Here is a 72,089-nt window from a genome sequence, read left to right as displayed (position 1 = left end):
GGAACAGTCAACACATCGCCTCCTCTAGCTACACTCTGATTGGTCGAGGACGTAGCTGTCGAGGCTGGAGTTGAGTTTGCTAGCGAACTCGTTCCAGCCTCTGATTGCGTTTGGCTACTGTTGTTCATGGACATTGTTAGTTGATCATATTTTCTCTGTCTTCGGTTAGTAAATGGGAGTGAGTATCGATCCATTAAATGTAAACACACAGGCAAATATGAACTAATTGCGCTGAGTGCTCGGAGTAGAAAAAGTCGGAAAAGGACAGTCAGGGGTCAGGGTCGAATGGGGGCTGGTCTTGTGACTTCAGTCTCGATTAAAATAACATTATACCTGAAAGAAAGAAATACAAATAACAAAAATATAACAATGATTTGCACCATAAACAACATCCGAGGTCTATTTAACCTCATGACGTAATAAAAGCTGCAAAGCTTCAAAGTAGATGTTTCCTCCAGAATGAGACGTATTAAAAGAAGATTCAGGAAAAAGGCAAACAGTGGCTACTTTACCACCAGACATGAATATCAATTAACCAGTTGTTTCACAGGGGTATCGTTTAAATCAAATGTATTTGAAAGGAATGATTTATTGGAGTCCAACTAGCAAATAAAATCTGCGCATTTAGCTTGCACTGATGACAAAAAATTCGATTTTATGGAGAATAAAACCACAGTTGTCAAGAAAACAGTCCGCGTTTTTAAACAGGCGAATCCGCACTTCGCAAACAAGCTGACAAATAAAACATCTAAAAGTTCGAGGATATACAAAATATGCCTTGGCCATTGCCTTAGCCAATTTGTGATTTAACCGATTTATCTCATGCTGTTTCAAACCACTAGACAGAAAATGATGTGTTGCACCAGTGCATATTTACGGATTTCTGTTTGTTGAAATTGAGTTCCCCATTATTTTTTGGCTTAAACGTTTCGGCTTTTTGGTTCAAATGTCTCGGTTTTACATCGGCTTTGCTATTCATAAAACGTCGCTCAAACGTTTGAGTAACATAACCCAAAAAATTAAATTTAAAAAATTGAGATGGCAATTGTAAGACGCCCTAGTTGGTGAAATACAGTCAACAAAAGACGCGAACTTTGGCAAAGTACAAGCGACAAAACGGCTCCGAGTCAATTGCCTTTACAACTAAAAAACAATTTTCAAAATGTTTTGAAAACTGGCATGCTGCCTAACTGAGTCATATTCAGCCCATTTGGTCTTCATAACTTACCTTCTTTTTAATGCGAGGTGAGCGAGAAAAACAAAAAAGCCGTAACAGGTTGCAATGTTCCCCTGCTTATCGCAACGAAATGTAGCAAAACAAATTTTTTGACATTTGGACCTGCAAGTTTACTGATAGGTATGTGAAATTAACGGTAATGATACAATTGACTCGTACCGGAAGCGATTATACGGCGCTACCCACAGGGCAGCCGATTTATCGCTTGGCGCTTCCAAATCGAAGAAAAACCCCTGGACAAGCGCAGTCTCGAGCTGATAGAAAAACGAAGCAGCGCCCGCTCGGAACAACCAATAAAAGAGCTGAAGGAAACAAATAAAGGACAAGAAAAAACGTTCGAAGAACACATCAGATGAGATGGCTGATGCCATGGGCAACACACGAAAAGCATATTCAGTGGTCAAAAGTTTAATTGGCGTCAAGAGCGCTACCAGTGACATGAAAGACAAGTCTGAAAAGGTGGTAACAGAATGGGCCAAAAACTAAGAGAATGGGCAAAAGATTTCAAAAAAATTTCTCAAACGCCCCGCGCGGCCAAGAAAGATAGAGTCAAATTCTGCACCACCATTTACGCCGTTTCCAAGGACAACCCCTGAGAATCTGACCTACTCTATGCAATACACAAACTCAGGAGCAACAAAACTGCTGGTGACGAAAACATTCCCCCAGAACTGTTCATACATGGCAAAAACCTGAAATTAAAAGCCCTATACTGTCTACTTCAAAAAGTGAGAAACACTGAAGAGATGCCCAAAGAATGGAAAAACTGTAATCATCTCTTCGCTAAGAACCTGCGTATTAATCGCATGGAAGAAGAATCAGGCAGGATTTAATAATGGTCGTGGTTGTCGTGATCAAATAATTGCACCAGCCTTCTGATTATTTGCTTAAGCATTCAAATCGACGAAATATCATTGTTTTTGAAAACCATTTATACTGAAACTTACTGCCAAGTCACAGTGTACAATACACTGTCACGATCATTCTTGGTGAAAAACAGTGTAAGACAGGGGCCGGTCTTAACACCCTTTCTTTTCAACTCAGTAATCAAATGGGTCATCTGGAATTTGCTGATGATATTTGTTTACTGAAGACAATGAACCGACGCTTTATCAAACCGAGTAACAACAGAAACAGCAAAACCCGGTCATCAAATCAGTCTAGATAAAACAAAGTTCTGCTCCACAGAAAAAACCTGCAATTTGACCTTCTATCGTTCGAGTAGACAACTTTACCAAACAAGACAGCAACATGCAATTGGACGGCAACATTTCCCATGAAACATGAAACCAAACTGAAAAATGGCAAGGCAAATTATGTGTGGAATTCAATGGCGAGCTTACACAGAAAGCTCAACTATGTGTGAAGTCTCGCAACATTAATTGAGATTGAAAGCTAAAGTTTACAACGCTTGTATTAGAAGTACTCTTTACTAAGGCTGTGAGCCGTGGCCTGTGAAAATTGTAGATGTGGACAAGTTTGAACCTGTCAAAAACTGATATGTTAAATAAATAGCACCGAGAAACTGAGTTGTTCCACTGCATGCGATAAGAGTAATGTTGAAGCTCCAAAAAGTATTAACGAAATTCTTCAAACGAGAAGACTCAAATGGTTGGGACACGTTTTGTGAATGAGAAGAAAAGAAATTCCCAATGCTGCTCTTGAGTTTGTGAAAGCAGAGTCATGGAAACTACTACAAGGTGGTATTACGTAGCTCAAAGTCGTTAAAAACGACCTGAAAAGCAATATAAAGCCGCGAAGGACGTCCATCAAGAGGTGAGATCAGTGCTGGTTTGTTATCTGCAAAGAGAGTGCGATGGACCTCAAACAGGATCTTCGGGATCGTCAAAAGGCGGGTAATGGACAGTGATTTCTGCAAACGCCTTACAAGTAAACAGTAACTGATAGGTATGACCATCAACATTTGCAAAAATGACCTCAACAAAATTTTTAGTAGTAACTGTATCAGAAAGCGGCTGACCTGGCGTTCACAATTGTCAAGAAAATGGCAAGCGAGTTTATTAGGCAATATTAAGCACATTTTATCTTCATATAGAACCTCGTAAAATCAATAGGCGCACCGCTAAACTGATCATTTAGGTTGGTGGATGGGGGGTGGTTGTAGAAGAGCACAAAAATGATAACTTTGAACAGCACATATGAAAGCGTATTTCAGCAAAAATACAGAAAACCATTCATAATAGAAATATCATCGAGATCAAGTGAACAGATTAGAGCAACTTTTCTTGAAGAATAAATTCGTCTATCATAGCCTAATTAGTCCGCATGTCAGTTTTTGTAACACGACAATTCGAACAAAGAAAATATAAATTTCTCAGGCTGGGGAAAGAAAGAGCCGTAATTTTCTGTTTTAACATTTTCAGGTAAGTATACGGCCCTTTTTTCACTTCCCCCGCATTTGATTCTCAGTTTTTTAAGACAAATTTTACGTTGTCAAAACGTATTGACAATTAATTTGCAATTTGAAAAAATTATTCTAAATACTTTTCATCGTCAAATTACGCATTCAGCCATAATAGACAACTGAAAAAATTGAAAGTTAGAAATGTGGGGGTGGGGGGCGGAGTGGGCTCTTTTCCAGTTTCCCCCTTTCAAATTCAATTTTGAAAAGCTTATTTAACGTTGTCATCATGCAATGAAATTTGGCGTGGTGAACAAATCGACAACTGTGAACAGATTTGTTCTTCATACTTTACATCGTAACATCACGCATTTAGCCATAATAGCACGTACAAACATAAAACTCGGTATTTTGAAAAGAGCCGCGGAGTGGAAAAGAGTCAAGTTTACATGCAGTTTTACGACGGAAAGGGAAACTGGAAAAAGGACTCTTGGCTCTTTTTCCTCCAAGCCCCCCCACCTCACACGAGCTTCAATATATTAAAGTAACGAGTGGTTTTACGAGGTTGAGTATGAAGACCAAATATGTTTGTCGTGGCCTTATTAGTCTGTATGTAAACAATCGGACAATGTGGTCAACAAATTTACATATAAAAATTTGCAGGTGGGAGGGTGGAAGGAAAAAGAGCCGGACTCTTTCCCACAATCGCTACTAACCCACGCGGCTCTTTTTCACGCACCCACCCCATCTGCAAACTTTCAAAAGCATTTTTTGTTCTGTTCCGATTGTTACAAAATTTGCATGTGCAAGCATATTAGGTCTTCATACTTAACCTTGTAAGAACCCCTCGCTCATTACACCATAAAACTTAATTCGCCACCCTCCCCAGCAAATAAAGTCCTACCATAATAGAAATACGTTACTAAAGTGTGACTACAAGTTTTTTATCACCAAAATGGGGGATATCATGGAAAAAGCCCTCGTTTGCAATGAATTGATAAAATGGCTTCACTAGTTGTGAATCATTTTATCCATTCTGGTAATAGCAATTGAACTAAATCTTTAGAAATGCACGTTTCTATACTAACAACTTTCCTTCCGGAGCAGACAGCTCTTGAAATAGACCAATTTGCAAAAAGTCACCCTCAGCTCAGCCGAAAATCATACAACTGCAAACTGACTTTTCACTTTGACGATTGCGGATATTCAGTAAACAACTTCTGCTCAGCTCCATAAGAAAGCTGTCCTCAAATTATTGCGAAAACCGCATTCATTCTTAATCCAATTTAATGTGTTAAGATTATAAATTGAAATTATTTATTGGACTCACTTAAATTTCTTTACAATTTGCTTGCCTCTTAGATATCTCAAAAATGTTCTGCGATCTTATTTCCCGAAGAGGCTTGTTGAGGTGGAAAATCAAATATTCTTCTGTGTTATTCAAACATCTCTCATCGTTTCCCAAATCAATCACTCGCAAACAGCTTTCACTCTTCTTTCTGGGCGTGTTCGTTGTTGTGCACTTAGTATGGGCGTTTGCTCCTTGGATAATTCTGGAACTTCCTTTGGATCTCAAAAACTTGCCATTTAGCCTCTACCAATTCAAGCTCAATTCATTCCTGAATGGACAACAAAAGGCTCTTTTCTTACTTACTACCCATCTTAATTTCAAACTAACCATATTTGAAATACTAAACTCTTTGATATATATCAGTATCACTCAAGATCACTTAAAAATTTTGGGCTCTTTTTCCTTTTATCAAAAAAGCAAAAGAGATCCGGTTTAACTTCATTAGGCATCAAAAATAGGACTCCCCCAATTGCGAATTCTTACAGCTAAAATTTCGTTCATATATTCTGATTATTTTCTTAAAATTGCATGCGAGCTACTTGGACATCATATTAGGCGAACCTAATAATCTACAAGATCCACCTTGTAAAACTACTCGTTACACCATAAAATTTAGCGAAGGTGTATGGGAAAGAGCCTATAACAATAGCCTTTTTTCCAGTTTCCCACCCTACCACCCCCCCATCCCCCGTAAAATGACAAAATAAACCTGTTCACATGGCATTTTGCATGTCAGAAATATTGTAAAAATTCGTTCAATTGTTCACGTGACACGTAAAAGCATTTTTTAAAATATGAAATGTCATTTAAAATAGACTTTCCTATATTGAAATTCAGAAAAATACAAGGGGGTACTGGAAAAGAGCCTCGCAATCGAACAACAGTACCCCTCCGTGTTCATAATTGGGGCCATGAAGTGTGGCACTTTCACACTGGGCCACTTTCTGCGACAACACCCTGACCTGTATGTGATGAATGAACAGGAGTACTTTGACAAGCGGTTCTTCAATGAGACATTCGAGTGGTACAGACGCAGGCAGCCATACACCACTCACGACCAGATAGGTTGGGTAGGGGAGGTTGGGTAGGGGAGAAAACATGAAATAAACTTATCCAGATCACCCTAATGTGGGCCCTGCCCGGTCTATTCTACGGCTTCGTTTCATATGTAACGTTTGACATTCCCCCACATTTCAAATTTTCCATTTTTCAACTGGGCTCTTTTCCAGTTCCCCCCCCCCCCACCTTTCAAAATACCGAGCTTTATGTTTGTTTTACGTGCTATTACGGCTAAATGCGTGATGTTACGCTGTAAAGTATGAAGAACAAATCTGTTCAGAATTGTCAATTTGTTCACCATGCCAATTTTCATTGCAGTATGACAACGTTAGATAAGGTTTTCAAAAATGCATTTGAAAGGGGGGGGAACTGGAAAAGAGCCTTCAACTGTTTTACGTGTTATTTTGGCTGAACGCGTGATGTACGAAGTAAGGTATGAAGAAAAAATGTGTTCACAACAGTTAGTTTGTTCACCATGCCAAATTTATTTACAATATGACAACGTAAAATAAGTATTTCAAAGTAAACTTCAAATCTGGAGGGCGGGGAGTGGAAAAGTGCCCATTCGCATTTTAACCCCCTAGCAAGTCACAGTTCGCCAACGGTAAAATCGGCTCATTCCCACTCACTTCCCTTCCCCCACCATTTAAATTTTACAGACTTCAAGTTGTTTTACTTTGAAATTCATTTCAAATCCAGTTGCCTCTCAAAAAACTTGCCTTGCAAATTAAATAATCTCAGACTAAAATCTAGCTTTCCATAGCACCACACTTTAGTAGTTTAAAAACCCGATGATGATTATGACTAATAACTCCATCATATCGACAACAAAACAATTTCTGAGACAAAATCATTTACAATGTTCACAATTTCAGTGATTGACAAGACAGCCGGCTACTTCTACACGTCAGTGTCCCGCTTCAAGAACTACCAGTCCTTCTTAGTTAGGAGACACAACCGCAGTCTCAGATACGCCGACATCCCCGAGTACATCAGCTGGAGACCCCACTCGCCCGAGGACACCCCCAAACTCAAGTTCATCCTCATCGTGTGCGACCCAGTGCACAGGGCAGTGTCACACCACGAGATGTTTAAGGGCTCTTTTTAACATTCGCCATGTTTTTTTTAGCATTTCGAAAACAAGTCCAAGTTCAGTAAAAAAACTTATCGCCCCCAACAAAAGAGTGATAACTGTTACTGTAATTTGGGAGCCAACTTTTTGCCTAGAGATAGATAATTCAAGAGATAATCGTCGTCATTTGAAGAAGCGAAAATTGATACTTGATTCAAAAATTGATAAAGCTTGCAATTAAGCAAGCATAATACACATTATACATAGCCAACAGACCAGGCAGTTGGAAAAGAGTCATGAGCTCAGAGAAACAGAAAAAATACCGACTTGTTTTTTGAGGAAACTTCAATTTTCAAACTTCAAAGAAAAAATAGATGCCCTTAAAGCTCCAGGAATTTCTACAAAAATTTATGGCCGGCGCTTTTTTGATAAAACTAACCCAATTGGATCAACAAGTAAATTTTCTATTTTGCTTGGAAATCTGAAAATTAACTTCCATTTTCAAAACTGAACTTCAAAAGAAATTGAAAGTCAAACCGAGAAAAAGTAAATTTCAGCCTGAACAAAATTTAAGACTTTTCCTATAAAAAAAATCGTCATGACCTCTGTAAAAGTTTAATTTACATTAATCGATTCCTAAAAATTGATGCAAAAGTAAAAAGAGCCTAATTACAGTATTACAACTGGGCTAACTTAGACCGGGAACAGGCATTCCGTCTATCATCCGAGCCCAATATTTACACTGTATTCAGCAAATACGGACACTACATGGCCAAATGGCTCAAATACTTCGAAAAGTCTCAGTTTCTAATTCTAGACGGACACAAACTCAGACATCAAAATCCAGCCGTTTCCCTCAACGATGTCGAAAAATTTCTCCAAATCAAAGACTACTTTCGCAAAGATCATTTCGAGGTTCGTCCCGACGGGAGATTTTATTGTCACAAATCGTGGTTTGGGTGTGGTGCTTTGGGTAAAGGGAGGGAACACGAACCACTGGACGAGAATTTGGCCACTGAACTTACTCAACTTTACCAGGCTGATATGGAAAATTTCACAGAACTCACTGGAATTTTGTTGCCAGTTAATTCTCGCATTCGCTGATTTGCTAAACTGAACTTTTTCCGCATGCAAAAAAGAACTCCTTCATGTTAATGTTGATTCAGTCGTAGGATTTGTCAATCAAAATTATGAATCAATTCAATTTAATGATTTGATTTATTTTGCTAGTTATAAAAACCAAGACTCAGATGTTTATAACGTTTTAAAATATCAAATTTACTTCATTATCATATGTTAAATCAACCAGCGAGATAAACAAGTATTATTCCAAGAAAACTCTTAATAGTTAAATTAAACAATTTGGTTAACTTTAACTTTCTTTGTGTTAAATTATTAGGTCGCATAGAAGCAATTGGAAAATGTGGACCTGTTAGATAAAACCGTTTTTGTTTCAGAAATATTCTCCGCCATCTATAAGTAAAACCGGCAAAAAAAATACCGTTTTTTATTTATAAACAGAGCCAAAGCTGTTGAAAAAAGCTGAAAAAAAAAACAGTTGGCAAGTTAGTTTCAAAGAACTGGACTGATTATCTTATGAGTCTCGACGAATGTAGTGATGTTTTTTTTTCAGGAAAAGCCTGAAAATTTGTTCAGACTCTAATTAGATTTTCTGCGGTTTGACTATTGATTTCTATTTAAGATCAGTTCAATTTTTCAATCAAAAAGACGGTAAAATCCAATAATTTTCAGATTTCATATCGGAATAAAAAATTAATCTTTTGATCCAGTTTTCTCAAATTGCAATAATTTTATCAAAAAAACACCGTTCTAGAAATTCAAATAGCTTGAGGAGCCTCTTTTTTCTTTGAAATTCTAAAGTTAAGTTTTTTCGAAAAACAAGTGAGTTCAATTAATCGTTTCCGCAGGAAGGTGAGTTCCTGCGTTCATTACTCTTTTCCAACTGTCAGTTGGCTATATTTCCAAATAGGAAATCTGCAATTAATGTCCTTTTTTGAAAAGGCACTTCATTATTTGAGAGCGACATTTGCCTTCCTATTAGCAAAGGAACTGGAATTGAAGTTGAATGAGATCCTGACTCAAACCACAAAACAAAACAAGTTTTAACGACCAACTATAAAAGCTTTTCCCTAACAAAAAATTTATTCCCTCGAACCATATTTCTCGAAACAGACACTTTTAACAGAATCCGAACATTGACTGAAATAGCTTTAAAATGATACTAACCTCGATAGCCAACAAGCGCTCGCTGAGGTTCTCGCAATTCTATTGACCAAAAAACACCCAAGACCAAAGGTCGGGATCAACGAAGAAAACACAATTACTTTTCCTTTCAGAGATAACTCTCAAAAAGTTGCACATTCACCGAAGGCCAACCAGACAACATCATTCATACTAAATCTATATGTTGTTCGTCTTTTGAAACAAAATTTGTGGTCGGGCAACCAAAATAAAACGCCAAAAAGAAAATCCAAAAATTACGCAAAACCTATCTTACAAATCTCAACCACTAAATACATGTTTAAGCATTAATCAAAATTATAAGTGTGATCTTTTTGTCCGAAGTTAGAAAAATTGGCATCCGAACTAATTAGGTCATGACAAAGAAACTTGTTCTTGTGTTTAACCTTGTATAAACCCCTCGCTACACCATAAAACTGATGCTTATGGGAGCTGGTATGGGGGGGGGGGGGGGAGAGAAAAAGAGCCAAAGTGACTTTGAACAGCAGATCTTTACACGAACCAGACGCATCCAAAAGCTTATCTAATCAGTTCTCGGAAGCTCGAAAAGGCAGAACATTTTCTTAATAAAGCGGATATAGCTTGTTTCATCAACGCAATAGCTGTTTCGCCTTTATTGACCCGGTGCCTAATCTCAAAAACCGAATTGTATGTTAGGTGTTTTATTTATTTACTGGTTCGAAATAAGAAAAAAAGACTATTTATTCTTGCACACGTATTATGTTTTCTTACTTATAAAAGACGCGAAACTATTGAACAAGTAAAAAATATTACATGTACTGTTAGACAAGTAAAATACGGGTTAAAAACATGCTACTAAACAAAAAAGAATGTGCTAATAATTCGAAATTCGACATTTATCTCAATTTCCACGTCAGGAAAACTTTCATTATCATTGATCGTAGGGAGGCCTTAACACACACATGATAAATTTCACGGTAGTGCAATTATCATCCTATCATGAGTTAAGTCGGTCACAGATACTCCACACGCACACACAAGCGTCTTTTTTGTTCCGACCATTGAAAATGGGGGGAGGAACTTTTTAGTCGGGTGTGTTTCAGTTTTTCTTTTTTGTTTTCCACGCAAAATCAGACACTAAAAATAATTATGGGAATGGGTTGAGCGATATATCATAATGAAAGCCTTTCAATCGTGATTCAAATGACATTTTTTTCTACTGTTGAGAAAAACCGTTTTAATTTTTTTTTTCGTCTAATTGCGAGCGAGTGAGCAGGCTTACGTTAGCTTATTTATGCTTAATTTAAGCCTCGAAAATTTAGTTGTATTCAAGTGAAGTTAGTTTTTGGAGTTTTTAGCATCGTATTAGGTATCAAAAAGATCAGCAAAATATTCAGAAATAAAAAAAATTGATAACATGAAAAAAAAACTTCCATTGTTTTTAACTTAAAGCCAAACTTTGCAATAAAGCTTCTTGGGTTGGAAAAAGTGGACAACTCGTGTAACCCTACCCACGCAATTTTGCTTGAGTAATCAATTTTCAAATTATCAATTTTCAAAATTTCGAAATAAAGGCATGAAAGTCAGTCAATTTCTCAACAGTACACAAATCAGAATGGTAAAAATTCAAACCTGTTTTTCTCGACAGAAAACGATCTTCACTTTTTTCGAACCCGTATCATGAAAAAACACCTAAGAGACCAAAGTATCATTTCGTCCACTACTATTTAATAACTATTTTACGAGCTGGCTTTCAAAACAACTAAATGTTAGATGTACACTAAGCACGTTACTTGGCCTGGCAAACAAATTAATTTTAATGTTGACCATGAATAAAACACCAAAATTTGGTTGAATTTAAGTTTTAAATTTCTATTTTTTGGGCATCAAAAAATCAAATTAATTTTCAATCAATGCGGACAGCTCCACTTCATTCTTCACGTTTCCTTCGTCTGATTTGTCATAAAAAACTTTCTTCTACCAAGAATGGAGAATTCTCCTCTTCCTTAACTTATCCAAGAAGAACTGTTCTCTCTCATACCCGTCAACTCGTTTGAAATCTGAACACGGAGGCCCCTCTCTCAACAGTAGTTGGATGTTAGAGTACCTCCGCTTAGTGTGACCAAACTCATTGGATCCGTCTTCCGGAACTGAAAAAGAATCATACCATTTATTTGCAAACGGAATCATTGCCGCTTTTTCCATAGTTAGCGCTTTAAGATTTGTTTAACGTCGCCAATTTAGCCCGCAAAAACTGTCAAAAACAATATTCCGAGCCGAACCTGCAGACAGCTGCAGGAATTATTGTTCACAATAGTGCGCACACGACTTGTACATTAATTAGCACCAAGAAAATCTCGAGATTAGACTGCTCTTTCTTTCAAAGCTTGGAGTAGTTGGTTCAGGTTGAGATCAAGACTTTTTTCTTGGATTAGTTAATGTTTTTTCAGAAGATTTCATTATGAGCATGCAGTTTCAAATACTCATTCAACACAGTGTTCACATTGCCAATCAGATATTTAAAACTCATCTTTTGAATTCAACACTTCCCCATTGACAAAAGAAATTCGAAATTGAAAAAACAGTTAATTTGCAGACATATTTTTGTACTGCATGCTTAAACAATATTTTTACGCGTTCAGCAGCAATCCAAAGCAAAAATCATGAAGGCAAGAAACGTAATGAAAAAAAAAATGCGATGAATTGAAAATGCCTAGCTTAGTTGCTACTGTATTACTAACATTTGAAGTGGTGTTTGATGCCCTTTTCGAGCTTGCTTCTCTGGGCTGCACAGAGAGCCACGTGAAGGTTCCACTTGAACTCAATGTGGTGCTCCTCTACTGCTAATTTCTAAAAGGAAAGCAGCACAGTCAGACAAAGCCCAAGTAATTCAACCAGCTGATGAAAAGGAACGAAAATAGAAAATGAGAAAAATGTTTCAACAAAATTCTGCAAACTTTCCTTTAAACTTCAGTGTGTTATGCATAATATTTTGAGTCTCATGCTTTTCATCCCTCCGCCACGTTTTTGACACAGCGGTGAAGCGTAGAAGTGATGCAAGAAAAAATCTGAAAACGAAGTTGAAAAAACAACAGCTGCAAAATCTTCCAGGTTGTACAAAAAGAAGTTCATAAGTAACATGAAAAACTAATTTAAAATAAGCAACCGAGCGGCAACGAATTTGGGCCAAAACCTGTTTGAGCCTAAAACAAAACTTTCGGTCATAAAAATCTTCATAAAGTTTTGAAATTTATTAAACATTCAGTAGTTTTGGAAATTATTAGTCTTATCGCAGGGGTAAACAGCAAGAAAACAGTAAAGAAAACTCAATTGTTTTTAGAAAAAATTATAATTTCGAATTTTAGAGAATTAACTACGGATTTATTTTAAAAAATCGTAATTTTTCGAACTTCAAGGAAAAAAAACAAAAGTCCTTATAGCTCTTTGAGCTTCACAAACAATTTATGATTGGTTCTTTTTTGATCAAACTAAACGAATTGGATCAATAATGAAAATTATTATTTCCCCGGGAAATCTGATAAGTAAACTCAATTTTTGATATAAGAAGTCGATCTCGCTTTTCATAACCCTTTAACTTTTGCTGTTTGATAGAAGAATTTGTTTACCTTTTAACAAAGAAAAAGAAATGGATTTAAAAACGACAAACCGCGAAAAATCAAAACTGGGCCAGAACAAACTTCAAGACTTTTTACTTTAAAAAAAACACAGAAAATCACTAAGAACTATACAAGAGTACTCATTCTTTATAAGAGTAGTTCTCTATTCTCTATAAGAGTAGTATGTAAGAGTAGATCATTACTCTTAAAAAATCAAATCAAAACTTCGAGGAGCAAGTACTACAAAAATTAACACAGAGGCGAAGTTGGGCTTCGCAAACACTTCCAAGAACAAGGCCAAAAAGCAGCTCTATCAAGTGAAATAAGAAAAAGCAGAAATAAACTTCGAATTAGCAAAAACTCGGCTAATTCGAATTTGCGAGCTAGCAAATACGAGTCTCACGCACTAACCACTCAGCCACGGATGCTTCAAATGTCCAAAAAATAGCCACCAATAACGCAGCTACATATGCTAAAAAAACTGTCAATTCGATGCAGCAAAAGTAGCACCAAATACAAAAAGACACAATTTTGCATGTAAAAAATCGGAAAGTATAAAACCAAATTATTTTTAAATTATGCATTTCAAAAAAAATTGCAAGATACTTTGAGTTGAAAAATTTCTGAAATCTAGCTTTTTACTATTGCACTGCTGTTTGAAACAATTTTTTTTCGGTTCATTTGATGATTTAAAAATGCATCAGCTGTTTTACCTTTTTACTAATCAACTGTCAAATCACATGCTATCAAAAAGATGTAAAGGTGCCCCAAAAGTGGCACCAATTTCTGCGAACTAGGTTGGAAAAAAATAAAGTTCGTACAAATACACTTTGCTTCGCAAGTGTAATTAAGAAAACGACATCTGGAAAAATAAAAACAAATGGGCATTCTCAGATTTAAACTTCAACTTGCAAATTTATAGTGGAATTTTTACTATCAGCACCTATATTGATACAAACAAAAATGGCAATCGAAAATATTTAGAAACAGTTTCACGGTTTATGAAAAATCTGGAACGAAAATTATTCACAAAAAAACAAGAAGGACGAGACTCAGGTTTTCAGTCTAAAAAGGCAACCTTACTAGAGAAAAAACCAGCCAGGTAAAAACCAACTGTAAATCAACCACGTTTTTATTAAGCGGTCTATTTTCTTTTCTCCAGGTGATATAAACATAAATTTTTGACACTGAAATGAGTGGTTTCATGTAGGTTACGTGTGAAGAAGACACATATTTAAAGCTAAAAAAACTGAGCAATTTTTACTAAATGAGTTGACACAATGAGACTTATATGTTTAAGACACAAAACAGCAGGGGAAAGAAAAATAACTTGTTACCATAGCAATTACCGTTGAAAAATACCTGGTTGCCAGAGCAACTTGTTACTGTAAATTAAATAGTGTAGTTCTGCTAATTTGCATATAATGAAAGCAGTATCTTTTCAAGCACCCACACTTGATTTTTTCAAACTGTTTTTTAAATTCTATATTAAATGACTCTTGCTGTTACGACTTGTAACGGCAAAATTCATCTGAAATAACATTTACAAAGTAGTATTCCAGAAAAATCAGAAGGGTCAATGTAAAAGCTGAACAAGGGACTGACCCCATCGGTTATCCGACCCATAAACACCTAAAGGGTCCCTCATTAAGAACTCTGTACAGCCGTTTTTGAATAACCAGTCCAATTATTTTTCTAAACGCTTTTCCTAAACTTTGACACAATGAGACTTAACTGTATAAGGAACAAAACAGCAGGGGAAAGAAAAATAACTTGTTACCGTAGCAATTACCGTAGAATAATAACTTGTTGCCAGAGCACTTGTTACCGTAAATTAAATGGTGCAGTTCCGCTAATTTGCAAATAATAAAGCAGTGTCTTTTCAAGCACCCACACTTGATTTTGTCAAATAGTTTTAAATTCTATATTAAATGACTCTTGCTGTTACGACTTGTAACGGCAAAATTCATCTGAAATAACATTTACAAAGTATTATTCCAGAAAATCAGAAGAGTCAAGGTAGAAGCTGAACAAGGGACTGACCCCATCGGTTATCCGACCCCTAACCACCTGAAGGGTCCCTCATTAAGTACTCTGTACAGCCGTTTTTGAATAACCAGTCCAATTATTTTTCTAAACGCTTTTCCTAAACGTTGACACAATGAGACTTAATTGTATAAGGAACAAAACAGCAGGGGAAAGAAATATAACTTGTTACCGTGAGCAACTTGTTATCGTAAATTAAATGGTGCAGTTCCGCTAATTTGCATATAATGAAAGCAGTATCTTTTCAAGCACCACACTTGATTTTTTCAAATAGTTTTTAAAATTCTATATTAAATGACTCTTGCTGTTACGACTTGTAACGGCAAAATTCATCTGAAATAACATTTACAAAGTAGTATTCCAGAAAAATTAGAAGGGTCAATGTAGAAGCTGAACAAGGGACTGACCCTATCGGTTATCCGACCCCTGACCACCTAAAGGGTCCCTCATTAAGTACCATGTACAGCCGTTTTTGAATAACCAGTCCAATTATTTTTCTAAACGCTTTTCCTAAACGTTGACACAATGAGACTTAATTGTATAAGGAACAAAACAGCAGGGGAAAGAAATATAACTTGTTACCGTGAGCAACTTGTTATCGTAAATTAAACGGTGCAGTTCCGCTAATTTGCATATAATGAAAGCAGTATCTTTTCAAGCACCACAATTGATTTTTAAATAGTTTTTTAAATTCTATATTAAATGACTCTTGCTGTTACGACTTGTAACGGCAAAATTCATCTGAAATAACATTTACAAAGTAGTATTCCAGAAAAATTAGAAGGGTCAATGTAGAAGCTGAACAAGGGACTGACCCTATCGGTTATCCGACCCCTGACCACCTAAAGGGTCCCTCATTAAGTACCATGTACAGCCGTTTTTGAATAACCAGTCCAATTATTTTTCTAAACGCGCCTGAACACACGAAATTTAAGGAATGATCTCGCGCCAGAAAACGTCATCTTAGGCGGGTTGTATTTGAAACTCCTGGCAAAATAGAGTTTTTTGTGTGTTGGGAGAGATCTGAAAATCAATTTGAGGGAAAGAGATGCCGACAAAGTTCAACAGGAATTTTGTCGGACTAGTATGGGAAACCGTAGGATTTTTTTATTAGGGGGTGGCTATAATTTGCTGTAGGTGGCTTTAAACAGGAAGGGTGGCTATAGTATTTTAGGGGATGTCTAGAATTTAGCAGGATACTTTTCTGTAGGAGTTCTCACACAAGCTTGTTAGCTTTCAAAAAAATCCTCGCTAGACGGATTTAGCGCATTTATTTATAAATATCATGTACTTCAACCCCCCTCCCCCACCACTATCCAAATTCAAATGGATTAAAATTAAAACATATTGCAAAACGAAAGAGGCTATAAAAAGTACTCTTTGATACTAGCCTGGGCATGTTGCAGTGTTTCTTCTATGATTCTAGCTCCCTTCAAGGGCAACACAGACAGCTGAGCAAAGGCGTCTTCTATCCACATGTTGCGTACAAGGTGGCAAAAGTAGAAGAGCTTCTTGGGCGAAAAAGGCACATTGCTTCTGGCTAAAAAGAGAACGAAATTAACTTCCAGAAATTGTAGAAGAGAATCTCGTATTTGACTTTCCGATCATTGAAAAATTTATATAATACAAGTTCAGACTACTTATGCTCCCACTTTATCAGGGTCGCCAAATTTTTGATTCAAATTTTTCATCAGCTCAATGACAAATTTCACACCATCAGAAAAATCTGCTGGAAATAGTATACACAGAGTGATATCCATTAAAAATATATATATTTTTTTAATTTCAATTTATTTGAATGTGAAATTATGAGCCCACTCAATTCAAATGAAAAAATTTAAATTAAATGGAACAATTTAAATTGAAAAAAAAAAATTGAATTGTTCGCGCGGTATTGGATCTGACGCCAAAGAACTCAGATTAGTAATGTCAATTTATTTCACTTTGCACAGTTCCGAGGAAAAAGCAAACAATCTAAGTTTTACGACAAAATTGATTAGCTTTTGTTGCAAATAGATATGCCCAAAAAATTTCTTTTCTATTTACTTTTTGAAAACTGCGAAAAGTACCCAAAAAATGGCAGACAAAATGCGAAAACCAGACATCAGAAAAACTTATATTGCTAAAAAAAATTAAATTGAAGCCAACAATTTTCCTCAACAATTTGAATTTAAATTTCAATTTTTTAATGGACATCACTGTATACACAAGACAAAACGTCTTCTCTTTTTCAGTATTTTCCCAGCTTAAAAACAAAAAAAATAGCCGTTTCTACACGACTTTTTGTACTATAATATGCTAGGAGGACGGGGATAGCATAGGAAAGAACAAAACTGGCATATGTTGTAAAGAAACGTGTGACCAGCAGAACAATTAAACCTTACGCGAGCAGATTTATTTTCATGCATTACATCGTAACCTCAGGTGTTTAGCCCGTATAACACAAAACAATTAAGAATACGGGTTTCAAGCTCTTGAAACCAGGGACCAGGGGCGGATCTATGATTTTCTCGAGGGGGTGGGGGGATTTTTAAAAAAATCCTTTTTTTAGGTCGGCCAAAATGATCTTCGGAGCTCTCCTAAAGCTGTTTTGGTCAAATTGTTAACGCCGCAGGCAAGTTTTTGAAAAAACAGGTCAAAAAAGCCGTTTTTGGGCACTTTTTGGAAAAATTTCACAAAAAAAAAATCGCGTTTTTTTTTGGCGCGCGTCCCCTCTCAAAGTTAGTATATATTGGCGCCGAAAGCGCCTTTGGAAAAATTTAAGGGTCCGTCACCAAAAATTGATTTCTTTTTTCTTAAAAAGTACCAAAGGGGGGACCCTTTGGGTCGGCATGGGGTCGAATCCCTATGGGGGGGGGGGGGGGGCGTCCGCAAAACGCCCCCCCCCCCCCCTAAATCCGCCCCTGCTTGAAACATTCTAAATTTCTTTACCACATAGTTCCCACCCCTCATCCACAAGTTGATTGTGAAAAATACAGCGAAACCTAAACAATGGATTAAATATTTCGCAGATGGATCTATAATAAGGATGGGCGAAAGATATTATTAGAAACTAATGACAAAGATAAAAATTAACCTGCATACCAAAATAAAATTCAGCACATCTCTTCTCATTTTCTTCAAACTGCAGTGGCGTATCCCTCTGTAGAATCTCATTCAATTTACTCGAACTGTCGTCCATTTTAGGGTAGTAAAATTGGTTACGCTCCTCCCATTTGAAAGGCTTGTAGTTCCTGCTTTTCTCAATTCGCTTTTCTCTAGATATGTTGTCTGACTCAAATCTACGGAAGCTTAGAGCTCCCACGGAACTTCTGGGACATTTAGCGCCACAAAACAGCACTGATTTCTTGCAAGTGTGTAACAAATGAAAAAGACTCCTGGAATCCATCATACATCTAGAAAAAAACCGGAAGAAAAAGTTTTCGTAGTTCAGAAATGCTGCGGCTGATAGAAAATGATTCTTTCCACAAGTCATGAACTAATCGAGAAATAGAAAGACTTCATACGAAACCATATAATTTTTCGCTTCAGAGTACTACAACAGCCTAAACGAATACTTTAGAAACATCAATAAGGATGAGTTTGATATAAGGATGATAATTTAGAGAGAATGTCGATTACAACTCCAAGTACAAAAGAATCAAAATTAAGCATTCAGTGGGTTGCCTGAAGACACCAGTGATGTACAATTTCAAAAAAAAGGATAGCCGCTTATTGTATACTAATACAGAGTATTCCCGATAACTACGAAATATTTTCAAAAATACGAAACCATTCAAAAAAATTGGAAAAAAAAATTCCTTCAAAATATCTCAATTTTCTCTTAACTTTCTGTTGACTCAGTTATCGACCTATATGAGATGTAAATATAAACAAACTACGGAATAGAATTTGCGGAAAGTCCCACTCGTGAAATTTTCGATCGACGACAATCGATGAATGGCATCGTGTTGAATACGAGGGTTGGACGATACCGGTTGAACAAACTGCGTTCAATCTCATTTCTTCTTCATTACTATAGATTGCCTATTTAAGCCAAACCAAGCATTGACAACAAAATTCGCTTGAAAGGCCCTTCTTCCGATGTTGATAGTTGCCCGGAGACATCTTCCGCTTTCATTTCCCAGGTTTCTTCGGCGAAACCACCAAATCATCATTTCAATTGTTAACTGTTTGGTTCCTTCAAAAAATTCAAGCGCACCTTTGCATTCATTTTAAGACGACTACCAACTCATGGGCCGTTTCCTAGGTTTGTCACTTAAATGTCATGGGCATTTGATCGGGCGATTTTCATTTTAACTAGATATGTGACGCTCCTCCGGTGCTTCAAACAGATAAAGAACGTAGAAATTGTTTATATATGAAAAATATGTGTCATATCCCAAAACTTTGCTATCAGGCCTCTGAAGACTTCTCTTTTTGAGGTTTGCTATGACAGGAACTCTTTCCAAATGACGAGGAGAATCTAGTACCCGAAAGATATATCGGATGTCGTTGTTCGCAGGACGGTATACCTCAGAAGCTTCAGATGACTAATCAAAAGTTGTAGGCAGAGGCTTTTATTGAATAATCACTCTCGCGGATATCTCTCGAGTGATTTTATAATTTCTATAAACCAAGAGTATATGATATTGTTTTCACTTACCAAATTTCTTTAACAAAGTTATCAGTAACATTCGGTCATTTTGTTTTGATCATCGATCCTCTTCCGGAATAAATTATTTTCGTTCAAATGTTACTTCCTGTTTCTTTCCTCATGGTATTTACTGGTACTCAAGTTCCCATCTTCTGTTTGCTTACAGTAAATTTAGCTTGTAGGCGTAAACACCAACTGGGCCTCGAGATCGTTTCTCAGGTCAAATAATGAAACAACCATAAAAAGATTGTCTTTTCTAGTTTGCTTCATTTAGCGTGTTCTTTCACGTTATTCAATGTTTCTTGAAATGGAGCTGAAGGTTCATTGGACTCGATTATTGATTTTTGTATCAGTGGCGGTGTTAAGAGTGTCAATGGAACCGTGCTCTCATTTTTACATTTGTGGTAGATCGATATGATAAGATCCGATGAACTTTCTTCATGTTGAGAGCTAAGAATGTTACTATTTTCCTCATCTGCTGTTGACTTTGTATATTTGGTGGCTCCAGTAGTTTTTTCTTAACTTTCTTGAAAAATTCGATTCCTAATTCCGTTTTGGAGTCGTAAAATGCCATTTTCTACAATTTTGGCAATTTGCTTAGCAAACTTGAGATCGGATCCGGCAGTTGGACATTAATCTTGCTTCCTGGGAGCTGTTCGCATGTTGCTAAATCTGATCTTTTCTTGTCTCGCAAACTTTTCTTGTATCCATATACCCTTTAAGAAAAGAGATGCCAGACACAATCAGTGTTCTGTCTCAGTAGTGATCAATTCGTGGCAAATCTGATATGTAGAAGATCCGAAACAGAGATGCCTGCTCAAATAGAAGAACCGTCCCACTTATAGAAATATCCAACAAAATGATGATCCTGATTTTGATTTTTAAAAACCCATATTAACCCCCAAGATACCGGACAAAACGTTTACGAACGATATTCATTAGAACGAGGTAAGTGTTCTTGTAAATATTTTACGTAGAAAAACGCAGATTGGTATGTCCTGGAGTAACGCAGTTCATATAGAAAAATAATGTTAATACTAACGCTGCTCGGTAGTTACTGGAGTGAGGCAGTTCAGGAGGCTGGAAGGGGATGCTCACTAAATTTTTCACAGCACATACCAAATTTTCATGATTTTCCATCAGTTTCGTAGAGTTCTGTAGCTCTTTTCCAGCTATCTGGTAATCAGCAAAGACTTTTCATTCGAATACTAGATTTATTTTCTTCCGTAATTGGCTCGTGAAAATGTCAAACGTGTTTCAATTTGCGTTTGCGTGATGATTGAAGATGAAAGTTTTTTTTTAAAGTCTGCCCTTTTTCTAAATACGAATTTGATGCAAAATAAAACTTCTATTTACGAAACGCCCATCGGACGGCACGGATTGGGATAACTAGAGGGCCATAAAATAATGCAGTTTTCAAAACAAATTTGCTCTCAGATTTGAGGCGTAGTGATACAAGTAGGGATTCAAAGAATTCTTAGCGGAACACAATATTTTCGAGACAAGTTCTCCACCCATTGACACAACAAGTCAGTTTAACTAACTTAACGACATGACTTCTACCTCCAGCTTCTTTGAAAAAGTGCTTAACATCCTTATAGATAAAATGACATCATCCCGAGACCATCCCTAGAAGACATTATTTAAGAAACAAATTTAAGTTCTGACTTATTACACTGAATTGAATTTTCCAGAAAGCAACAGATTCGAATGTTCTAGTGGTTGCTAAAGCGATCATACGACTTCACGCGACAGCTGACGCAGAAGCAAAGAATTGGTTCAAACTAATTCGAAAGGTTGCTAATGTTACCGAAATTCTTGGCTACAAATCATTAAAAAGAAAACTCGTGTGTACTACAACGAAGAAAAATCAAGCAGTGCGGCTATGGCGAAGAGTTGCAGCTAGATTTTTAGGTCGAATTAACGGAAATTGCTCTCGCAAACATCGAAAAAAATAAACCAGTACAAACTTGTACAAAACCATATAACATGACAAAAGATAAAAGTTCCATATAACATGACAAAAGATAAAAGTTCCATAAGATAAAAGTTCCATATTGTTTCGATCATCCGAGAAAACGATTGACCGTCTGATTAAATTCAATTCTGAAGGAGTAAAGATAACCAAGCCAGATAATAGACAGAAGTGGCTGATTTGTCTAGCGATTGCTAATTTGCCTCCAATAAGACGATTTATGGTCCTTAACAATAATCTAGCCATTCCATGGTTTGGAAACAACATGACAGACAGGTCAATTTGATTTCCAGACTTCGAAGAATGAAAAGATTTCCATGCAGAGTAGATTTTCATAGTTTTGAATATTCAAATGTGTTTTGCTCGTGACTGATTCGCAAGTTCGCGCTTCCTTAATAAGATTCAGTTTAAGATAACTCACTGCAATGTATGTCTGTTTCAAACTCAAGCAGACGAAAAAAGTCCAAAATTACCGAACTTATCATTTAGAAGCAGAACGACAGAAATACATAAAGCACATATCCAAAAAGCGTTGGCAAGTAAATTAAAATCATACAAAGGATCCAGTTCAAGGACTCAGCTGATTCATCTATATTTCTGCCACTGCTATCCTTAGATTGTAAGCATCAAGTTCACCTGGGTATTACAAAAATTTTACTTAAAAAAATGGCTCGAAAATGGCAGAAAACTAGCCTGGTGAGAGTTCCAAGTAACACCGATGGAATGAAGCCAAGTATTTTTCGTAGCTCTTGATTGTAAAAATTTCAAAGCCAACTTCTAAAAAAAAGTAACAGTTTAACTGAAAATTAATGTCAACAACGGTCAATCATCAGTTTTTTTTCAGCTTATGAAACAAATAACATGGCCTGTCAAGAATCTCAAAAAGTTTGAATATTCCAAAGCCAAGGAAATTGAATTTCAATTGCTTTACATTGGAAATGTTATTTCGAGGGAATCATAGATGGAGATCTTTACGTTCGCTACTTGATGTTCAGTTTCTCTTCTAGCCTTCTTATGATGTCAGCAGAAAATTGTGATAACAACCTTACCTCGATAAGACACAAACAGCGTATACCAAGACTGCTTTCTCGGCTATTTGCATTCCATCAGTTATCTCAGTGAACCAGCAAGATATTTTGAGCCACTTTGGGTGTTTTCGGCAATGCTGTTCGAATCGGCAAATTATCTTCTGAAAAATAAATTTAATGTCAAAATAAAAACTTTGCAGATTCAGACAGAAAGATACACGCGAAACACACGTTTTGCCAACAGCTGGGAAAAACTTGAAAATTTTTCAAAACAAATTATGTCACTCCATTGGCAGTGCCCCAGATTTTGGGAATTTAATTTCATTTCTGTTAAACAAAGAAAATGAAGTAGCAAGAAAAGCTTCAATCTTACACTCTAGCGATCGGGACAGTTACCTTTCAGTAACAGAACAAGCTATGAAGAATATGGGAAAAGTCATGATTTGTGCAGAACGGCGTTGACATGGTTCATATCAAAAAATTGGAAACCAAAACTGTATTCAGGAGTGCAGATGCTGATGTACGTTTCATTTCTTTGGTAGCGATAAATTTTTGCAATCTTTATGTCAAAGTGACGTAGTCGTCGTTATCTGATAAACTTCTAAAAATGTTTACAAAACTCTATACCATAAACCATTCTCAAATAAGTTGCACTAAGTTTCCTTCCAGTTTATGTTTGATTATGTTTGTGTTATGTTGGATACATGGTATAATCATTGTAGCTTTTCAAAGCTTTTCTGATTTCCAATCGATTTTTCTTCAGCTAAATTTTTAGGTTTTTTAGAAAATTTCTTCAAACACTAGACCAGACGTTCCATAATCAGTTTAGTAAGGTTATTTTTCAAACCATGACATTGCCACTGGTACTGCTTAATTTTCCGCCGAGATCTCTTATATGGCTTTAGGAGGCAATTCAATGATAATTGAAGTGAGATCTGTTCAGCCTTAATGATTTTGGCTTCTGTCTTGTTCGTCATTCTGCGACGGCTTAACGGCAAAAATGATCAGTATTTTTTTTGACAATTGTAAGCGCAAAAATCTGTAATCGTGAACAAAAATTTAACGTAAACAACTTTTATTACACATCTGAAAAAAAAAAACTGAACACTAGTAAGTTGGGGAAATTTTCTCCGAATTGGCCTCGGGGTAACGCAGACACCTCTGTACTTAATTCTGGGACTCGATTCCCCACCGGACCTTGTTTATTTTATTATTAGATTTAATTTTTTTCCGGGAGGAAATGAATTGTGGGACATTCGTTTCTCTGCTTATATTTTGTGCTGTCAGCAACTCTCATCGTAGATGCAATTGTTTTTCTTTTACTGTTGTAATTTGTAAAATTAATACTCCTTGGTGGTATACTTCGCTCGGTTTTTTTTTCTTCGCTCAAATACCTTGCTCGACCCAAACGTTTTCAGCTCGAGCGAAACCCTATGAAATGACTGAGACAAAACTCCACATTGTTTTGATCATCCGAGAAAACAATTGATCGCCTGTTTAATTTCCATTCTGATGGAGTAAAGGTTTCCAAGCGAGACAATAGACAGAGGTCAATTGGCGATTGCTAATTTGCCTCCATTAAAACAATCCATGATCCTTTATATTGTTCCTGCCGTTCCATGGTTTGGAAACAACAAGCCACACTGGTCAATTTCGCTTCCAGACTTCGAAGAAAGAATGAAAAGATTTCTATGCAGAGCAGATTTTCATAGTTTTGAATATTCAAACGTGTTTTGCTCGTTACTGATTTGCAAGTTCTCGCTTTCTTAATATGATTAGGTCAAGATAAATCACTGCAATGTATGTCTGTTTCAAACTCAAGCAGACGAAGAAAGTCCAAAATTACCGAACTTATCATTTAGAAGCAGAACGACAGAAATACATAAAGCTCATATCCAAAAAGTGTTGGCGATAAAACTAAATTCGCACTAAGAATCCAGCTCAAGGACTCAGATGACTCATCTATATGAAGATTTTCTGCCACTGCTACCCTCAGATTGTAAGCATCAAGTTTACCTGGTTATTACAAAAATTTTACTTCGAATAATTTTCTCGAAAATGGCAAAAAACCAGCCTGGTGAGAGTTTAAAGTAACACCGATGGAATGAAGCTAAGTATTTTTCATAGCTCGTGTTTGTAAAATTTTCAAAGCCAACTTCTAAAAAAAGTAACAGTTTAATTGAAAATTAATGTCAACAACAGTCAATCATCAGATTTTTTTTCAACTGACGAAAAAAACAACATGGCCTGTCAACAAATTGAATTGATTTGAATATTTCAAAGACGAAGTTTCATTTATTTATATTGGACCTGTTAATTCGAGGGAATTATAGACGGAGATCTTTATGTTCGCTACTTGATGTTCAGCTCCTCTTTTTGCCTTCTTATGATGTCAACAGAAAATTGTGATAACAACCTTACATCGATAAGACAAAAACAGCGTATACCAAGACTGCTTTCTCAGCTAATTTGCATTCCATCGGTCATCTCTGTGAACAAGCAAGATATTTTGAACCACTTTGGGTGTTTTCGGCAATGCTGTTCGAATCGTCAAATTATCTTCTGTAAAATAAATTTAATGTCAAAATAAATACTTTGCCGCTTCAGAAAGATACACGCGAAACACACGTTATGCCAATAGCCGGGAAAAGCTTATATTATGTGCTGTTAGCAACTCTCATCGTAGATGTAATTGCTTTTCTTTAACTCTTGTAATTTGTAAAATTAATACTCCTTGGTTGTATACTTCGCTTGGTTTACCTTTCTCTTCGCTCAAATACCTTGCTCGACCCAAACGTTTTCAGCTCGAACGAAACCCTATGACATGACTGGGATAAAACTCCATAATGTTTTGATCATCCGAGAAAACAATTGATCGCCTGTTTAATTTCAATTCTGATGGAGTAAAGGTTTCCAAGCGAGACAATAGACAGAGGTGGCTGATTTGTCTGGCGATTGCTAATTTGCCTCCATTAAAACAATTCATGGTCCTTTGTTCCTGCCGTTCCATGGTTTGGAAACAACAAGCCACACTGGTCAATTTCGCTTCCAGACTTCGAAGAAAGAATGAAAAGATTTCCATGCAGAGCAGATTTTCATAGTTTTGAATATTCAAATGTGTTTTGCTCGTTACTGATTTGCAAGTTCGCGCTTCCTTAATATGATTCAGGTCAAGATAAATCACTGCAATGTATGGCTGTTTTAATTTCAAGCAGACGAAGAAAGTCCAAAATTACCAAACTTATCATTTAGAAGCAGAACGACAGAAATACATAAAGCTCATATCCAAAAAGTGTTGGCGATAAAACTAAATTCGCACTAAGAATCCAGTTCAAGGACTCAGCTGACTCATCTATATGAAGATTTTCTGCCACTGCTATCCTCAGATTGTAAGCATCAAGTTTACCTGGTTATTACAAAAATTTTACTTCAAATAATATTCTCGAAAATGGCAAAAAGCCAGCCTGGTGAGAGTTTAAAGTAACACCGATGGAATGAAGCCAAGTATTTTTCATAGCTCGTGTTCGTAAAATTTTGAAAGCCAACTTTTAAAAAAGTAACAGTTTAATTGAAAACTAATGTCAACAACAGTCAATCATCAGATTTTTTTTCAACTGACGAAAAAAACAACATGGCCTGTCAACAAATTGAATTGATTTGAATATTTCAAAGACGAAATTTCATTTCTTTATATTGGACCTGTTAATTCAAGGGAATTATAGACAGAGATCTTTATGTTCGCTACTTGATGTTCAGCTACTCTTTTTGCCTTCTTATGATGTCAACAGAAAATTGTGATAACAACCTTACATTGGTAAGACAAAAACAGCGTATACCAAGACTGCTTTCTCAGCTAATTTGCATTCCATCAGTCATCTCTGTGAACAAGCAAGATATTTTGAACCACTTTGGGTGTTTTCGGCAATGCTGTTCGAATCGTCAAATTATCTTGTGTAAAATAAATTTAATGTCAAAATAAATACTTTGCCGCTTCAGAAAGATACACGCGAAACACACGTTATGCCAATCGTCGGGAAAAGCTTATATTATGTGCAGTTAGCAACTCTCATCGCAGATGTAATTGCTTTTCTTTTACTCTTGTAATTTGTAAAATTAATACTCCTTGGTTGTATACTTCGCTTGGTTTTCCTTTCTCTTCGCTCAAATACCTTGCTCGACCAAAACGTTTTCAGCTCGAACGAAACTCTATGACAAGACTGGGATAAAACTCCATATTATTTTGATCAACCGAGAAAACAATTGATCGCCTGTTTAATTTCAATTCTGTAGGGGTTAGGGTTTCCAAGCCAGACAATAGACAGAGGTGGCTGATTTATCTGGCGACTGCTAATTTCCCTCCATTAAAACAATCCATGGTCCTTAAAATTGTTCCAGCCGTTCCATGATTTGAAAACAACAAGCCACACTGGTCAATTTCCTTTCCAGACTTCAGAGAAAGAATGAAAAGATTTCCATGCAGAGTAGATTTTCATAGTTTTGAATATTCAAACGTGTTATCTCGTGACTGCTTTGCAAGTTCACGCTTCCTTAACATGATTCAGTTTAAGGTATTTCACTGCAATGTATGTCTGTTTAAAACTCAAGCAGACGAAGAAAATACAAAATTACCGAACATGTCATTTAGAAGCAGAACGACAGATATACATAAAACTCGTATGCAAAAAGTGTTGCCGATAAAATTAAATTCGCACAAAAGAACCCAGTTAAAGGACTCAGCTGATTCATCTATATGAAGACTTTCTGCCACTGCTTTCCTCAGATTGTATGTTCAACTCTGACAAAGATGTTCAACTCTGACAAATATTTACTACAAATAATTACTAGCTTATGGGACGTTTAATTTTGGGCTGTGCGAATCATTCTAAGCTGAATCGCCGCTTACTTCAATTGCTGTAAAACGTGAGTAATCTTTCGGTATAAACTTTCAAGAATTTGTTTTGAATATTTTGTAACCTGTATTTTTAGCCCCTCTTTTCACTAAACTTAAAAGCAACCCCTTTCTGTCCTATTTAGAATCAATTTCGATCGAATATCAACATGCCCTACAAGCAAATTTGGGTCCTGAATTTCGAAGGGTTGTGGCCTAAGACTGACCCCTTCTTCTGGTTCGAACGGCCGGAGAAAAATGACTTCCCCCTTCGGGTACTCACGATTCGCGCGGCGGCCTACCTAGGAGACGTCAGTGGGACTTCGATGTGTTTCCACTGAAGATTACATTCCTACGGAATAGGCAAGAGGAACTCACGTCGTTAAACCCAGGAAGCCCTGTCGCCCGGAAACTGATATGCCAGTTGAAGACATGGGCGAAAAACCTTGGTTCAGAACAAAAGGAATTAAAGGACGACATTGGCGAGGTCGGGTCCTTCGTTGACCTGGCCTCCGAATTTATCGATCTATTGATGTAAATATTACTCTGCAATATGTATATAATCGGATTGTATTTAAATACAAACTGCGTTTTCCGGCTATATGAGTTTAGGTAGAATCACATATTCTACAGTTTACAACGAAATTCGGGTTTTTTCATGCGCTCTTAACTTTAATTAACTAAGCGACATGCAAGAATGTAGAAAATTGTTTCAGAAAATAATTTCGTAGGTGTTTCATCTTGCTTCAGATTCAATTCAAAGTTTATCAACAACCCAGTAGATCTCGCGTAGGGATAACACACATACTTATGACGACAAGGGCTAGTGGTTCAAATCCTGTCTGATTCTATTTTTTAAAATAAGAAATTTTATCTGGTTAACATTTAGTCCAACACAATCACTGAACCATTTTCTCAAATCTACTACTGAAAGACTTCAATTATATCCATGGATCGAACCCCCGAGAAGTTCTTTCTGAAAACTTGTCTGCACAAAAACACCACGAGCAACTTATTCTATACTTTCTGTCAGAGTAAATATAGCCAACTTAAAGATGAAAAAGAGTAATGAACACAAAGAAACAGCAAACAAGTTACTTCTGTTTTGAAAAAAAAATTTCAACCTCCGCAGCTTAAAGAAAAATGCATGCCCTTAATGATTTTTGATTTTCACCAACAATTAATGATTGTTTTGTTGGTTTATGAGTGCTTTTTGATTTAAAAAAAAAACCAATTTGAGAAAGCTCGTAAGTGATAAGAAGTTCCGCTTCGCCTGTGTTTATCATAGTGATCAAAAAGTTTGTTACATAATTTAATAATTTACATAATGTTTTACCGCGTAATCAAGGAAAACTTGTCTACATTATCACTTAAATTTCTCTACATCGGCTAACAGTTTGCCTTGCTTGGGAATTTTTCTCTGAATGGCGGAAAAACAATTTTACGACCAACATCTTAGAAGTCGTCAGAGCAGTTATTGGAAGCCAACGATAATATTGAATTTATTAGATTTCTCAGTTTTTATACGTCGCGCTTTATATGGTTCCTTGGTAGCCATACGTCGCGGCATATATGTTCAATGGTAACCATATGTCGCGTCATGCATGATACCATAGTAGCCATACATTGCAAGCATTTATGGTGACACATCACTTGGTCAATCAGGGTATAATTAAAGCGCCCCAACCAAAATGGAATTTTTATAAGAAATCAATTGCATAGGGAACCACTTGATATTGTCATCGAAGACATCAAATGCTTGACTTCAATTCGATCTCAAATTTTGGTCTGGGCGGCCATGCTGACTGCAGAGTACAATTGCACCACCGCTTCTTCAATATCTGCAGCTGTGGTCTGTCTGCCCACGGAAAGCCTGATGGTCCTGGAACAAAGAATTAATTCAACTCCAAGATCATTGGAACCTTGGATGAAGTTAACTCGAACTCATAATTCATAACTCGAATTCATAAATTCGAACTCATACCAAGTAAACATCCTTCCACCTAAAAGCCTTGCGGGAGGGCGAAGCGGATGTTAACTTAGCCCGGAACCTTTGAGTTTTTATGCTTCCTCAACAGACTAAACGCATTTCTCACTCACTCAAATGTTTAAAATTGAATATAATTGGTTACTAATTTAGTATTTTTTGACCTTTTCTGAGCATTTGCAAATTGCATATTTCTCCACAGCCAAATCGGAGTTTTGATTCGTCAATTTGTCAGTTTTGATGCGTGCTTCCTCGATTTGTCGTAATATTTTTACAATTTTCTGTTTTTTATTTTAAAAAATGCGTAAAATCATAGAAAGGATCATTACGGATTTCAATCATACAAAAAATGGAACGCTATGCTATTTGTGTGCATCTCAAAACTGTTTATTTATGTAGATGATCAAAAAAAAAAGATATCAGACAATGAGGAAGCGAATCAGATGCAAAAATAGGCCAAATTGTTCAAATCAAAAATCAGTAAATATAATCGAAACCATTCTGAGAACAAAAATTATTTGTAATCGATGAAATGCGCTCAAAAATATGCTGCACAATTTATGTTCCTATTTTGAACCGAAGTATCAAATGTCAGCTTTGGAATGCATTAACTCAGATGCACAAAAGCAATGACATCTAGCCCTTTTTCAATAATAGCTTGCTGAATGACTTCACACCTTTAACTGCATGATTGAGTGAAATATGCTAGCCTTCCTGACTTTCAGATAGTCAATTGATCCAGTACCACTCTTCCAGTACCATGTGAATAGAGTTTGGATGAGGGCAGGCAACTGTCCACTCCTCAGGTCTGATTACCAAAACCCTCCTTTGGTATTATTTTAAAGTATTCTTTTTTGGTCTAAGTCTTAAACGTTTCTGCCAATTTACACTAACTGTGAGACGACAACGCATGCTGTCTCAAATACTGCAATTTATTTGTCACAGCCTTCCAACCAGATAATTTTTTGCAAAAAAGTTTCCATTTACCGAGGTTGTTGTAACAATGGTGCCATTTTAGCGTGAACAGTCAAAATCTATCTTTTGACCCTCAAAACACTTTACGAACGCACCGAAATTCCAGAGCAAAATTCCTGTACTTGCCATATCATCTCATTGCGATCGCTCGCTTGTAAACGCAAAAAAAATGAGAAAATAATTTTTGTCGTTGAAATCAAATTTATATTATTACACGAAGGTAAAGCGGAAAATACATTTCCCAACAAAGAGCACATGCTTTGCACCACATGCGATTTGTTACTAACACAGCATGCCAAGCTCGCAAAAGAGAAACCAATTGAGTAAAAATATCAAAAATAAACATAGCCAACAGACAGTTGGAAAAGAGTCAATGAAGACAAGAAAAAAATAGTTATTTTTGGAAAAACATCAATTTTCGATTTTTAAAGTAAAAATGCATAGCCTGGGAAATCTAAAAATTAAAGTCGTTTTTCAAAAGTAGAAGTCGCTCACGTTTATTCGCGCCATTTCTAAGTTCTTAATTGGAGCACAGAATCATCTAACTGTGAGTAGAAATAGTTCATTTGAACTGAAAAATTGCATTACAGCTAAAAGTACTCATGGATGAACTAATAAGTATGAAGGCACATCTGTAGGTATTAAAGCATTTTAAGACTTCTAAAAAAAAACAAAAAAAATCTATATAAGTACGTTCATTACTCTTAATCGATAAAATTCAACATCCTCAGACCGATGAAACAATTGGGAGATTAATCCGTTGATTGGGAAACACGTTCATTTATCATTAATTTAAAACTAAAATAGGAAAAGAAACACTCTTCGCTTCTTTGTGGCTGCTTTATTTAATTTAAGCAAAACTCCTTGCAAATTTTTGTTCTCCTCGCCTCACTTTCATGATGTCAAACTAATTTGGGAAAAAGCAGTCAGAGTTTTGCATTTATCTAATTTTTTCTAATTAGCTCAAGGTAGCACTGAATCAGAATAAGAAACGAATATAAACCCAACAAGTTTTTTAAAAAAAATAACAAATTTTATCAAAAACAAAAAAGCTATCGAAACAAAATATAAGAAAATAATTTGATGAGACGCTCCCCGTTTCTCAGCCAAAAAAGTATTCCGAAAAATTTAACATAATTCGAATGAAAATCAATATAGACTGAACAAATCAATCCGCTACAACATGAGCCAAATCTATTAAGAGAAAAGAACTTCTCAGTTTTTTTCTAAAAGAATTTTATTTTCTTGTTTGCAAGTGTAGGTGCGTCTATTCTGCAAAACTTGAACGAAAGCCTGCCATGTTTCAAAACCCATGCTAATTATCAAGGGTAATCAATTAGAAATGAAAAAAAAACTATTTCAAAGAAAAACCTAGCAAAGCTCCCTCCCTAAGACGCCACTGAAGAAGCACGCAAAAAAACGTCATCTATCATTCGTAAACTACATCGACTGACCTTCAAATTCGGCTACATCAAGGATTCAAACCTACGACCTACTGCGACCTATAACTTTTTGACTTCCATGCACAAAACACTCGGCCAAGAACACTAGCCACAAACAAAGCAGAGAACAGATGCTATTCAATTACCAATGCTACGGTGAATTTTCCATATAAGTGAATACTTTCAATGATTATTTTATTTGCGACTTGGGTTAGAAAATAAAGAAGGCTCTTACTAAAACACTAACGCTCGTAAGCTTGCATGTGTAATGAAGTTACGCTAAGATTAAATATATATCTCAACATACTGATTTCTTGCAAATTGTGCAAAATTGGTTACGTGCCAAAAGAATCAACATTTTTTTGAATCACAACTCTTGAAACTCAATCACCTCCACCATAAACTGTGTTATAAATAGCATGCTGAGCTGCGGAAAATCAGCCTAAAAAAGGACCAGATACACCTTAATCCTAAAATCAATTTTGTTTTAACAAAAGTACAGGCACCACCGACAAGAACCTCTGTAAAGAACAGGCATCCGGACTCGAAACCCAGTTTATTGCTGTCCCATGCATGTTGTACCTCTGCTCTAGATGGAAAGAATCAGTCAATGATTTCGATTTACCACGTTGAATAATCAACCTTCTCTTGAGCGAAAAAAATTTCACTGTGAAAAAACTCCAGTGTCCCGTTACAATATTTTGAATAATTGAAACAGTAATTATTCGATGCTTTATAACTCGACCGGTTCAAACTAACCGATGTTTTACAACGCGACAGTCTTGTCAAAACTGACCTGAGTGCAATGTGTTCCTCCACTCCACAACTGATGAGTACCCTGGAGGGGGTGGTGACTGCAGATGAGTCATTGTGTTGCTGAGAGTGACATGCAGCTCCTGCACTGGCCACCACTTTGGACAGATTGTTCAGCACAGCAGAAGCTAAACGGACAATTCAAATTGGTTACATTGTAGAAGAAAAATGAATGTTTTAATTTACTAAAACGGTTTATGGACGATCAGGAGAACTGATCTTCTATTAACTAAAAAAAAAAACAATCTTTCTGCTAAATTTGATGAACTATACGGTTAATAGCCTCAATCGCCAGAATTTTGATACTTTAAGATCTTAATGGGTGCTAAATGCACAACAACATCAGCAAATTCATATTAAATGGATGAAGTTACAACACTTGAAAAGCTAACCCGTGAAACTTTTCCACTCGGGATCGTAAAATGCGACGCTAATTGTGTTGACTAAGCAATTCGATTGATCAGTCACGTTTGGATGATTGAAAAAGACACATGGCCTTTCAGATCCAGTTTCAAACATCTCAACGAGTTTGTCATGTAATAGCATCTTCATTTGATACATGTGATTCCGATATAATTCCAAGTTTTCGTTCACAAGTCGCGCTGCAGCTCCTAGACCCACTATCATTGGCGTGTTTTCTGTCCCTGATCGAAAACCTCGCTCCTGATTTCCACCGAAAAATAAAGGAGGCAAGGGCGTCTTTTCTCCTGCAAACATTTAACTCGCCCATTATATTTATGTTCTAGTTCCACCATTTTAGAAAACTCTTCCAGTATTGAGAAAAACAAAATTGAATATTTGCAAATTTACAATTTGAAACAATTATTGACATGGTTTTTCCCTTGTTTTACTGTACTTAAAAAATCAAGTTCCGACGCTTTAAGCTATTCTTTATCTTCTTCATCTATACAACGAATACGAGTATAAAAACTAGTTTGATGAAGTGCTTTTCGCTTTTGACTCTCTTAAGCTTCCCTTGTTTGCTTATCTGTGTAAATCGCTTTATATTTGTATTTTTTCCACAACAGGCATTTATGTCAACAATGTCAAAAGTTTCGCCTCTTGGAAGTTTTCCGCTGCATGAAAAAATTCTTAATACATTTCCTGTATCTAGTAAACAGACAATTGGAAAAGAGTCAATGAACGCAAGGACACAGAAAAAGTTACTTTCCAACGTTCGAATTTTAAAGAAACAATAGATGGACTTAAAGCTCTTTGAAGTTTTAGAACAAATCATGACTGGCTTTTTTTGATAAAACAAGGCCAATTTGAGAAACGACGATCAATCGGAAAAGTTATATTTCGCTCTGATAATTGAAATCTATTAGAAATCTGATCACTAAAATCCATTAAAAGTCGATCACGTTTTTCAAGACCTTTACACTTTCGCCGTTCGCTAGGGGAGTTTGCCCTGCTTTTAAAAAAATAAATAAACTGGCCTGAAAAAAAATCAAAAGTCAAACCGCGAAAAAAAACTGTTAGCCTGAAAAAACTATGAAAAAATCATCACGGCCTATAAAGAGTGTTTAATGCTACTGCAAAGATAATTTGAAAATCATCTTAGACAATTTCAACTTTTCATATGCCAGTAAAACTCCGGGAAAGAAACTGAAAATTAAATCACAACAAATACAAAACCGGGAAAAAGTCAAACTGAAATAACTATCACGTGCAACCAACTAATTGATATAAAAACATTCAAATCCTAGAAACGGTAAACGTCTGTTATAGAAAAGAATAGAGTGACCAACCTACACCGTTTTTTTCTACTAAGAGCCTGAACTACGTTCATCGACTCTTTATTACCAATGGCAACTTTCTTTGTACAGATGGATACAAATCATCAAAAATTCTGAGCCCTTAGCAACTTTACAATCGGCAACCTTTCAAAAACGAAGATTTTTATGACCAAAAATTCCACCAAGTGAGCACTTTTATATGCTACTTCGGTTCAAAAAAAGCTGTATCGTAGTATTCAACTACGTTCTGCTTCTGTTACGACATATCAATTACATATTTGTTTTATATATTTTTTATCTTCTTAAAAGAGTCTGTGCACTTCGCTAAATTTGAGTGGAAAGCAAAATAGACAATTGCTTCACGATAATTTTCTCGACACAGAGAACTATTTTACAATTTATTACGAAACGCGCTTTCAGGCTCTTTTCCAGTTTCCCACCCCCTCGAAAAATTACAAAATAAAACTTCAAAAATTGTTCACACGGCATTTTGGATATTAAAAATGCTGTACAAAGTTGTTCACCTGTTCACGCTTACAAGTTTTAACACAGTTTAGAATATGAAAAGTCGTTTAAAACAGACTTTCATATAGTGAATTTCAGAAAATATCAAAAGGGGGGAACTGGAAAAGAGCCCGCTTTCACAACCAGAGCTTCTATTTTACAGCGGCCAAGACAGTTTTGCCTGAAATGACTTTTTTGAACTCACCGGGTTTGTTAACATACAGAGCTCCAATTCTTGGCCCATAGAATTTGTGTCCCACAATAGTGAGATAGTCAACGTTGAGTTTTTTCACGTCAATTTTCATCTTGCCAATAGACTGCGCAGCATCGGTATGACAAAAACAGTTTCCATATTCTTTCGAAGCGGCTTTGACTCGTTGCATTATCTCTGCGACAGGGAAGATCGCACCCGTTTCATTGTTGCTCAGCATAACAGACACGAGAACGGTTTCCTAAAGAAATTCAGACGTTTTAATTTGGTACGAAAAAAAAATGTTTTCAAAACTTTCAGAAAAATACTTCGCAAATTCAAATAGCTGTCCGACAGAATACTAAATGCGGTGATAAATTTATTAAATAGATGTGATATGTTTGATGGTTGTGCCTGTTTGACGAGCACCATTTAAAGGATTTCAGAGACAGGTCTGTCAAGTGGGTCTCTCATCAGCTGGACGGGGGGAGGTCCTGGCATGGTTAGTTTGTTGGTGCGGCGTTGGAGTTTCTGAGCTTGGGTGAGATTGGTCCCTCATTGTGACTTTATAGAGTTGATATTTTTTTGATACAATTTTTTCTTCATCTATAAAATTCCAACCTTTTTACTATGGGTTGAATCATTCAGTCAAATTTTCTTTTCTACTTTACGTCGGCGCCGTCAAGATGAGGAGAAACAACAAGGAATGTACAAACAAATAATGCTTAAAACCTCGAGAACCCTTAAATTGGATTAGATGTGATTGTTGTTCCAACCAATTTCCTTAAAGCGCTTATGTTAAATCTGTCGAAAAGTTTTTACTTGGTAATGACGTAGAGCTAGATAATAATAAAATACATAGTAACAAAGGACTCGCATGATCCCTTGACGGAAAGTCTTTCAGATGAAATGAATGATTTTTTCTACAATGTAGAAAATGTTACTTGGCTGGTTTTCTGACATTTTTCTTAATTTTCAAGAACAATCTAAAACCAGTGGTCTGAAGCAAGCGACAGTTATGAGCTCTGAAAAAAATAGAGTCAAGGTTGTTTCACTACCTGAGCCCCTTCCCCCATGGGTCAAGCCCTTCTTAGACAGATATCGAGCAGAGAATGAAGCTAATTGGCAGCAAACTCGATGAGGGAAATACAAAAGAAAGAATAAGGCTGGCCGCTTCGTATGACAAGATCGCACCTTTTTCGAATCCTAAAACTTGAAAAAAATATATTTCACAGCACCTAAAAAGAACTGATTTAAATGCCCCAAACCCGGGAAACGTCGATAGCTTTCTCTGAGTTAGTTCGAGGTGTACAAAGCAATCATGTCTTATCCAAATGGGTCAGGAGCAAAAATAGATGAAGATCTGCAACGGATGGCCATCGGCAACACGCTCAGATTCATCGCGTCTAAACGCACAGGAAGCATGTGGTGTTTTCACGGTGGTTGTGGTACTACACGGAGGCTGAAACTACTGCACACTCCTTTAGAAACTTGATAGAGAGTAATGACAACCCGAAGTACTATTTCTCTGAAACTATGGTTAGGAATGAATTTAATTTGCTTAATAGAGAAACTATGCTGAATCAAGTTTTTATAACCGCCCGGAGTTGTACAAATGAACTCATTGCACCTACAATAAACCAAGTTACATTTTAACGAAAATTCAATCATTATGGTGGGCAACGCAATACAACAGAGTGACCCTGAGGCTCAACCACTGATTGAGGAAACAAAACAAACGCTCGTTAATCGCTTGAATCTAAAATAAACGTTTGGCTTTTAGATGATGGATATCTAGCCGACAATTATGAGAAACTTCTCCGGGACCTTAAAAACAAAGAGACATTGGAATAACTACACTTAAGCCTAATCACACAAAAAATTGAGCTATCTCTTTTAGGAGAGACAATGAATACATAGTAAAATACAATTATAGGTCGATCGCCAATTGATTTTTTGGAAAGATGCGATCGAATTTTGGGAACTTCTTCATGTAAGGTAACAAATGTAAAAGTGAATGATAGCCAAATTTTGCAAAACGTTCTCACGGCAGCCAAAAGTGGCTTAGTTGTTTCTTCCGCTCGCCTTCTAGCTTTACATGCTTTCTCGGCCTCAACAGTAGGAGCAAAAACTACCTTCAGTCTAACTTTTGATTTGGAGCACGTAAAGGGAAGATACAACGATGCATCAAAACTTTGGACGGAAAACGAAGTCCAAAACATTGGAATGAGCCAAATTTTGATATCTAAATTTCGCAAATGAATCTGAAACAAAAACTTACCGATGGAAAACGGTTCAATGCTTACCAGGACAATTTCTGATCGCAACAGTTGAGTGTCATCCCGTGGAAAAAAACTCGATTAAAATTGACAAATATGCAGCTTAGAATTGCTATTGGACTCCACCTAGAATAAAAATTTATGATTATATTTGTGTTAGCGGAAACGATCTAACCGAAGATGGATGGCGTGGCCTGAGATTTTGGGCATTCAACCTTGAATGCCGCCCTTATATAGCAAAGTTTTGCCTCCACTCACATTTCCTCTGTTTAAGAGCCACGACAACTCCACAGGACATCAGAAGCGGCCAGACGGTTTAGCGCTTGTCACATGGGGTGGTGGTAGGCAGCTTCTGTGAAATGTAACAGTTGTTGACTCCCTAGCCCCAAAAAAAATTAGGCGAAGGCTTCATTTGTTATCCCGGAACGACGGCGGCCGAGGCGAAAGATCGCAACACTGACAAATATAGATATTTAATTAATGGTGGATATAGATATTTAATTAATGATGGATAATTTTCAACCAACAGCTTTGAAGTTGCCGCCGGCCCCAGCATAAAGATTTTTCCAAGTGAGCTCTGCAAGAACTTGTGCACATGTACCGATGAACCCAGGGAAGGGTGCCGCCGGCTTTAGCATTGAGATTTTTCTGTTTAAGCTCTGCAAGAACTTGTGCACATGTACCGAGGAACCCAGGGCCGATAGTTTTCTTAAGCGGCGATCCATCCTCACAATACAGGTTGCAAACACTGCATGCGTACTCGCAACGGTTAATTATAAAAACAATTTCGAAGAAATTTATTTATTTGTAGAGCCAAGGGAAAGAAAGTGCAGCTTAGTATAACAGTCTGATAGACCCGTAGCCTTATCATGATAGGCCAATCTTTCCGATTATTCTATGCAGGTGTCGGTTTTCTCGTTCTGATTCTCTTGTCTTGATTTTCAACCATCTGACTCTTCACTTTAATTCACGTTACTCTTTTCTTTTCCCTTATTTATGAAACTCCAATGGTTTTTTGACTGGGTGATATGATTGTTATGATAAACTAATAGAGCACCAAGTTTTCTGTTTATGTACACAAAGATGTGGAAGCCACCGTTCACTCGTACAGAAGAGCAAAGCTAGCCGAATTTTGCGCTACTGTTTCGAACCACCCCTTGCAGAAACTGAATTGTGTTACTATAGTAGCCGGATTTAATGATAACTCATCTACGGTTTCAGACTTTGCTAATGATTGGATATTTTTAATAAATTTGATAATTCAAAAGTTTAACCCAAATGTGCTAATTATCCCCAAAACCATCTTATCTGCAAATAATCACTTCATAAACAGAAAACTTGGTGCTCTAAATAACTTGATACTTGTTTCGCCTTATTAATACATTTTACCACTCAAGAACCCGAATTCTTTCCCCCAATCTGAACGTTACGTTTGGTGCTAATATGTTTTCTAAAGATGGTTTTCATTTTTTTATGGTAATAAAATTTTCAGTTTATTGCTCGCTCAGCTAACTTGTATATATTCACCATAAATTTACCCTCCTTATGCCAAATTATGGCCGCTCAAACGCACTGCCATATTTGCAAACGCCACCTCCGAAAAGGAGGCATATGGTGTGTCATTTGCAAAGCTTACATCCATGTCTCATGTAGTGGGCTACAGATCAGCAAACTTTATTACGATGGGTTCTCCTGCATACAATGCACCCCCGAGAACTTTGCAAAAGGGCCATACTCCACCAACAGACCAACAAGCTCAGCCCCGATCACAACTCAAAAAGAAATATCACCGGCATCACCTGAAACAAACTTACTGCCTCCAGCAATCACTACAACCCCTGGAAACTTATCGACCAAAAATTTGGAATTAAAATAAACGACGACATAAATAAATAAAGTCGTTAACTGGAAACCGCGCTTCAAAGCTCTAAGCAAGAACAAGCCCGGTTTCCAATTCATAGATTCACTGAACAAGCAGCTGTTGTCATTAGAAGAAACACCAAATTCTAAGGTCTCAATGAAAGCAGCAATGATTCTCCCACATCTGCTGCTCCCCAAAACTAAATCAGAAACAAACGGATCGAATTACGAAACACAATTTTATGGAAGCAAGGATACTAACTCACTTCAACCAGACATCCATTGAGCTTTGCAAAACAATTGCTTAACTATCCTATACAATAGCAACTAAAGTTATCACCCATAAAAAACTAGTGTCGCCTGATACCTCTGGACAAAAATCCAGGGGTACGGATCATTGGTATAGGCGAAGTTCTGAGAAGAATAATTGGAAAACAATCACCCTGTATAAAATCAGACCTTGAAAATCTCGCAAAAAAATTTCCAACTCTGCTTACGCCAGAAGTGTGAAATCGATAATGCTATACACAGCTTGAGGAACGAGTTTGAGAAACCGGAAACGGATGCCACACTACCTATTGATGCAGAAGATGCCTTCAACTCGCTCAAAACAGAACTTGCTCTAAAAAATGTAGAATTCCTTTGTCTGGCACTACATCATGCACTGGCCAACTAATATGAACATCCCTCAAAACAACGCAAGGGGTCCCCTCGCAATGGCTATATTCATAATTGGGATAAGCCCACTGATTGAGCTCCTGCAAAAATCAAATGTAACCCAAAAATGGTACGCAGATGATGGAACAGCTGCGAGTGATCTTAAGAATCTCCGCGCAATACTGGACAACCTGGATTTGCACGGAAAGGCATTCGGATACAATATATATATTTTATATTATAGTATATTATGTTATTTTATATTACTTTAATTTATATTATATAATTTTATTTTATATTTTAAAAAATTATATTATATTATATTATATTATTTTATATTATTTTATATTATATTATCTTATATTATTTAGATTATTTTGAATTATATTATACCAAATTATATTATATTATAATATATTATATTATTTTATATTATACTATGATATATTATATTATATTGTATTATATTATTTTATATAATAATATTTTATATTATATTATATTTTATTATTTTCTCTTATTTTATTTTATATTGTAATAAATTATATTAAATTATATTATATTATTTTATATTATATTATCTCAATTTATATTCTATTATATTACATTTCTTTATATTATATTATATTATATTATATTATATTATATTATATTATATTATAATATATTATATTATATTATATTATGTTATATTTTTTTATATTATATTATATTATTTTATATTATATTGGTTTATATTATTTTATATTATATTATATTACATTATTTTATATTATTTTGTATTATATTATATTATTTTATATTATATTATTTTATATTATATCATATTATATTATACTATATTATATTTTTTTATATTATATTATATTGTATTGTATTATATTATATTATATTAAATTATATTATATTATATTATATAAGCCTTCCAAGTGTCAACTCATAGTAAAGTCAAACTGCCGCGACAGCGCCATAAAAGTATTCGAAGCACAAATAGTACAATGGTAGACGGTTTTAGAGTCCTTGGATCGGTTATAGGAACACCATCAGCATGCGATAAATACATGGAAAGCGAAATTGAAAAGACAGCTACCCTACCTGAAAAGCTTTTCGAAATTGCTAAAACATCACAAAAATGTGTACTCCTGCTGCACAAAGGGAGTTCGAAATAAATCAAGCTTTCTAACCAGAACAACTGAAGCATTTTAAAAATATGATGAAATTGAGAAAAACGTAAGACAGCAGCTACTTACTAGTATTGCTGGTAAAAAAACCATATAATCGATGAAGATCGCAACCTTTTTGCACTACCACTCAAAATGGGAGGATTAGACCTCCTGAGTAACACGGATTTTTCCAGAAATTATGAGTGGTCACGAGCCATTTGTGATCCAGAAATAGCTGGAAAGGAACAAACTCTGATAAATAGAAACATCAAAACTGAGAGACAGAACATCACACTCTCAAAAAAAGGCTAAAATTATGGAAAACTGCTCATCAGAAAAAATCTGACAATAAATCTAGCGTCACAGAAATGAGCATCGAACTGGTTAACCGTGCTACCCATAAAAAAAAAACAATTTTTCCCTCAACAAAGATGGATTACATCTGAGATATGGAAGGGAACCACCAAACACCCCATACACATATCCATGTGGACAACCACTTACACTGACCCACTCTCTTCACTGTCCCAAAGGTGGATACACTCACCTAAGGCACAAGGAAATTCGCGATACCTTTGCAACACTCCTGGACGAAGTATGCCATGATGTTGAAATAGAGACGAGACTTCAATCGTTGGAAGGCGAAAGGTTTCACAACAAAACAACCACTACTGAACATGACGCTCGACTTGACATCAAGGCAAATGGACTCTGGGGAGGCCGATTCAGCCGAAACTTTTTCGATGTAAAAATTTTCAACCCCCATGCTAAATCCTAAAACTATATCTGGCGCCAACAAATATCATGAGAGTGTCAAAACAATAAAATACCAACAAAGAGTTCTGGATGTGGAACACAGCAGCTTTGTTCCCCTAATTTTTGCGTAGGAGGAGCAGCACCAGGCTCTACAAAAACCATCCAGAAACTAGCAGAGAAACTAAGCGAAAAACGGAACGAATCATACTCGGACAAAATAAATTTTACAAGTACAAAAATAAGTTATGCGCTTCTGAGGAGTGCAATCCTCTGCCTTAGGGGGTGCAAAAAAACTTAAAAATACATCAAATATAGACAATTCTATCTATGCTATAATCGAGGAGGGTAGATTTTAATTGACAATTCTCTTGATGCTTTAATATCGACTTGATTTATTTATAAATTCATAAAATTTTGCCGATGTATTTATATAGCGTTGGTACGGCCCTATCCAACCTGTGCACGTACCGTCGCATGATGGAAGGGCCCATTTTAATTTACTTTTTTCTGATGAGTTAGTGAAGTAACTTCCGTTATCATAATTTGACCTTCTGATTTACATTTAAAAAAAAATAATAAATAGCTGTCAGCTACCTCTTTTAGAACTCTGAGTACATCTTCAAGGTCAATCGAACCCGTTTTGGGATCAACTGCAATAAAAGACGCCTGTGCTTTACCTTCTTCGACAAGTTTTTGGATAGGTTCAATCATAGCGTCATGCTCAACTTCTGTCGTGACAATATGAGGTAGAGGAACAGATTTGAAATCATTCGGAGAAACCTTTTCGGACATTTTGGAGTAATAATATTTGATCGCTGAATATACGACCCAATTATTCGACTCAGTTCCTCCAGAAGTAAAAATGATATCAGTAAAATCCGCATTTATCATTTGTGCAATTTCTGATCTGGATTCAATTATTAACTTTTTGGCAGCCTTTCCAATAACTGAAGCACTGCTGGGATTTGCAAAAGCATTGACGCATGCTGTGTTGATAGCATGACAAACCTCGGGAGCTAACGGAGTCGTAGCATTGTTATCAAAGTAAATAACATCGGCAATTGAACTCATCAGATTTGCCATTTCGATTGCAAAACAGTATTTACAAGATTGCAACTGGCATTCAATTCCTGAAAACCAAAATAACGTCATGATCAAACTTTGAGCCGCATTGAAAGTAAAACGTAGGTAGATTAAAATTACGGAGGGGCGAAGGGTGGCATGTCACGGAGCTGAATACCCGGATAGCCGAAAAAAAGTTTCGTTCCCGGATAGCCGAAAAAAAAGTTTCGTTCCTGATAGCCGAAAAAAATCGTTCCCCGATAGCCGAAAAAAAATCGTTCCCGGATAACCGAGAAAAAATTCGTTACCGGATAGCCGAAAAAAATTAGTTCCAGGATAGCCGAAAAAAAATTCGTTCCCGGATAGCCAAAAAAAAATTCGTTCCCGGACAGCCGAAAAAAAATTTGTTCCCGGACAGCCGAAAAAAGTCAAATCACGCTTAGCCTTAAAACCATTGTTCGTATTACTAAATTAGATTACTATTACAATAATTTACTATTACATCGAATATTACAATAATGGATTATTATGTCGAATATTAAAAAGTTATAACAAGCAGAAACCACTGAAACACCAGACCAATAGTCCTTTATATTACGATTTCTTTTTTGAAAATACAGTTTCAGTGCTGTTATTTGGCCATTCACTCTTTTTAATTGTTTGAATTGTCTCGGTGGGTCAAGACCCGATTAGAACATTTTAATTGCTTCTTTCGCTAAAAATTCTTCAGTTTTTATTTGCTTAATCGTAATCCAAATCGTACATTATCTTTCTAATTTTTTATTCCACCGATATTCCAGCCCTCACAGCAATTAGTGGTTTGGAAGTTTGGTTCTCTATCAAAAACATTCCAGAACTTGATCGGAAAAAAATCCAGCCAAATCCTTTCAAAATATTGTAAATTCCTGCAGTTCTGGATACTGAGTTTTCAAAGCCAGAAACTTGGGCGAGTTCACAAAAGTTCGATAACAATTTCGAACTAAAACTACTGGCAAAACTCTAGGGCGAAAATTTTTCTCATTTACTTTTTGAACTTTTGATTGAATCTGTAGGCTTCTTTATTAAACAATTAAAGTCTTATACTACTACTACTACTACATTAAGCTTTTTGATAAGTGCTTGTGTAAAATGAAAAGAGCAGCCAATATAGCGACTTTCTGGAAAAACTTCTGCCATAGCTGCTTTAAATACACTTTCGCAATAAGATACAATATTATCTGGTTTGAAAATTTTGTCGATTTTTTCCATTTTTTTCTTTAAAAATTTCAAGCATATTTTTGTAATGGTCGCTTGTCTTCCCATTAAGAAGAGCAAACACTAGTGGAATCTTGCGATTTTCAAATTCACCAAAAATTGTTTGACTTTGAAAGTACGGGTCTGGCGCAACACTGAATGTACCGACACATAAAATAGTCTCACAGGAAGCTAGCCGTTTCATAAACTTTTTCGTCGAAAATATTGTCACGCCATTTTTCGTATCATTTGAAAGGAAGAATTGTTTTACCGAAGAAGTTTCCGCCCATTCTGGTGGAAATTTTACAACCTGAATGCTGTGTGGAATTGCCGGCAAAAGTTATTTTCGTGCGCGAGAAAGAGATGATCGCAAACTATTGAATGGAACTATTATCTCGTGATTGTATTTTTCGGTTGTTTTTTCGTACGTCATTTTCATTGTTTACACAGGACTTTTTTTTCATTTCTTCAATTACTTTTTTATGAATTACTTTTTTTCAGTTGCTGATTGGCTGGCTCGGAAAGATTCAGATACAGTAGCGAAATAATCCGGGTCAAATATGACTCTAAGGTTACACGGGTTTTGCAAGTTTTTTCGGAAAAAATAAAGTAAATATAATTTTCAATTGATTTATTTTTCCGGAAAAGAAGCCGTCTGTTATTAAATTGTGATGGTTGGGATGTGAGCTAGGTTGAAAATAAAATTTACTATTTGTTATAATGGAAAAATTACTATTAGAAATAAAAGTATTTTCGGAAATATTGCTCATTATTTTTGGAATATCAATTGAGCGTTAACGATATCAATTAGTTCAATGAGTTGATCTGATGTTATCTTATCTGTTTTCATTTCATAACTTTGTTCTAATTTACTTGAATCCCTTTAAATAAATGCTTAACAAATGAAATTAAAAAAGAATTATGCGTTAAAAAGTTGTTGTTAATTTATTCAATGAAATAATCGTATTAACCAATCAAATCTCTTTAATTTATTCGCAGTTATTGTGGCTACTGGTCTGCGAAAGTTACAGAATTTTTGTCGGCCAATCGAATTTTGTGACGAATTGCTTTAATTACCATAGTTCAAACCGGAGATAATTAGTGTTTTCGGCTATCCGTGAATGCGGATACGTGGGTACGCACCGGGCGGAGCTGCTCTTTGTAACCGCTATTGTGAAAACGACAAAATGCAAATATATAACCTAGAATAATCAAATGAAATGACTGAAAAACAACAATTCACAAATGTTCTTCACAAGAATGAACAAAAAAATTTTGGTTAAAAAAATCATGTTACAAAATTAGCCAATCAGAGTTGACCTCTAAAGTAACTAATTAGATTTAAATACTTTTTATCACTAAAACTAATCAAAAAATTTTTTGATTAAAATGTGTGGAAGTTTCTGAGTCATAATTTCAACTTATACAGGTACATTTCCAAAGAAGAAAGTGGAAGTAATTTGTGACAAAATTTTCAGTGTTAACTCCCTGCTCCTAAACTCAACGCTCGTGTTCAAGCCCGGTTTCTCTTTCCTGATCTTCAGTGCCTCTAGTGTTGAAATTCTTGTTTAGTTGTTCGACAGATCTACAAAATCGCAACTAACATCTGAGCTACTTCTCTCAAGACTGCCTTGCTGAAGGTGGAGGCCTAATGTTGAGTCTGCTTCCATATGTTCCTCAATTTCAGTGGTCAAACGTCGAACAGTTTCTTCGACATAGGTGGAAACGCATCCACTTGTACCAGTCGTCTACTTATGTCACCTTGAGGTTAAGAAAAAAAAGGCGGCCTTATAACCATTGCTCAAGGGTCAGAGACACTATCTCTTGTGCTTCAATATCGCATTCAGTCGGAGCCAATTCAGTTCGCGTAGGACATGAAATCACAAAATCGTAATACCGCTTCAGATGGATCAACCTAAAACTCGCCTTATCTCAACACAATCTCAAAAAACGCATTCGAGAAAGTAAATTAGGTAATCACGCGACTCTAGAAATAGTTAAGTAAAATATGTTATGCAACTCTAGAAGTTTTTCGTAATGAGAAATTTTAACTCAAGTAAATTAATCTTTTGGACCATTGGGCAGCTGCGCTTGTCTGCCTTCCCAATCAAAATTCTCCCTCACCCAGCGATTGCATTCCCGTTTGAACTGTCGATGTTTTCTGTCGGGAACAAAACAGCTCTACAACTCGAATTGATGGTTTTCTGTGAAAGTGCAAATAGCAATTTCACTCTAGTGAGATTTTTGATCGACTTTGTCGCAACTCGCATTCGAGTCTTATGATCTAATTTATTCCTGAGAAACTTGAGCATGACAGAGTCGGTTTGAATTTTTGAAAGTACTAATTTTATCCCCGAAACTAAGACCAAACTTCCAAATCGAATTCAAAACACCAAATGAGACCGATTGGCACAACTGCATGACAGTTTATAAACCACTTCTCTTTTAAGACCCTTAGAAAACGCAGAAATGCTAATTTCTTTGTGGTGAAAACCTTTTGCACGTTGGTCAAAATTCGCATCCTGCTTTCGCAATTTTGGCTTTAGTTACCGCTATAATGCAATATTAGCAGTGGTTGCTTCACATCCTTTGGTGATTGAGTTGAAGAACTCCTCTCATTCTCCAGGGACTTGCCTTGACCATCAATGATTTTGCACAGAACGTCTTCGCCACTCTTTTGGACCATTTTTCAGGGTACTGATTTGTCAGCCATTGCGCCCTATTAGTTTCCATAGCCTTATCAAATTGCTCGCAGTTAGATGTAATCCTAAAAACACTATGTACAATGTCTTGGATAACACTACGCTTGTACTGAGTTGGGCGCAGCTTCTATAGTTCGATATAGTCCAGCTATCTGTTGGTTTTTGATACCAATTGTAGGTAGCACCTCTACGTTTAAGTTCAAAACCAAGAACGGCCCATTCCCCTTCCTCTAGAGTGAACGGCAGATTTGGATGAAAAGAATTGGCGGCATCGAGAAGCACAAATCTTTTCATCTTCAAGTGTTCTGACAAAATCATCCGCATACCTGAGGAACAATTTTACATGTGAATTATCTTTCTCCTTGTTTCAGCGCTGCAGCAGTTTAAGCAAAACCAGAGTATCGCGGTTTTTGATGCGTATACAACATCGGATTTTTTCCCGCATTTAAGATGATACAAGTTTCAACAACTCTCGCATTAAGTCCCCTTTGATCTGTATGTTACTTTGCTGCTGCAGTATGGGCACAAACCGTTCTTGTAATTCATTGGCTGTATCTCCGTTCCCGCCGACATTTCTTGTTTTAGAGCAATTTCGTACCCTTCCAGCCATAGGTTTGGAAGAATGACATCGAGGGAAGTGCCCATTGCTAGACACTAAATTTGCAAATACCATAAATCATTTTACCTGAAATATATTTTGCTGACCGCCAATTTCAAAAGCCTTTTCATGGTTGTTTACTCAATTCAGGAGGAGACTTCTGGCTGTACAGCTTCTGTGAGGCAACCTCATTTGGTTTCATCAGGTGGACATTAGTTTATAAGCTTTCACTCCAAGAGAATTCACGGTTTCATCCGGATCTAGAGCAATGTTTTCTATTGTTTCTCTGGCATCTTTAATATTGGTTCCTAAATGGCTCCATTGATGTTGTCGGTAAGACTTTGCAAACCTTTTTTTAATACTTTTATACGAGCTGCCCGGAAGTGATAGTACTGGTCGTATCGGTTTCTCATACTTGTGTACCTTAGCTAACTGCACAAACGGGAGGATTGCCCCCTGTAGACTTCATCTTAGAATTTGATTGATCACTTATCTCGTCTCTTTTAGTCATGGCAAGTAATTGTTTGTTGGATTCCTTCTCAATTTTCAGTACCACCTCATCAATGATTGCCTCTTTTTTGAAAAACTGAGCAGATTGCAACAAAGGTTCCGGTTTTGATTCATACTCGTCTCTAATTGTATGCTTCGGCCACTTTTACAGCCTTTAATGTACCCATCCAGGCGGATCAATGTCGTCAAACACCTTAGCTGTTCGGTCAAATTACCTCCACCCCCAAGAGGTTTATCTTGTCTCGCGGACGGTTTTTTTTATTTTTTGATGGTTTTTTGATGTTGCCTTTAAGCTTGCATCATTTTGACGCCCCACGAAACGGAAAATGGATGATCAACTCTTTTGGTCGATTTCTGTTTTGCACCAGCAATCGGGCTTTTACTACCAACTTCTCATACCTTTTCCTGTTCTCAATTGCCCCAGACGTTTCAGTCCTTATTAGTTAATGTAGTAAATTTTGCTATGAGTCGGATTGAAAATTAGCCGATTATTGCGATAAGAGAAAAGTTTATGCTATGTGCTGTTCTGTTTCCTACATCCCCGGATGACTAGAATTGATTTTTTTGGGAGCAAAATTGTTGTGATTATAGAGTTTTTTGTGAGGCAGTATGATTCATGTTGTGTGCCATTCGACCGAAATGCCGCCGATTTTTTCTTATGACGATGCGAATTTTTCCAATGGAAAATGACTGTACGATGCGTAAAAGAAAACGATTAATTAACTTATCTGCAAGAAGTGTTGAATTAGGAGGGGTTATTTTGAGTTGGAGTAACTATTCTTTACAAAAGACAAGAAACGACTTTGTATTTTCATGAAACCTGAAATAGCAAAATAAAAAAGTTTGCCAAAAGAAAACCCACAAAAAAGACAGATATCAGCAGTTACGAACACAGACAATGATCAAGAGATTATTGAAGAAAAGAAGCTCTCAAATATACAAGAATTGCATTAACAATTACCGCCGGACGCATTTAATAAATCGGGAATACTAACAAGAACAATTATTACCCTTGCTGGTAGTGACGAAGAAGCTTCTACAGCAAAGACCGAGAATTCGGAAGGGTCTCTCGATATATAGTAATGTAATATTAGGTCTCGATGTTCAAAACAAAACGAATTTTTATCAATTCTTTTCCATTAAAATGGGTGAAGTCAAAATCAACAACTTTTTCTGAACCGCGGTATTTAGATGTCAAATTAAAAACAAAAAATTATAACTCGTTTTTTGTTTCACTCCTCTCGTGAACATAGCGATTATTTTTTCAATTAGAGTCTTTTGTTCTAAACAACCATATTTAGAAATTGACCAATCACAGACGAGTATTTTAACACTCCGTCAAACGGTTCTTCCAAAGAGAAGCTTGAATGCGCCAAACGAACACATGGAAGGCATTTTGTCAAAAAATCCGCAATCATAACTTCAGTAGGAACGTATCTTAGCGTCATCTTACCAGAGTAAATTCGTTCTCGAGCAAAGTGTACTTTAATGTCGTTACATTTGGCTCTCGATCTCGAAGCTGTTTCATAAGCTGCACAGATTGCTCCTTTATTGTCACTAAACAAGATAAGGATAACAATAATATGGCTAACATTCTCAAAAATATGTTTAGGGAACAAAACTTTCTAGGCCAAGGCCGATAGACCCATACACTCATACTTTCATGAAGAGAATTATACAGAACGTTTTTTAGCTGTTTAACCAAAATACACGGGAATCTGACTCGTTTAAAAAAAAACCATGCCAGATACAGACTTTCAAGTCGCCTGCCCCATCGGCATCACTGTACGAAAGTTAACCTAGATCATTATCATGTCTTGAATACCTAGACCATCATCAGTCGTGCGTGCTTGAGAGAGTAAACTTACTGCAAAAGCAATAGCTGGCTAGTTGTTACAGCTAAAAACAATAACGCCCTCACTAACTACTAAAAAAGAGAAGTATCATCAGCAGCTCCATTTTTAGATATAACCACAGGTTTTTTTTATCACTTACAGGTTGTTCTCTTGATTCAGATTATGTAGAAGGTTGTGGTAAAAATTTTATCACAGAGTAGGGGAAGTAGTGTTTTGCAAACTTTTTGCCATTGGAATAAGAGAAGGAGACTCAATGACGTCAGCTGTAACAAACTCGTCATCAGTTGTGTAATTTCCACTTGTATATAAGAAGATTGGAGTACCCTGATCTTCTGTTTCCACAAATTGAGTCTTAGACGCAGAAGATACTTTTGAGAAGTATCAAAGTTTGTAGAAGTAGCTTCCCCTGTCTGTGAAAAGGGCTCTTCAAGAGTAGGCAAAACTTCATTTGCGTCACTTTCAGATGATGAACACTGGGTTGCTTCAATCCTGCCAAAGAACGCTCGCCAATAGTGCTCGGCTGTACCATTTTATTGAAGAGAATAAGGATTTTTAAATTGCTGTGCAATAATTGCGAAAATATTGAAGTTTGTGTGAAATATACTCCCCGCAACTGTAAAACCTAAGTGTAAAACCAATAAAGTTTCTTGTTTGGACCATTGTGTTGCGAACAAATTGCAGTTTACTAAGCAAATTGCCTTTAGAGGCCACAAAGGCCGAGCCCAGCCATGGCTTGAAAAACCAAAAGTCATTAATAAAATGTTTTGCATATTTTTTCCATGCAAGGATTCTCGAAAACTTCAACAGACGTCACTGTGAGTTAACTCAGGTTTTTGCGTTGCCCATATTTGAGGGTTTTCAGATATGTCAGACATAGATATCTTTTATTTCGAACACACAGGACAATTATCAATGAACAGGAAATAACCATGCCTCTCTCGTACTGCTTTCGTTACAGTTTTTTTTCAATGTTTCACAATAACATTTGAAAACCTTGCATGCCTCGTAGAAATAGTCAAAGCCCACATATGTGTACTTTTGAAATGTTTTGAGTAACTTTAGCTGGTAGAAATTTAATTAAGCTAGAAACTTAAGGTAGTGAATGAGAAAATAACCAGTACCCCTAAAATTAATGAAGCAAAAAAAGTTTTTTTTTTTATTCTCAACAACCCTGTCCAGAAATTGACGAATTTTTGAAGCAGAAGCGTACTTCAGCAGCGTCACAGAAGCGTACTTCAGCATATTGCGAATCTGATGTTTTAACAATTTTTAGCTTCCCGGATTGTCCTGGATTTAACTTAATAACATCCATATTCATTTCCAAATAATGATAAGCTATGACTTGAGGGTACGGGTCGGTCCATCTCCGATGGATAGGGTGATTTTTTTTATTGTACAAAAACAGTAGTCAAATATTAACTTAATTTTGATATCGTACCGGCGCTGGTTTAGAAGTAACCCAGCTTTGAGCTCATTTTTTATCCGTATGTTAACTAGCTTTGCGCGGCTCGGCTGATAGCTTTTAAGCAGTATTGATTTTGTAGACCCAATGTTACAAAAACTACATTGATTTGGCTATAGTGGAGACGGTCAAAAGTACGTAAAGCTCTATTTAGCCACTAGCCAAGCGTTTTCGGATCTAAGTTTACTCTCGGTATGTACTTCCGGGCGAATGTTACATTGTTTGCCGCTGTTTTAAATTGCTGAGTTCCGTTTCGAATTTCGTCTTTTGTAAGCAGCATTTTCACTCTTCGTATTACCTGCAAACGTATCTTATGTTTTTTGCGCATTTTTCGGCGTGAGGATTAAAAATCTCCACGTTGGAAATGGCTCGATTGAATTGGTCTCCCCAGTATCCGGTAGTCTTGATGTCCAGCCTATCTTCAGTAGGATTACCGCGAAGGTGTCGCGATTGTAACTTTCCCTTAAAAAGTACACAGCGATGCAAAATAAAATAAAGTCCCTATTGGCGACTGACTGACGTCAGATATCTCAATCCTGAGTGTTTCCCCCTGTTACTTATGGGGATATTAGATTTTTTGAATAATTTCCTTTTTGATTATCCAGACCCTCTTTTTCTTCAAATTTTCGTTGCTAACAAACTTTTGGTTGAGCTGCGTTGTTGAGAAAACGTTTTCCTTCCAACGGTTGAAGGCTTGGATCAATCACAACATCATCACAGACTTCGTCTCAGACAACAGCGATATTCGTATCCTTATGTGTCTGTATCCACCTTTGGGACAATTTAGTGATTAAGTTAGTGAGGCAAGTGGTCCACAAATCATCTATGATGCGTATACAGCAGTTTCTAGGCATACCTCAAAAGTATGCCCTGCGTGTCGTTTTTATTTTTTCTATTGAGGGAAAAATTGAATGTTTTTAGAGGAAGTGCACACAACCAGTTTAGAAATCTTAATGTGCTGCCAAATTTTTTGTGAATGCTTTGATGATTGAAAAATTATTTAAAACTTCTTCTTTCGACTATGGTTAGAGCAGCTTTGCACTGTTTTAGCGATGAACTAGTTGAAGTAACAGCCAGTAAATCAACAGTTACAAACCCATCAGCTTCTAAAACCTTTTGTTGCATTTGGATTTAAAATGCGATACCTACAAAATGAAAAATATTTTTCCACAAAACTTCAACTTGATCAGCTTAAATTGTGACAACCTATGCAGAAAACAATTTTCAATTGAAACTTTAATTTTATTGTTTGTTCAGTTTGTCAATAATATACTTTTATTTTACATATAAGCTGATAAGGAAATAAGTTATTTTTTGTTTCTTTGATGTTGCACAAAAATATTCAATAAGTTAAATTCAATAATTGAATTTTGCAATGACAAAGTTTTTTTATCGAGCAGTAAATTACAATTGAAACTATAGTTCTATGTTGCAGCTTTGCTCGTCAAAATTAGTAATTGACCATTGAGAATCCGAACTATGACGGAAACTTTTTTGTTATTTCATTGGAAGAATAATGTCAACGCACAACAAAAATACTGTGGATGATAGAAAGTGGCAAAGGACACTTTGTTGACTTTTGAAGCTGTGCTTCACTAAAACACAGCTTCACAGCACTAAAACACAGCTCCTGGATTGTCATTCAGGAGACCGTTGCGAAAAGTTTTGGAGTAACTTTAGCTGGTAGAAAATTATTTAGGCTTTTGGGGTGAATGACAAAACAACCAGTAGCTCTAAAATTAACGGGTTGTATTGTATCAAGAAAATCCAGCAAAAAAATTGATTGGTAAATACAAGCTGGATGCAGTTTCAGATCGCCTAAGTAGCAACCAGTCTGAATACGACAACTCTACGCGAATGATGTATTATCGGGGAAACGGATCTGAAGATATCGCAAATCGAATACATAATGTCAATTTTGTACAAATAGTTTTTAAAACGGGAAAAGTAGAAGCAGTTTTACCTTCTTTTAGCTCCTCTTTTTTGAAGGAAAAAGAAGTTATAATGCAAAGTTGTATACAAGATAGCCAGCTGTGGATACAACTCCGCATATGACGGCCAAATGGTACGACTTTTCACTACCAGGGTTGAGGAACAAAGCATTGATGATGCACTAGTGGACAATATCTGAGCGATTGTGGTATCGATGAGACACATGCGAAGATGAAACGGGAGATTACAGACCAAAAGATTAGCGCATTAAGATTGCAAACGTTGAAGGCGCTACAAACAAGGAGAGAGAGACCTAGGATCAACGAGTTTACGAGCCGGTTGCTAACACTTATATTTTAGTTCTGAGGACAGATACTTAAAAGTTTTAAAAATTTAACATAATTTTTTTAAATTTTAACATAATTTTTTGAATGTTTTCACGAAAAGAAAATTAGAAAAAAAAATTCAGCCTTTTAGACTGAGAATCTTTTTAATTGTTCTACAAAAGATTTCATAATGAAGCAAGTTGATTGATCGAATGCTTCCATTGACTTGTTCAATAGATTCGTCGCCAGAGTTTGACCTTGCTTAAGATCATTTCAACCGTCTGATAGAACGGATGAAACTCAACTAGCTTATTAGTAAAAAAAATAGTGTCATTGTTCCGTCTATTGAAATTGGGCAGGAACTTTGCAAATGGGCGTGTTTTATTTTTTTTGTTCTTGTTTTTTTTTCGTTTCGCACGTAAAATCAGCTAGAGCAATTTATCATCGGAGTAAGAGCACAGTTTAAAAAAATTGATTTTCTGTTTTATTACACAGACAAAAAATTTTTAAGACAAAAAAATTGATTTTATTATAGAAAAAACTACGTTTGGATGTTGCATTTAGTGCTAATTTGCCAAAAAAAATTAATAAAATTATAATTTATAGTACAAAAAGTAAGTTAAAAATAAATTTAATTTTTTAAATGTTTTTTAATCACATTTGTCTAACTTGCCTATTTCACTAATTTGTGCGAGGTCGCATATTTCTCGAAATACACTTCGCACCAAAAGCGACACTAGTTTTTATGAAACTATTCGGAACCTTCTGTGCCAGTTGCACAGCCACCAGCAATTCTTGTTTTGTGTTTGCATAGTTTAGTTGAAACACGTAAAAAATTGATTGATTTCTTAAATTGTAGAATTGTTTTTTTTTGGTCATAATCAAGACTTGTTTTTCATAAGACTAATTTTTAGTGATGTGACGAAAAATTCAAGGGAACGCGTAGAATGATAAACATAATCAACAACAATTATCATTGAAAACAATATAAAAAAGAAATTGCAAATATTGCAATGGTTTTTGCAAATTTTTTGAGTTATTTTGTAAAAAAAAATTTTTGCCAATAAAACGCCGATCAAAGCTAAAAGCTCCAGTAGTTAAATCAACATTTCTAAACTGATTTTTCGCGACATTAAAAACGCTCAATATGATTTATCACCTTGCCCATCCATGATTAACGGCTGGATTTACATTTATGTGGAAAAAAAACACTGGGAGATAAAAGTTTTTTCGTTGTCTATATTCGTTGTCTAATTGTTTTGTAAAATGCTTTAACATGTTTTTTGGAAGCAGTCTTTTGAGCTTTCATATTCGTTTGTGGTTGTTTTTTGCAGTTCTCTTTGTAATTGTTTCACAAATACTGTAAGGGCGCGCTAACTGAGTGTGCAACGCGATTCACAAAAATTCAAAAACAATTGGCTATTTTTTTTGTTTTTTAGGCATAAATGTAAGATATATTTTGTCCGAAATTCTAAACTTACATAAAAGTTTTGTTCTTTAAATGAAAATTTTTCTAACAAAAAACAAACTTCAGCCCGAAGAGAGTTTCAAAGTTTTATTATAAAATTTCGATTGTAATTTGATTTTAGTGTTCATAACCATTATTCGGTAACTTCTCCTAGTATGCTGTTTGTACTGTGTCCTGCCTTTTTTGCCCTTAACATGGTTTGTTTCTCAAAATACCCAATTGATTTTTCCTGCTGTTTTGTCGCTACAATTTACTCACAATCTCTTTCTTTCTCTCTCTCTCTCTCTATCTATCTATCTATCTATCTATCTATCTATCTATCTATCTATCTATCTATCTATCTATCTATCTATCTATCTATCTATCTATCTATCTATCTATCTATCTATCTATTTATCTCTCCCTCCCTTCCTCTGTTCTTAGTTTAGACTAAAAAATACAAAAAAAAGAAAATGGATACTTTAAATTGAGATGCCATCTCTCTGAGAGTGACAAGCTCTTAATTTTTACAAAGAGAGTGACTAAAATGCAGTGATTTACTAGTCGAAAGCAGCAGAAAATGAAAACTAAACATATTGGCTGCAAACCACGTGTTCGGCAAAGTGTAAAATGGTTTAACATCACAGCAAATTCAAGAATTAACCAATAAAATTCCCACCTTAAGTTTTCCCAATAAAATTCCCACCTTAAAAAAGATCCTCATCATATGATTACGTACAAGAAAAATGCGTATCCTACATGTCTTGCGTACGTTTATTCATGCTTAAGTCAATGTTTTAGTTTATTAACCCAGGCTGACTTATTCATATAGTAATAAAAAGTTTGATCTTCCATAAAAAACAGGTCACGTTTTTCAACACTAAGTAAAAACTGCCGAACAATTCAGAAGGTTATGGTTTTTCACTGTCAGTCTTTGAATCCTGATGACCAATGATACAACATTGAGCCCCTAGATTCTTTTTGAGGTAGTTTCCTAAATAACCGACGCACGCAAAATCATTAAAAAAGTTTCATCAATCAAGAAACAGCTGTCAAAATGTTATTATCATTCAAATTTTTGATTAATGAAGAGTTGTCAAATCCGTTATTGGTGATTATTTCTGAGAATATTTTGGAGGAGTATCTCGAAACTCGAGTTCTTTCTGAATCGTCAAAATCAACGCAAAACACGCCAAACTTTTTGCTGAAACCATCAATCCATTCGAAGTTGTCAATCAAAGACCATAAGGTGTATCTTTTCACGTTTATTTTGTCATGTTTGATCAATTTGTATAATTCGTTCAAATGCGCCACAATATATTGAGTTTTGTTCACGTCAAGAGAATCATTGCAACTTCTAGGCCAATCACTGAAGCCATTTTCTGTTAAGTATATTGCTTTGTTTCCATAATTGTACTTACTTTTTACCCATTTTAATATTTTTCTGAGTCCATATGGAACTGATTTCAGCCACGACGACGCCGATTTTGGCCATTCTGGCAGCTGGAATTTGTACACGTCTTGGTCGTTAAACATTCTGGGAATTCGGCTAGTTGGGAAGTTCGCCGCTTTGCATACTGAAGCGGTGTAGTAATTAATCCCCACAAAATCAGTCGCCCCGAGGAGCAATTTTTGTTCTTCGGCGGTAAATTTCGGAAGTCGTGATTCGTTGAAACCCTGTTGTAGACTTCGGTTTCCAATGCTGTCAATCATGACTTGCGGGTAATTACCTGTCCCGACTAAAGGCGACAGCAGACTTCCTAATTTTAATTCCATTTCTCGGTTAGCGGCATCGATATCGGCTTGTGAATCGGAAAAAGGGATAGCCCAACCCCCGTTAACAGTTATTCCGACAATGCCTTGCTGGGAACTTCTGTATTTCTGGTCGTAAATATGCCACGCTTTCTGGTGACCAAGCAATTGATAATGTAAAACTAAATAGTAACCGACCCCTATTTTTAGAATTCCAGGGGCGCATTCTGCAAGCTCGTAGCAAATTGCGACCGATTTAGGCTCGTTGAAAGTGATCCAAGTTTTTACCCGATCGCCGAATAGCCGAAAACACAACTCGGCATATGTCGCGAACCAATCAGATAGCTCGGGCACAATTGAGCCACCTTTGTTTTGTAACGCTTGCGGTAAATCCCAGTGGAACAATGTGACCATAGGTTCGATTCCCGCTCTGGTCAAGTTATTGATGGTTTCGTTGTAGAAATAAACTCCTGCCCAGTTGATGTCGTCTTCGGTTTCGTAGACTCCACGTGGGAGAATGCGAGCCCACGAGATGGAGTAGCGGTAGAATTTGGCGCCCAAATCTTTGATTAGTTGGATGTCCCTCTCCCACAAATAATAACTGTAAAAAAATAAATGTCATTTGTCAATTTTTTTTCTCATTAAATTTTTTTGACAATAAGCTACATTTCACATTTTTTTAGAAACTGCAATTTGAATCACAAAAAGTTTTGTCGTTTCCAGGAAGACGTTCAAACTTAATAGATTTAGTTCTGATTTATCTTCTTTGTTCTTGTAGTTTGAAGAAGTATGAGCAAAAACTTTACAATTAACGTTTTGGTCCAGTACGTTTGACCTGATTGAACTAATGACCAAACAGATAAAGTACTAATTGAACTAATGGGCTAAACAGATAAAGTATTAAAAACTGAACAAAAAAAACAACAGAAAATAGATACTGCATTTTTGTATGCCTATACAGTTTGTAACAAAATTCATTTTCATATACAAATTTTGGGTTGAAAACGTGCGTTCTAAATACTCATTAGACAACTAAAAAACAGAGAATGATTGACACCTCTTGTCAGTGTCGTCTCCTGTCTGATGTTGGTAGACTGGACTGAGGGGTGGGTGGGTCCAGGTGTCCCATATGTTCACCCCCTTCCCATCCACATTCCACCCACCCTCCACCTAAATCACCCAAATGGAACATAATCTGGGATTCAAACAAGATGGGGTTTTTTATTTTGATGAATTTGTATATTGAAAACAAAGTATTCCTTTTGAAAAGAAATTATTATGATGTGATTTTTGATGTACATAAGAATTCATCGAGAGGTAATGATATGCTTTGCGCCTGGTTAATTAATAATAGGAGCAAATGGCTTGCAGCTATTCAGTTTGGGGTACTTTTGTTCTAAGAATACGTTAAAACAGGGCGGATTTCAATGCGCGTTAATATATCAAATACTTTCGAAAGATCGGAATTTCCTCCGAAAATTCTTTCTAATTGCAATGAGAGAATCGGTGTTCTTCCAGCCACTTAGACAACCCATTGGTTGACTTCAGCCAATCGGATATTGGGCGGCACCAGATCCAATCTGTCGCAACCCAGGTCTGTCTTTGTGCTTATAGGCATGACACTTATTACCGCGACAGTGTCCAAAAAGCTTTTGACCGCTAGCTTATTGCCTTGTACATTCAACAAGTCGGCTTCACAGTCAATATGGACATCTTTCTGCTTTTATATAAAGTACCAATTGCTTTCAGATGATATGAAGAATTTGATTCGAAATATTTGAAAAATCTAAATATATCTGAAGATAAAAAAATAAACCCCAGCGCAATTTTTTGGTCACTTTCTTCGAATGATGAAACTAAAATGATTACTGTATCGGCAATTTTAAAAGTCTTAAATGAAGCTCAATTCTAACCTGATAGGCTGAAGTAGCAACACCGAATTGGAAGTCATTTGGAAAAGACCCAACTTCAAATATATCTCGATCAGTTTCATTAAACACGTCTGGGTAAACGAATAGGTTTTCGCCGCAAGCAGATTGAAAAGAAATCTCAATTAAAAACAGCAGAAATGAAACTTTACCGAATCGCATCATAACTATTAGAATCTGTCTGGTAAAATTATCTAGTAACTCCTGAAATGTTTATGCTTCTATGGTTTATCATCAATGTTGGCTGGATAAACATTTTCAAAAGTTCATTAAAATAGTAACGAAGATTGAAGTTAACGAATGTAACGAACTCAATTCTTGGGCTTTTTAAACAACATTTCTAATATTTTTTCTTCAAATTTGACCACTGATAGATAGTGATTAGTAGTTTTTAATTTATGATCGTTTTTCAGAGATTCGAGCTGCAATGAGACATTCCATTTTTTTATTCGTGTTATTTGGTTGAAAAATGTTTTTTTACAGCAAAAGAGTCGGCAGATGAAAAGTTCACTGACTTGAGGAGTTGAGAATTAATTTTAACGATAGTTTGTGTCAAGAGAAACCATTTATATTACTTGGCACTTTTACCACATTTACCAATTGGCACTTTTATCAATCCGTTTCGTAGTTTAGTTCAGCATCACATAATTCTACAGAACACTCTATTAGTTGACGGTTTTTTGGTTAGAATGCTTGATTTTAGTTATATAGTGTTTTTTAAATACTCGAGTATAGCTATTTTTATAAGTATGTAAGAAACGAGGTAATAAATGTACAATTTAGGCCGAAGAAAAAACTTGGATCTTCTGAAGTATTTCTCCCCCTTTTGGACCTTCCCGCATCCCGTTTCAAGCGTTAATAATCGATTATATTACAATTTAAGTACAAGTCTCACTAAAATTGAGAAACAATCAATTTGAATCAATTAATAATCGATCATAATCACTCTTTTTAAAATAAAATTATAATCAATTATAATCATTTATTTGTTTATTTTTCGATACAAATATAAGCGATTATAATTGATTAAAATCCATTATTTTTTCAAATTTATATTTCATTAGTTTTGCACAAAAATCCATTATAATCGATGATAATTGATTTTAATCCCTTTTGCTTGTCTATTTTTGTCTTCGAAGTTGCATCTAAATTGCTTATATTTTATGCTTTTTGTGGACGTTGGTTCGTTTAAAAAATGAGGCAAATATTTTTTTGGATTGTTCATTTAATTCAAATTAATAGGTTTTTTTTTCATTTTTTCTCCATTAGGGTTGTTTTGTGATGCATATTTAAAGCTTTTTTAAATATAAAAAACATCAGCAAATTGATTTAGTTTCTTGATTGATTCGGAAAATTTATTTTTCATCTACCGCGAGATTCTTTCCACTCATATGAAAGGATCGCTATGAAACTTTTGTTTCGTGGTAAAACTTTGTGTTCAGATTAACCAAAGTGTTCAAGAGATTTCAGTTCTAGAGAATTTCATATTGACACAAAATTAATAACCCATAAGATATAATTCGAATTTGAGAAAATCTCGGCAAAATAAGAGATTATAATCAATTATAACTGATTTTAAGGGTTTTTAGAATATAATCAATGATAATCGATTATAAAAGATAATAATCTTTTGGAAAATAACACGATTATAATCAATTATAATCCCTTGAGGGCCTAATTTTGGTAATTATAATAGATTATAATTGTCAAAAAATCATCATAATAATCCATTATAAAAGATTTTTTACGCCTAAACTTGGATGCGGGTTGTTAACTATTCCCCCCTCTATGCACGTATAATTTTTGACAACCTTTTCTGTATAAAGTATGCTTTTCAAAAATGTCAACAATTATGTGGGTTTTCATTTTCGCCCGTTCATATTTGTATTACTCATATTTTATATAATACACACGTAAAAATTTATATATATATATTTTTTTTCACAAATTGTTTTAAGTTATTCAAAATGTGGCCGCCAAAGTTCAATATCTGAAAATCGAAATAGCAGGGGGGGAATTATTAACAAGATCCAGAAACTTTCTGAAGAAAGTCTATTTTTAAATTACAATACAACTACTTTTAGAATTCAAATTTTGTTCTCGCTTCTATTTTTATAGACAATTTTTTTCAGTAAATTCATGATCAGTATTCGATCGCTAGTTGGGGAGATAAATTAAAAATTAAGTTGTCACAAAAGACTTGAACAATTTCTAGAGGATTTCGAGGTGGATATATATTTTAAAATCTCAGTGGAATAACAAATTTATCTAATATAGAAAGCATTTAGAAATTAGTTATAAAATATGATCATATTCCCTAATCTGTAAAGGCTTGCTGTAAATTTTGACTATTTAAACTATCTCACCTTATAATTTTAAAATTTTTCCGATAAAAGAAAAAATGATACCTATCCTGATATCGGTTAACTTCGATCACTAGCTCAAAAATCAAACATTTTGCGGGATGAACTTATAGTTTATAAATAGTTTTTCAATTTAATTCAACCTGCGAATCAATACGCTTAGGCCTGCTGCTCGCTTCAAAACTGGAAACAAACTAGTTTGAACTGTTGTCACATTTGTCATATCCTTAATCTCTATTCAAACGTCTGCCTCAAATAAAATTTTCCATTTAACTCAGATTTTTTTCTAACTTAAATCATCCAAATGCTTAACACTAGGTTCGGAGATTTTCATAACTTCAAAAGAAATAGGTTTCAAATTTCTATTAAATTGAAGTCAATGTTAAATTTGGGTAGTCATATCCAAAATATTTTATTTATGTTAATATCTTATATCACTACTATCTATCTTCAGAAACAAAAATTTGACTTCAAAATTCTCAACTTAAATTTTATTTAATTTTTTTGTATCAGAATAACAAGTGGATCTATTTTGAAATTTATTGTAGCTTTATTTCAATCTTTTGTTTGTTAAAAATTTTTTCTAACTTAAACTGTGTCCTGACTGATTTCACTAACAATTGCTGTTGATTCAGCCTCTAACCCTTGGCAAACTAAGCAGGACTACTTAATTAGAATTATCAAGGCGCGGTCTTTGATTTTCATTAGTAACTGCTGGCATTTTTAACAGTATCCACGTTACCCAATACCTTAATTGACACAAGGCTTTTATTCTAACCTGAAGCTTTTATTCATGACATGAAGCTTTTATTCTAACCTGATAGGCTGAAGTAGCAACACCGAATTGGAAATCATTTGGAAAAGACCCAACTTCAAATAAATCTCGATCAGTATCATTAAACACGTCTGGGTAGACGAATAGGTTTTCGCCGCAAGCAGATTGAAAATAAATCTCAAATAAAAACAGCAGAAATGAAACTTTACCGAATCGCATCATGACTATTAGAACCTGTCTGGTAAAATTATCTAGTAACTCCTGAAATGTTTATGCTTCTATGGTTTATCATCAATGTTGGCTGGATAAACATTTTCAAAAGTTCATTAAAATAGTAACGAAGATTGAAATTAAAGAATGTAAGGAACCCAATTCTTGGGCGTTTTGAACAACATTTCCAATAGTTTTTCTTCAAATTTGACCGCTGATAGATAGTGATTAGTAGTTTTTAATTTATGATCGTTTTTCAGAGATTCGAGCTGCAATGAATATTCCATTTTTTTATTTGTGTTATTTGGTTGAAAAATGTTTTTTTTTACAGCAAAAGAGTCGGTAGATGAAAAGTTCACTGACTTGAGGAGTTGAGATTTGTTTTAACGATAGTTTGTGTCAAGAGAAACCATTTATCACTTGGCACTTTTACCACATTTACCCCATGGCACTTTTATCAATCCGTTTCGTAGTTTAGTTCAGCATCACATAATTCTACAGAACACTCTATTAGTTGACGGTTTTTTGGTTAGAATGCTTGATTTTAGTTAAATAGTGTTTTTTAATTACTCGAGTATAGCTATTTTTATAAGTATGTAAGAAACGAGTTCATAAATGTACAATTTAGGCCGAAGAAAAAACTTGGATTATGTTAAGTATTTTTCCCCCTTTTGGACCATCCCGCATCCCGTTTCAAGCGTTAATAATCGATTATATTAAATTTTTAGTACCAGTTTGACTAAAATTGAGAAACAATCAATTTTAATCAATTAAGAATCGATCATAATCACTCTTTTTAAAATCAAATTATAATCAAATATAATCATTAATTTGTCTATTTTCGATACAAATATAATCGATTATAATTGATTAAATCCATTATTTTTTTCAAATTTATATTTCATTAGTTTTCCACAAAAATCCATTATAATCCATGATAATTGATTTTAATCCCTTTTGCTTGTCTATTTTTGTCTTCGAAATTTCATCTAAATTGCTTATATTTTATGCTTTTTGTGGACGTTGGTTCGTTTAAAAAATGAGGCAAATATTTTTTTGGATTGTTCATTTAATTCAAATTAATAGGTTTTTTTTTCATTTTTTCTCCATTAGGGTTGTTTTGTGATGCATATTTAAATCTTTTTTAAATATAAAAAACATCAGCAAATTGGTTTAGTTTCTTGATTGATTCGGAAAATTTATTTTTCATCTACCGCGAGATTCTTTCCACTCATATGAAAGGATCGCTATGAAACTTTTGTTTCGTGGTAAAACTTTGTGTTCAGATTAACCAAAGTGTTCAAGAGATTTCAGTTCTAGAGAATTTCATATTGACACAAAATTAATAACCCATAAGATATAATTCGAATTTAAGAAAATCTCGGCAAAATAAGAGATTATAATCGATTATAACTGATTTTAAGGGTTTTTAGAATATAATCATTTATAATCGATTATGAGAGATAATCTCTTGGAAAATAACACGATTATAATCAATTATAATCCCTTGAGGGCCTAATTTTGGTAATTATAATAGATTATAATTGTCAAAAAATCATCATATTAATCCGTTATAATCGATTATTTACGCCTAAACTTGGATGCGGGTTGTTAACTATTCTCCCCTCTATGCACGTATAATTTTTGACAACCATTTCTGTATAAAGTATGCTTTTCAAAAATGTCAACAATTATGTGGGTTTTCATTTTCGCCCGTTCTTATTTGTATTACTCACATTTTATATAATACACACGTAAAAATTTATATATATATATATATATATTTATTTTTTTTTGCGAAATTGTTTTAAGTTATTCAAAATGTGGCCGCCAAAATTCAATGTCTGAAAATCGAAATAGCAGGGGGGGAATTATTAACAAGATCCAGAAACTTTCTGAAGAAAGTCTATTTTTAAATTACAATACAAGTATTTTTAGAATTTACATTTTTTTTTCGCTTCTAGTTTTATAAACAATTTTTTTTCAGTAAATTCATGATCAGTAATCGATCGCTAGTTGGGGAGATAAATTAAAAATTAAGTCGTCACAAAAGACCTGAACAACTTCTAGAGGATTTCGAGGTGGATATATATTTTAAAATCTCAGTGGAATAACAAATTTATCTAATATAGAAAGCATTTAGAAATTAGTTATAAAATATGATCATATTCCCTAATCTGTAAAGGCTTGCTGTAAATTTTGACTATTTAAACTATCTCCCCTTATAATTTTAAAATTTTTCCGATAAAAGAAAAAATGATACCTATCCTGATATCGGTTAACTTCGATCACTAGCTCAAAAATCAAACATTTTGCGGGATGAACTTATAGTTTATAAATAGTTTTTCAATTTAATTCAACCTGCGAATCAATACGCTTAGGCCTGCTGCTCGCTTCATCACTGGAAACAAACTAGTTTGAACTGTTGTCACATTTGTCATATCTTTAATCTCTATTCAAACGTCTGCCTCAAATAAAATTTTCCATTTAACTCAGATTTTTTTCTAGCTTAAATCATCCAAATGTTTAACACTAGGTTCGGAGATTTTCATAAGTTCAAAAGAAATAGGTTTCAAATTTCTATTAAATTGAAGTCAATGTTAAATTTGGGTAGTCATATCCAAAATATTTTATTTATGTTAATATCTTATATCACTACTATCTATCTTCAGAAACAAAAATTTGACTTCAAATTTCTCAACTTAAATTTTATTTAATTTAACTGTATCAGAATAACAAGTGGATCTATTTTGAAATTTATTGTAGATTTATTTCAATCTTTTGTTTGTTAAAATTGTTTTCTAACTTAAACTGTGTCCTGACCGATTTCACTAACAATTGCTGTTGATTCAGCCTCTAACCCTTGGCAAACTACGCAGGACTACTTAATTAGAATTATCAAGGCGCGGTCTTTGATTTTCCTTAGTAACTGCTGGCGTTTTTAACAGTATCCACGTTACCCAATACCTTAATTGACAAAAGGCAGAAAAAAATGGATAAAGTTTTGGTCAACACTGTATTGCCAACAAAAATGTCAGAATCCGCACCACAATTTGTGTCCTAACCCAGAACCTTTATTGGAACCTGCAAATCGCAAGTGGATTCCGCAAACTGTAATTGGGATCCGCATGAAATTATGAAATGCACTCACATTTGAGAAATCCGGAACAACTAGTATTATTTGCTCGTTGCGGAATCTGCAACTAAATTAACGTGCCGAAAAAATTTACTTTACAAAGATTTGTGCGCTGAACCCACAGAAATGTTGTACTTGGAATCCACTAACATTTTGGACCATGCTTAAAGTCTTGTGTCTGGATTCAATAACTGTATTCAATTACAAACAGACACGACCATGGAAACGTACTCAGTTTGTCATCTACACAATTACCTACGACTGTCTCGAACTAACTCTGAGAAATAGGTGAAGGCGCCCAATTTTAAGCATGGGAGCAAGCTGGACACGAAAGATCTGACATTAGTGTTAAAACCAAAACGATGTCTCCGTAAAAAAGCTAATTTGTTTGGATAGAAAGTTGCGAACAAATTGCAATGGACTAAGTGCGCCTGGGAAAATTTGTTAGCGAAACTAATGGAGCGGACAATGGTTAGTAGTGCCTGCAAAATGGACAAGAAGACAAAGGTCACCGTTTTCAGCATTGTGACTTGGATTTTTTCGATTTTTCCCATGAAACAACAAGCGAGAGTTTGCGAGAAAAAGTTTGAATGGTTTGGTCTTTTACATTTTAAATCAATACTTTGTGTAGAATGAGTTGGTTTGACGCCTGTTTCACTTGAAAAGTTGTATAGAGTAAGGTGGGTTGAAGTTATGTAGGGTTGTTAGTTATCACTTGATTTTGAAGCTGCCTTCGAAACCGTTCAGAGAACCTTAGCGTGTAATTTAATAATTTCCTTCGAAGAAAACATGAATGTAGATAGTGCAAATTGCCCGGGTTGACATCCATAGACCGAAAAGGCTTATCATACAATTCCATACATCAAGTGTGTGGGAAAATGCTTGTCATATAATTTTCATACAATTTCAAAAAATGAGTGAAAACAGATATAAACTAATTTCTGCGGCTGTTTGATTCTAATTTGGCAATAAAAATCCGAGGTTTTAGCTTTTTGAAAAAAAAAATGCTTATCATACAATTTCCATATATTGAAATTATATGACTAACGTTTTTTTGATGGTGACACAAAAATTTTTTCCAAGTAATTTTGAGTTTGTCCTAAAATTTTTTTGTTTTTTTTTTCAACCGCAAATCGATTTTTTCACGCAAACAAACATGCATCCACGTACTCCTGGAAACACAAACACAACCAAAATTTCTCAAAAATTCAACTTTTTGGTTTATGGAAAAACTCCTATTATACAACTTTCATATATGGAGAAAGGCTTATCATAGAGTTTTCAAACAATTTTCTGTACGTATGGAATTGTATGACAAGAAGTTTCTCATAAATGGAAATTGTATGATCAGAAGTTTTGGTCAACGCGGGTACCTTAATTGTTAAGGTAATTTAAGGTATTTTCTAAGGTAAATTTACCTTAAATTTTTTTGAGTGTACCAAAGGTTGCAACTAAAATAGACTTTCGATTAAATCAAACGGTGATTGAAAACAGAAATCGTCTTGATAAATTGAATGAAACAGCAGACTTTGTTTTAATCTCATAATCTACATACATAAACAAATAGTTAACTTACAAGATAGTTAAAATCTTCTGTGGCATATTTTATCAGCTTTATGTTGAACTAAAAAACTTTATGTTGAACTAGTGGTCCTAAATCAGCATTAAATTCATTCTCGCACAATTTACGACAAAATTGTTTGCCTCAAACCAATATCAACATGGTTTTATCGTAACGAATTTGAACGCTTCAGAATATAAAATATAAAAATCACCACAGTTTTAGGACCAACTCAATAATCTCCCCCCGAAATCAAATTTAGTTGAGATAGTTCAATTGATTAAAACTAATTTTTTTCAGGCAATCAGGTTTGAGCATAGTACATACAGGCCTTACTGCTTGAATTTACCATTTAATTTTAGGGGGAAGGTTATTCACTTGGTCATTTGACGGGAGACTTCATTTTTTTTTACTTGAGTGGGATAACTTTGAAAAATCTCAAAAATAATTCAATTTTTTCATAACCAACCTTATACAGTTCATGAACTATAGTCTTTTTTTCCGAGTTTCATGTTTAATTTTTTTCTTTCCTTTTTTTAACTTCACATTTATTGTCTACTTCTTTAGCTGATATTTTTTTTCAATAAAACATTTTTTGGGGTTCAATTCAAACAGATTTGCACAATCCGATGTTTCTGCAAGTTGTTTCTGTCGATTATTTGTTTCAGTTAAATTATACCCGAGCAAAAGTTGAGGTCTTAGTTCAAAATAAAGAAATGATCCTCATGAATTTTCAATTTTTTTGTTGCATCTGTTTTCTTATTTTGCGAATTCTAAAGCCAGCTCATCTTTGTTATCAAGTCCTCAAAACGAGTTAGCCTAGCTTCATACCCGCATCAAGGTTCAAGCGTTTATAATTTTTTGTAAAAAAATTTTTAGTACCATTTCTGATAATTTTGAGAGAAAATCAATTTTAATCAATTAATAATCAGTTGTAACCTTTCTTTTTTAAATCTAATTGTTCTGAAATATATGACATTTTAATCGATTATAATCGATATTATTCAATCTATTTTTGATACATTTATATTAGATTGTAATTATTTAGAACCCAAGTACTCGATTACTATAGTGGAAGGGAAGAGGTTTTTGGGCGGTTTCCTTGAAGACAGAAATGAGAAGGACATCTGCTTGAAAAAGAAAGAGCTTGAATGGGTAGGCAAAATTGAGAAACTTTCTTTTGTGGAGAAATCAGAATTACAATGTGCTTCATCAGGACTGACTAAGTCCCTACAAGCGGAATGGAATTTTTCCCATCGTGTTTTGAGTGGTTCTAGTCAGCTTTTTCAACCGCTAGAGAACCTTCTGATGGAGAAATTCTTACCTGCGATACTTGGAACTTCGTCGATTTCATCAATGGAGAGACGTTTCTTTTGTTTGCCGGCGAAAATGGGTAGTCTTGGAGTGTCTAACCCAACCAGTTTCGCTGATGAGTCTTACAACACGTCACGGGAAGCAGTTACCCTTCTTTATGATGCTTTTGTTGATCAGCACGGTTTTTCTCATGAAGACCACAGAAAGCAAATGTCTCGATCGCGGAAAAAACATCATCGAAAAATAGAAGAAAAACATGAAGAGTTGTTGGGAGAGTTATTGAATGAGCTACCAACAGACCAAGTTCGCGCAGTAAAAAGAATCAATGAGGGAAGCTTGTCTGCCTGGCTGACAGCGTTACCGATTGCTGCAGAAACTTTTGATCTTTCGGAAGTGCAGTTTGGGGATGCATTGAGTGTCCGGTATAACAAAAACTTCAACGCTTTGCCAACTTTTTGTGATGGTTGCCAGTCAACATTCACCCTACGGCATGCGTTAGCGTGTAAAAAAGGTGGTCTCTTAACTTTACGGCACAATGAGATTAGGGATGCTGTAGGCAACTTAGCTTCTTTAGTGTGGAAGGATGTACAGAGAGAGCCTGTTATTAGATAATACAAACCGCAAGATGAGACACCCGCATTAATTGCAAATTTGTTTTGTCGTGGAGTTTATGATAGACAGGGAAGAGCGTCTTTCAATATTCGTGTCTCTGACACCGACGCCATCTCCTATCAGAACAGAAGCCCCATGAGTGTTTTGCACTCAGCAAATATTGAGAAAAAGACAAAATATTTAGACGCGTGTCAGGAAAGACATATGTCTTTCACTCCTGTTGTTGTGTCTGTTGATGGGATGCTCGCTCCAGAATTTGCAGATTTCCTTCGGAGTATAGGAGAAGCATTATCTATCAAGTGGAAGAAACCCCATAGTAAAACTATGAACTGGGTGAAGTGCCGGCTGTCTTCTGCCGTGCTCCGTGCTTCCAGTGTGTGCTTCCGAGGCACAAGGACCAAGTGGAGTAATCTTGTCTCAGACCATGATTTCTTAGCCGAGAGAAACATTTATGGATGTTCCACAATGAAGAGAAATTGGCCAACTTTGTTCAAACTTTACGTAATGTAAAACGTGGACCTAAACGAAACAAAAATGTTGAAAAAATGAACCAAATAGATACTTGACTGATTTGATTGAAAAAAAAAGAAAAAAAGACTGAATCGTTGTCGGTTTGAAAAAAAAATAGAATCCAATCTTTTCATCCCAATTTCTAATTCATAAGTTTTGCTCAAAAAACCCGTTATAGTAGTTAATAATCTCTTTTTTGTTCCCTAGTTGTTTTTGACCATGCATCTAAACTGATTTTGTTTTATGTTTTTCGCAAACGTTGGTTTATGCAAAAAACAGAAAAATTGCAATAAAAATTTTCAAATCAAATCAAAATGATGAGGCTTTTATTTTTTTCATTTTTTCACGCAAAGAATTTTTTTATGATGCACATTTTATGTTTGTTCAACCAACTAAATATTAGCACATTGCATTATTTCAGGATTTCATTGGAAAAATTGTTTTTCACTTACTCCAGGAATCTTTCAACTAAACTAAAGTGATCTCCATGATACTTTTGTTATGGGGTATAACTTTGTGCTCAGATGAACTGAAGAATGACAAGACATCTCATTTTTAGATATATTTATTTTGTTATTGAAAGAAATATGAAAACCCAAATATACTTTGGTTGTGACAAAATGTTGGTAAAATAGGAGGTTATAATCAAATATAATTGATTTCAAGAGCTTTTTATGAATTATTATCTATTAGAATCGATTATAAGAGATTATTATCTCTTGGAAAGCATCAACAATGAAACCAATTATAACTATTGCAAACACCTAATTTTGTCGATTAATCGATTATAATAGTCAAAAATCAATATAATAATCCGTTTTTATCAATTACTTACGCCTAAAACTGGATGCGGATATGGCTTCTCGGGTTTTTAATTGAGATCTTGCGAAGTTTCCGTGTCCACGTTTTATATTCAACCTTCCACGACCAATCTCCAGACTATCGAGTCTTTACTTTCAGGCTATCGCGAACCATTTCCAGTCTATATCGATACTTATTTTCAGATGATATCGCGACTAATTTGCTGCTTCTCGCAGTAGAAACCTTTTATGGCTGCATATCAGAAACTACTTCTTTCTTCTGGCCATGTCACTTGCTGGTACATATGTCTTTTTTCTTGTTGAGAACAATCATGTTTGCGTATTAAATTGATAGGATAATGATGGTCAATTTCAGTGTGGAAACTGTTCATTTATTTCGTTACGACAAGATTACATAATAAATCAACTCAAACGTCAGAAGGTTAGCCGAGTGAGAGTGTTATATCATTTTAAAAAATTTCCACTGATTTCGAATTCAAAACGACAATTTGAAAGCTTGTCTGAAAACGGGTTATCTGAAAACTAATATGTTATGTGAAGTTATCGGTGTTTGCATAATTGCTAATTTGGTCAATTTGGGATAAACAATGCGCACGAAGCTTCTAGTTTTCTTTTAAGGTGACAAGCTGACTTGGCTCAGATATTGCTGCAAAAAGAGTTGAGCTCGCATATATCAAATTTCATCACTTTTTATTTATTAGTTTTACCAAATCGTATTTTTAGATCGTCAGCAAACACAAATTGTCTGTTTTCAGGCGACCAGCGTTTAAGGCTTTTGCATAACCAATTTCAACCTTTTTAAATTGGTTAAAGTATTGTAAATGTTATAGTAATTTTTAAAAATTGTATACATTTATATATGTATGTATATCTTTATATAAGTATAATTAGGATTTTAGTTTAATAAAATATATCGAACCAAGCAAAACATGAGGCATAACTTGGAGTCTATTTGTAATTTTCATTAATTAGCTCATCAACACTTAAAATTTAATCACCTAAGAACATGTGATTGAACCTGTCCAACTGAGTATGACCAGCGTTTTATAAAAAAAAAATTGGAAAATCTGATCTATAGGAGGACATACAATTGAAAAGTCTTCTTATCCTAGGCTAAAGTGAAAATTTTGAATGCTTATTGTAATATACCGTTTCTGGCTGGCTATTAACGATTAGATCATTGAGTATTGATTTTGTAATCCAGAGTGATGAAGTATGAAGTATGTTTGTTGGATGTGCGGTCGGTTGGATGTGGGCTTTGAATCCTCAACTCAGGAATGCGCTTTGTGATGGCTACCCCTTCTTTCTTAGTTTGAATAAAGTGAGTTTTGAAAGTTCAATTGTTTCGACCTACTGAGTATTATAGGCTCTCTTTTTTTCTGATCTAATGATCTATTTATTGTTTATTTTGAACAAATATACTTTGCTATTACGTAATTGGCATAATAGGAGTTTACAATTTAATCTATTAAGCGTCTAATTTGCTCCATTTAAGGTAATTAATTATTAGCAACTAACATAGGTGTTTAGCACAATGTTACACTTATTGCAACCAAATACAAACTTTTGAGTTTTCAATTTCCGTGTCTTGATCCTAATAAGTTAATACAACACTTAATATGCAATTGTAAAATTCAGGACTTTTCCCGTACTGTCATCAGTCTTGTGTTGTCATAGCTAATGCAAAGTGTTTTGAGAAGTTTTTCTCACCTTAAACAACAGCAGATAGTTTTTGGCTTATACCATGTATCTGAAAAATAATTTGAAAACTTTGAATTATTGATATCTTTATCTTTTTCACATATGTCAAGCATTCTACTTTCAACATGGCACACATTTTAAGCATCAGTTGAACATATCAACTTGATTCATTTTGATTATGATTCTCATTTTCATTCATTATCATTCACTGCCAATTCTCGACAAAAACGTCCAGTAACGATGTTAGATGAACTCTAGTGTAAAATGATATCATTTGGTGATTGCCAACCAGATGAAATAAAAAGCTGGTATTATTTTTTTTAATCGAGGATTACAGGCACTCGGAACTTCGTGTTGCTCGACTGGTACTACCTCGGGCTGTGCATTACACTGTCTGAAACAATTATTGAATTCTGTCG

General features: G+C 35.2%; 4 protein-coding genes and 1 long non-coding RNA gene across 5 annotated transcripts in view; 1 reads left to right on the top strand and 4 right to left on the bottom strand.

Moving 5' to 3' along the window:
• Nucleotides 1–391, bottom strand: part of LOC134846548 (kelch-like protein 3) — a 7,912-nt gene extending 7,521 nt beyond the window's left edge. The window contains exon 1 of the mRNA XM_063863928.1: nucleotides 1–391. This exon is cut by the window's left edge and continues 197 nt beyond it. Within this exon, the coding sequence (XP_063719998.1) occupies nucleotides 1–194 (194 nt within the window). The 5' untranslated portion in view covers nucleotides 195–391.
• A 5,441-nt stretch (nucleotides 392–5,832) lies between these two features.
• LOC134846547 (heparan sulfate glucosamine 3-O-sulfotransferase 6-like) lies at nucleotides 5,833–7,118 on the top strand. The gene is made up of 2 exons (XM_063863926.1): nucleotides 5,833–6,015; nucleotides 6,885–7,118. Exons 1-2 carry the CDS (start codon nucleotides 5,862–5,864, stop codon nucleotides 7,115–7,117), a joined length of 387 nt encoding a protein of 128 aa, XP_063719996.1. The 5' UTR covers nucleotides 5,833–5,861; the 3' UTR covers nucleotide 7,118.
• A 4,044-nt stretch (nucleotides 7,119–11,162) lies between these two features.
• Nucleotides 11,163–12,156, bottom strand: LOC134846370 (uncharacterized). Its single transcript, XR_010162794.1, has 2 exons — nucleotides 12,046–12,156; nucleotides 11,163–11,454 (listed from the first exon to the last, which is right to left on the bottom strand). It is a non-coding gene; the product is annotated as an uncharacterized LOC134846370 (long non-coding RNA).
• Nucleotides 12,157–29,198: 17,042 nt separating this feature from the next.
• On the bottom strand, nucleotides 29,199–42,985 carry LOC134845714 (selenocysteine lyase-like). The gene is made up of 5 exons (XM_063862768.1): nucleotides 42,454–42,985; nucleotides 35,160–35,406; nucleotides 33,104–33,418; nucleotides 32,695–32,839; nucleotides 29,199–29,376 (listed from the first exon to the last, which is right to left on the bottom strand). The coding sequence occupies exons 1-5, from the start codon at nucleotides 42,940–42,942 to the stop codon at nucleotides 29,271–29,273; spliced, it is 1,302 nt and encodes a 433-aa protein (XP_063718838.1). The 5' UTR covers nucleotides 42,943–42,985; the 3' UTR covers nucleotides 29,199–29,270.
• A 13,018-nt stretch (nucleotides 42,986–56,003) lies between these two features.
• Nucleotides 56,004–62,153, bottom strand: LOC134846106 (cytosolic beta-glucosidase-like). The gene is made up of 3 exons (XM_063863322.1): nucleotides 61,848–62,153; nucleotides 57,797–57,909; nucleotides 56,004–57,340 (listed from the first exon to the last, which is right to left on the bottom strand). The coding sequence occupies exons 1-3, from the start codon at nucleotides 62,025–62,027 to the stop codon at nucleotides 56,026–56,028; spliced, it is 1,608 nt and encodes a 535-aa protein (XP_063719392.1). The 5' UTR covers nucleotides 62,028–62,153; the 3' UTR covers nucleotides 56,004–56,025.
• Between the last annotated feature and the right edge of the window lie 9,936 nt (nucleotides 62,154–72,089).

The sequence above is a fragment of the Symsagittifera roscoffensis genome, chromosome 5 (genome assembly GCF_963678635.1).
Source record: "Symsagittifera roscoffensis chromosome 5, txSymRosc1.1, whole genome shotgun sequence".
Taxonomy (NCBI): domain Eukaryota; kingdom Metazoa; phylum Xenacoelomorpha; order Acoela; family Convolutidae; genus Symsagittifera; species Symsagittifera roscoffensis.
Note: the sequence above shows the minus strand (reverse complement) of the source record. Positions and strands in the feature narration are given on the sequence as shown.

Coding starts and splice junctions, on each gene's coding strand:
- LOC134846547 (XM_063863926.1), top strand. CDS start 5,862: ATGAAGTGTGGCACTTTCACACTGGGCCACTTTCTGCGACAACACCCT. Junction 6,016..6,884: donor CACCACTCACGACCAGATAG/GTTGGGTAGGGG, acceptor TCACAATTTCAG/TGATTGACAAGACAGCCGGC.
- LOC134845714 (XM_063862768.1), bottom strand. CDS start 42,942: ATGGCAAATCTGATGAGTTCAATTGCCGATGTTATTTACTTTGATAAC. Junction 32,840..33,103: donor CGAGTGGAAAAGTTTCACGG/GTTAGCTTTTCA, acceptor TTGTCCGTTTAG/CTTCTGCTGTGCTGAACAAT. Junction 29,377..32,694: donor GAGGAACACATTGCACTCAG/GTCAGTTTTGAC, acceptor TCTTTGTTCCAG/GACCATCAGGCTTTCCGTGG.
- LOC134846106 (XM_063863322.1), bottom strand. CDS start 62,027: ATGATGCGATTCGGTAAAGTTTCATTTCTGCTGTTTTTATTTGAGATT. Junction 57,910..61,847: donor TTGCTACTTCAGCCTATCAG/GTTAGAATAAAA, acceptor TGGGTGATTTAG/GTGGAGGGTGGGTGGAATGT. Junction 57,341..57,796: donor GGAGACGACACTGACAAGAG/GTGTCAATCATT, acceptor ATTTTTTTACAG/TTATTATTTGTGGGAGAGGG.